The sequence below is a fragment of the Lactuca virosa genome, chromosome 1 (genome assembly GCF_052849685.1).
Source record: "Lactuca virosa cultivar CGN04683 chromosome 1, Lactuca_virosa_CGN04683_v6, whole genome shotgun sequence".
NCBI lineage: Eukaryota > Viridiplantae > Streptophyta > Magnoliopsida > Asterales > Asteraceae > Lactuca > Lactuca virosa.
In genome coordinates, this window is record NC_136426.1 from 41,300,312 (window position 1) to 41,372,400 (window position 72,089).

The 72,089-nt window shown below is 35.6% G+C and overlaps 3 protein-coding genes and 2 long non-coding RNA genes across 21 annotated transcripts; 3 read left to right on the forward strand and 2 right to left on the reverse strand.

Annotated features, from left to right (window-relative positions):
- The first annotated feature begins 12,228 nt into the window (after positions 1–12,228).
- On the forward strand, positions 12,229–14,765 carry LOC145113218 (uncharacterized). Its single transcript, XM_079049333.1, has 4 exons — positions 12,229–13,182; positions 13,257–13,409; positions 13,486–13,735; positions 13,810–14,765. Exons 1-4 carry the CDS (start codon positions 12,229–12,231, stop codon positions 14,763–14,765), a joined length of 2,313 nt encoding a protein of 770 aa, XP_078905459.1.
- A 3,129-nt stretch (positions 14,766–17,894) lies between these two features.
- On the reverse strand, positions 17,895–20,256 carry LOC145104414 (uncharacterized). Of its 2 annotated transcripts, XR_013707082.1 has the most exons (4): positions 19,958–20,256; positions 19,710–19,868; positions 18,668–18,894; positions 17,895–18,167 (listed from the first exon to the last, which is right to left on the reverse strand). It is a non-coding gene; the product is annotated as an uncharacterized LOC145104414 (long non-coding RNA). The 2 variants fall into 2 exon arrangements; XR_013707081.1 differs by having other exon boundaries at positions 19,710–20,254.
- Positions 20,257–27,248: 6,992 nt separating this feature from the next.
- Positions 27,249–29,854, reverse strand: LOC145110688 (uncharacterized). Of its 14 annotated transcripts, none has more exons than XR_013710168.1 (6): positions 29,024–29,854; positions 28,588–28,910; positions 28,379–28,485; positions 28,242–28,291; positions 27,728–27,896; positions 27,249–27,640 (listed from the first exon to the last, which is right to left on the reverse strand). XR_013710168.1 is itself a non-coding variant. In XM_079047192.1 (5 exons), exons 2-5 carry the CDS (start codon positions 29,132–29,134, stop codon positions 27,490–27,492), a joined length of 441 nt encoding a protein of 146 aa, XP_078903318.1. In that variant the 5' UTR covers positions 29,135–29,141; positions 29,559–29,854; the 3' UTR covers positions 27,249–27,489. The 14 variants fall into 14 exon arrangements, 4 of the variants coding, with proteins under 4 accessions (XP_078903318.1, XP_078903253.1, XP_078903217.1 ...); XR_013710162.1 differs by having other exon boundaries at positions 27,728–28,025; XR_013710214.1 differs by lacking the exon at positions 28,242–28,291 and having other exon boundaries at positions 27,728–27,789.
- A 331-nt stretch (positions 29,855–30,185) lies between these two features.
- On the forward strand, positions 30,186–37,103 carry LOC145104418 (cysteine proteinase mucunain-like). Its single transcript, XM_079041668.1, has 5 exons — positions 30,186–30,674; positions 30,818–31,044; positions 31,135–31,275; positions 36,491–36,720; positions 36,900–37,103. Exons 1-5 carry the CDS (start codon positions 30,239–30,241, stop codon positions 36,931–36,933), a joined length of 1,068 nt encoding a protein of 355 aa, XP_078897794.1. The 5' UTR covers positions 30,186–30,238; the 3' UTR covers positions 36,934–37,103.
- A 269-nt stretch (positions 37,104–37,372) lies between these two features.
- On the forward strand, positions 37,373–39,730 carry LOC145111210 (uncharacterized). Of its 3 annotated transcripts, none has more exons than XR_013710226.1 (3): positions 37,493–37,944; positions 38,027–39,450; positions 39,514–39,730. It is a non-coding gene; the product is annotated as an uncharacterized LOC145111210 (long non-coding RNA). The 3 variants fall into 3 exon arrangements; XR_013710232.1 differs by having other exon boundaries at positions 37,504–37,944; positions 38,027–38,172; positions 39,256–39,730; XR_013710218.1 differs by having other exon boundaries at positions 37,373–37,944; positions 38,027–39,730.
- The last annotated feature ends 32,359 nt before the right edge of the window (positions 39,731–72,089 follow it).

The window sequence follows — 72,089 nt, forward strand, 5'->3', positions numbered from 1 at the left end:
CCAAAATTATAGTCCATCTTTCCTTTTTGGTTTGTCCCAAAATAATAGTCCACTTCTAAAAATAAATAACATTTTTACCAAAATACCCCCTCATTATTACTTAACCAACTAAGCATTTAATGTAACATTAAATGCAAAGTAAGGACAAAACTGTCATTTTATTAAATAAAGTTAGTGGTAATTAATGCTTTTCTTAATATGTGTGTTTTTTGTCTGTGGACAATAATATTGGGACGGAGGGATTATTTTTTAAATTGAGTTGGTTGAGTGGGTTGAGAAAAATAGGATTTCCGTGTGTTGTGGGTTGGGAAAAATGAAGAAAAGGAAGAGACAAAAATTGATATGACTGTGAGTTCAGTGGGTTGGAAGTGAATGACTCCCTCCTCCCTTATAGATTTCCAGTGAGTGGTTGGAGATGGTGGCCGATGGGTGGCCTGGTTCCTGAAACTATTTAGGAGTGGGTGGATTTGAGGAGGGTGGGGGTATAAATGATTTCTTTATTTTTTATTAATAAATTGAAAAAAATGATAACTAAATTAAAATAAATAAAAAGGGTAAAATAGTCATTTTATGTCTGTCGGGACGGTCCGAGTAAAAAAATACCATTATAGGGACGATCCGAGTTAATTTTTAAACATAAGGACTAAACGTGTTTTTGGCACCTAAATTAGAGACGATTTGTGTAATTTACTCTTCCTTTTTATATTGCTTTCACTTTAATAAACCTACTATAGATAATAAATTATATATTCCAAATAACATATTTTTGTATATTTATATATTAGATGCTATTTGTACCATGTTTCCTTTTTATATTGTTTTCGCTTTAATAAACATTCCATAAATAATAAATTATATATTCCAAATACCAATGTAAATGTATGTTTTACTATCAATATACTAGTTGTGAGACCCACGTATTACATAAGTTAAATTTTTTTTTTGAAAAAAAAGTTAAATATAAAGATCAAAATATTTGAGAACTTTGAATTTATAAGAAAATAAGAAAAATAATGAATTATTATAATGAAATGTTTTTTTATCTTTTAAATTTAAATAAATAAAAGAAACTATGAGCTTTAACTTTGGGAATCTTGAAATTAAAATGTAAGTTCATTAATGAAATTGATATCTATTTATTACTACATTTATTACAATTACTACATTAAAATATTATGTGGAATTTAATAAAATAGAAAAACTTATAAAATGACATGTGGAAAAAAAATTAATTCAAAATAACCACAAAATGACATTTGACAAATTGAATGAGAATATGACAAGTGGCAAAAAATAATCTTCAATATTAGAGATGATATAACATATATATTTATACATTTTCTTATCATGATAGCCAATGTTTTGAAACTCGGACCGAACATCGCGTTGGCTGTCTTACCGGTTCAATGGTTTATTTTGTCCGACCGATTGGGCCGGTCATAAAAACCGGATATATATATATATATATATATATATATATATATATATATATATATATATATATATATATATATATATATATATCCGGTTTTTATGACCGGCCCAATCGGTCGGACCAAATAAACCATCGAACTGGTAAGACAGCCAACGCGATATATAAGATCATACAAAAATTGGTGAAGACTGTGAGGGCAAATTTATGCCGCTTATTGATATAATTTGATGGTTGAGATTTAGTAGGCCAAAATAAATAAGTCTAGAGAAATAAGGGTTCACTTATGGTATTATAACAAAAAAGAAGGGACCATTTTTTAAAGTTACGATGGTAGAAAGGTAAATGGTAAACAAAGAAATCGTAACACAAAATGGTCCATACGGGCATCCGCCATCCGCATCATACTTATTCCTAAGACACGTGTCATCCCCATGGTAGCGGTTTTTTATTTTTTTTTTATTTTTTTTTATAAATTGTTTTTTTGCTTATAACTTTTTTTTCTTTTGAAAAAAATCCTGAAAAAGTTAAAGTTTTTAAACTTTAATTCTCTACAAAATAAATACGAAAATTTGAAAAAGAAATTATTTTGTTATAATTTTTAAAAAAAACCGAGAAAAAGTAATTCTCCAAAAATCATAAAAATTTAAGGGATACGTCTACTCAATATGCTAGTGACCTTGAAAAATAAGTTTTTGAAATGTTTATTAGCAATTTTAAGAAGTATTAGTTTAAAAAAAATATGATCCAAAATGTAATGATTCAAAACATTTATGATTCAAAAAAAAAAAAAAACTTTGATTCAACTTGTTTATGATCCACAAAATATTTTTTTTGAACAAAAACTTTATTTAATTGAATATATTATTGATCCAAAATCACATGATTAAAAAAAAACTATGATTCAAAATAATTTGTTTCAAAATTTTATGATCCAAAAATAATATAATTCAAAAAAAGTATGAACAAAAAATATTATGATTTTTGATATTCTTTTTATTTAACATTTTATAATTGTTAAACATTAAAACTCAAACTATTTATTTAAAAGATAAAAAAATAAAAAAAATTAATCAAAAAAATAAAAAAAAATAATAAACCAAAATACTAGTATCAGTATCTTCAAGTATATAGCAAAGATATTAAAAAAAATAAAAAAACGAAAAAAAGATTTTTTTTCAAAAAAAAGCGAAAAAATAAAATAAAACAAAAAATATAAAAAGTGTTAAATCATAGCATATATCCGTTTTTTTATTTTTTTTTAGATTTTTTTATAAGTTAAAAAAAATAAAAATAAAAGAAAATAAATAATAAAACCCACTTAAATGACGTTCCGTGGACGTTTGTCACATGTGATTAAATCATCGAGTCTGTATTAATTACCATGAACATGGGTTGCATGCGAACGCACCACATCCAAGTATTTGGATTTGATGTTTGTGCCCTTGACGAAATAAGTGATGGAAAATTGTCGTCGCAGTCTTCACCATTTTTTGAGTCCTTACCGGAATATAATATGTACACACACACACACACACACACACACACATATATATATATATATATATATATATATATATATATAAGTTCAAGTAAAAACAGTAAGTAGTATGAAAACGTAAAAACGCTATGATTATGTTATTATTTTGCAATAATGTTGTATATGTGTGTTATTGAAGTAATTCTAATGTGAATATTGACGTTTGATTATTCATATATTCATTAGAATGTTATTATTATATTATAAATTTTGTTTATATGCATTATTGTAGTCAAGGTTGCAGAAATCGGATTAAATCGTCAATTAATCGTGGATTAATCGTTTGACGTTCTCGAACCGACTAGGATTAGGGGTGCTTGACGGAAATTAGGGATTAATCGGGTTTGGTGAGATTAATCGGTAACAAAAGTCAACAAAGTCAAAACATTAACTTTTTTTTACTCCAAAATTTTCAAATTTTCAAAATTTCAAATATTATACCAAAATGTTCATATTTTCAAATTTTCAAATTACAATTTTTCTTATTTTATAATTTTGAAGTACTCGTTTTCTTAAAATATATTAATATTTGATTAATTTTAATATTTTATTAATAATCTATTGTCCCCGATTAATCGCAGCCAAGACCGATTAATCACTTAACCCCACTCGACCGTCGAGCGATTTTTACAACCTTGATTGTAATAATTATAGATAAATTTGCAAAAATTGTCCCTGTGGTATGCATATTTTTGGGGTTTTAGTCAAAACCGCGAGTTTTTTGGATCCATGGTCCTTTTGGAAAGGTTTGTATGTGGTTTTGGTCCCTGGACTTAACTCCCGTTAAATAGGATCTGTTAAGCCCCCTCATGTGCCTCACACGTGAGAGTAAATTCGTCATTTCATATGTAAGGGACCATTTTTGCATAAACCGTTTTTTGACTTAATTGACCTTTACCCCTCATTTACTTTCCCCAACACCCGTCAACTCCCCAACTCCCTCTTTCTTGCTTCTGCTCCATTGAACCTGCAAAAAACCCTCGTTGCTTATCCAAACAAGTTAATCGATGCTACACATACAAGGGCATACGTTTAATACGAAATGGTGTTCGTAATGTGGCATATCAGACCAAAACATGAAGTTGTTGATGTATCAGCCATGTATGGTAAGTTGCTCTGTTTTCTTTAACTTTCATATTTTGCATTTTCTTATTGATTTAGAACAAAAAAATGAAATTTTTTGACTTTGTTAATATGTACAATTTTGATTTTTAGCGGGTGCACCAACATGGTTTAGTATTAAGCTTCATCACGGTGGGAAATTTACTAAGTTACCTGATATAAAGTACATTGGAGGTGAAGTGCGTTATATTGATTATGTGGACATAGATGAGTTGTCTGTACATGAACTTGATGCCATAATGCTTGACCTAGGTTACACAGACCCACATAATTCTGATTTCGCTGATGAATCCCCAGTGATATACTACCATTTTAGGATACCCAATGGTGACTTTCAATTTGGTCTTAGAGCTTCATGGGAAGACAAATTTATTGACTTACTTCATGTCTCCAAATGCAAAGGGTAAAGTTGTCATTGAGGAATTACCAGAAAATGATGATCAAGGGGCTGAAGTTGAGGGTCAAGTTCATGCAGAATCTCCATCGAAAAATGTGAACCATGGTAATTATGAGCCTATTGGTGAGTTCATGTCTCTGATTCTTTTTGGGAGTAAGAATGATAGTTTCTCACCAGAGTATACAAGGGGTAGAGTTGGGAATTCCAAAAGAGGTGAAGGTTCTTGTAGCAAGAGGCTTAATTTAGATTATATTGATGAGGGTGTTCACATATCAAAGGAAAAGAATGATGATCAGGATGGTTCAACTGATGTTCATGAGGCATCAACTTCTGTTCATATTGATGAGATGGATGGTGTTAGGGAGGCTGCAACTGTTGTTGAAGGATGCTACAACACCCCCTGTTAATAATGATGATCAACAATTGAATGAGCTATTTGATAACCTTATGGAAAATTTGATTGGAATTAATGAGGATAATGCAGAGTATGAAGGGTATGGAGAATCCGAAGAGGGTAATCCAGAGTATGAAGAGGATGATGAATCTCAAGAAAGTGATCCACAGTATGAAGAGGATTATGATTCTCAAGATAGTGATCCAGAGAATGAAGAAGATGAAGATCATGTGGATGATATAATGTATGTTGACAACAATATTCAGAATATGGATGTGGACATGGGAGACTTCACTCTCAATGTTGAAAGTGATGTGGAAGGTTCTTGTATAAATGTTGTTCATGAGCATGAACCTGAAGATATGGAAGTGATCAACAATGAGGAATTCGAATCTTTGGATGAAGGATCTGACCAAGACAGAGAGAGAAGAGCTCTTATCAAGAATTTGAGAAAAGAAAAAAGGTGCAGCTTTGGGGCAGTACATAAACAATCATTTTCAGTTGGAGATAAATTTAATAGTAAAAAGGAATTAAATAAGGCAATTGATCTGCATGCACTAGAATCAAGAAGGAATATTTTCTTTAAAAAAATGACAATGTAAGGCTTAGGGCACAATGTAGAGGATTTGTACATGTCACCAATAAAGGCCAAGTGGGTAGTCAAGCTACCACTTCAAAAAGAAAGGGTAAAGAATTAAAGACACAAAAAGTAACATGTGGTTGGTATATTCATGCATCTAGGTCAAATCCTGAATCCGACTGGTTTATAAGGACCTTAAACCAAACTCACACATGTTTGCAAACAAGGAAACTCAGGGCTTGTACTGCTTCTTGAATCAGCAAGAAAATCTTTGATCAAGTTGAGGCAAATCCAGATATACCTTTGAGAGCCATACAAGATCACTTTCAAAAGACCTACCAGGTGGGTATTAGTATGGACAAGGTGTTCAGGGCAAAGGATAAGGCGAGAAAGCATATAACTGGCGACTACACAAAGCAGTATGAACTGTTGAGGGACTATGTTCTCGAACTTCAAGCTACTAACCCAGACACCATAGTGAAAATAGATGGATGTTCTGAGCCTAACCCTGATTCCCCAATCAGACAGTTTAGAAGAATTTATGTGTGTTTGGGTCCACTGAAGAAAGGTTTCAAGGCACGCCTTAGGGACTTATTAGGTTTTGATGGTGCCTTCATGAAAGGACCATTCCCTATTTCCCTGGGTTGGTCCTTTCAGGAGTTGGTCTTGATTCCAATAATGGAATTTACCCATTAGCATATGGGATTGTTGAGTCTGAAAACACAGAAAGCTGGAAGTGTTTTTTAGAAAACCTTGGGGATGACTTCCACCATTCTTGAGTTTGAACATTTGATGAAGGAGTTTAGTCAATATGATAAGGAGGCATGTGAATAGTTGAAGCAAATTCCTCCTGTACATTGGGCAAGGAGTCATTTTTCAGGTAATTCAATATATTCCAATTTGGTCCTTATGTCTTTCACTTAGTGAACATTTTTACTTGTATGTTAATTGTATTAACTGATTTTTAATGGTAATGTACAACAGGAAGAGAAGTTTCTGATGTATTGATATCAAATATATGTGAAGTGTTTAATGGGAAGATAGACAAAGGAAGGGATAAACCTGTCATTGGATGTATAGAATACATAAGGGAGTATCTAATGAAGAGGAGATGCAATGTCATGAAGGAAATGAAAAAGGATAAAGGTCCACTAACACCCACAACAACAGACATCCTAGCTACAAGAAAAACAGTTGCTTCACAATACATTGCTAGGTGGAATGGGGGAGACAAGTATCAAGTCACAGGAGCTTTGTAGGATCAACATGTGGTGGATGTTAAGAACCAAACATGCACTTGCAAAAAATGGGAATTAATTGGAATTCCATGCAGACATGCAATTGCAACTCTGAATGAAATGAGTAAAGACCCAGAGGCTGAGCTTGACATTTATAAATGGATTCACAAGGTGTATTTGCTAGATATATGGAAAAAGCTTATTCATTTAAGGTGGAGCCAATTAAGGGGAGATCCATGTGGCCCAAGAGTGAATGTCCCACAAAGCTAATCCCTCCCACACATCGCACTCAGGTGGGAAGGCCTAAGAAAAAAAAAGACAAAGTGAGGGTGAAAGGTTAAGCAAAGAGCAGAGGGAAAGTCAAGGTGATGGAGTGAATGCTACACAAGAAGGAGGTTCCCAAAAACCAACAAATGATGGAGTGCAGAAGCTATCAAGGAAGCATATCAATGTTACTTATAGCAAATGCAAGAACAAGGGACACAACTCTAGGACCTGTAAAGGGCAAAGTGGGAATCAGTCCAAGAAGTAATGTATCATGCATGGGGTTTTCTGTGATTTTGGTTGCTTTTGAACACTTGGTTGTTATGTTTACACTATTTTGTTGAAATCTTTTGGTTGGTTTTTATGAATACTTGGTTGTTATGAATACTTGGTTGTTATGTTATTAATCTTAATGAAATGTGTATTTTGGTTGTTATGTTATGAATCTGATTGAAATGTGCATTTTGGTTATGTTATGACTCTTAATGAAATGTGCATTTTGGTTATGTACAATTGGTTCTAATGAATCATCATACCATTTCTATTGATGTGTTAATTCTGATACATTCATACAATCTTGGTAATACATTCATACCATCATAAGTCACTACAAAAATGATCACATAAAATTACAACAAAATAACCATTTTATCCATACTAATACCCTTCACAGACCAAAACACCCTTCACAGTAAACCCTTACACAAACCAGATACAGAACAAGACAATCACAAAAAAAAACCAACTTCCAAACAGGTACATTTTTAGCTTCAAATTTTCATCCTTCAATGCTTTGCAATTTGCCACCAACATGTTGTTCCTGTATCTCAGTCAATTGCATTGATCCTGTAGCATGTTCACACTTCTAAGCAACTAATTGCACCGTTCCTGCACTGAATTCAAATTTCATAGCAGTCCAGGTATGATGGCTTTAGACCTAGCACACATTGGGGGATCAAGCCACCCGATAAACCCACAAACGGAATTATTCATAGCACATGCAAAAAATCTCCTTCTTGGATTCAGAGGGGTCCAAGACGTTTTCACCAAAGCAACTTTTCCACAAAAACATAGAACCGTTGTTGTTGTAACAGAGCTCAAGAAGAAGAAGGGTAGAAAAAAGAGACGTTGGGGAAGAAAGATCGTAGGCAGTGGGATATTTAAAAGGAATTAAGTCAAAAAACGGTTTATGCAAAAATGGTCCCTTACATATGAAATGACGAATTTACCCTCACGTGTGAGGCACACGAGGGGGCTTAACAGATCCTATTTAACGGGAGTTAAGTCCAGGGACCAAAACCACATACAAACCACTCCAAAAGGACCATGGATCCAAAAAACTAGGGGTTTGGACTAAAACCCCAAAAATCTGCATACCACAGGGTCCATTTTTGCAATTTTTTCTAAATTATAATATTAGTTTTAACGTGTAATTATTCATCTATTCATTGCTGAATAATAACATAAAGCTGCGGATATGAAATTCATTGCAGAATAATAACATAAAAGTAGTGTTTTTACGTTTTCACACTATTTACTGTTTTTATTTTAACCATCCTCTCTCTCTCTCTCTCTCTCTCTCTCTCTATATATATATATATATATATATATATATATATATAGGTTCATGCAAAAACATAAATATTTTGCGAAAATACGAAAACAAATTTTATCTTTTAAAAATCAAACATATGTATTTTAAAAATTAAATTTATTAGCAAGATAATAAGTTTACATGGAAGGATGTTATGGTAATATAGATTTAAAGGTGGATTTAACAACCGTTTCTATTTTTTTTTTCACGTCCTTAACCACTTTTAAATTCAAGTTTTCATAATAAAAAAAGTCAAAAAACATGTTTTGCTAATATGAAACAATTTCTCATGTATCATCGATTATCATCATTTAGTTCAAAATTTGGATGGATTATGATCCAAAATATAAGGTTGAGGTGACACAATCTTATAGGTTTTCCTTGTTTTCGATTTTTCGCAAATTATTTGCATTTTCGCATGAGCCCTCCATATATATATATATATATATATATATATATATATATATATATATATATATATATATATATATATATATATATATATATATATATATAGAGAGAGAGAGAGAGAGAAAGAGAGAGTTAGGTTCAAATGTTTCTACTATCTATTGTATGCATGTAGGATTGATTGTGGACAATAACCTAACCCTATATATATATATATATATATATATATATATATATATATATATATATATATATATATATTGACAACATGTCGTCGCTAAAGGCTTTAGGGACGATTTTTAAGGGCTTTGGTGACTATAGTTGGCAAAACCTAACACGACACGACAATTCGACACAAACCCGACACGAAATTAGCAAGTTTGGGTAAAAGATTTCGACACGTTTATGTAAACGGGTTGACACGACACGACATGATAGTTAAACGGGTAGGGTTAGGGTCAAGACTTTCAACTCGAAAATGTCTCGAATATGACCCGTTTAGTTATATATCTGTTTTTATAAATTTCATATTCTTATATACATATTATATATTATAGACTTGTATTGTGCCAACCAAACTCTAGAATTTCAATTAAAATTCAAACTTTCAAAGTGACTTAGTTTAATCTACCTCACCACCTATCCTCTTTGCTCCCCAACTCTAACTGTAATGCCCTGTCCCGAATCGTTTCCTGTGTGGGTGTGGGTGACATAATTTAGATTATCCGAGTGCTCGATTGTGTTTAAGAGCCCAGGGGTATAATCGTAATTTGTCAGTTCACGCCTTTATGAATTTTGGGCTTCTGAGCAAGCTCAGATGACTCGATACTTGAGCATGCTCAAGACGGACATCCACCAGTTTGTGTCTACTCAGCGTTATGATACACTTGTGGAGCTACAGGAGGCCGTTAGGAGGCGGGAGATTGAGTTAGAGCTCCAGGCAAGGGAGCGGAGGCAGGCTCCGGTGTAGACACAGCCTGCAGCAAAGCGGTTTAAGGCCGCTAATGCAATAGATTTTGGTGTGTTCTTAAAGATGATATTTTCCCTTTGTGCTTTTTGTTTCTTCAATCCAAGTTCAAAGATGTAGTTTCAGTTATGGGCTTTCCATGACAAACAATGTCTGTCGTAAATGCCTATACATGTCAGACAAATGTCTGTCAATGAAAGTCATGTCATAAATAGAAATGACAGACGTTCAGACTGTCATAAAGTTTACGACAGACCTTTACGACCTACAATTATGACAGACACACATGAAATGCATTTTCGACATATATTTACGACTGACTTTCTTTGTCGTAATTCGTAACATTTTTTAAATTATTTACATACCTTTACGACTTAAAATTACGACATATATTGTACGTCATGACTTTTAACATAGTTTTACGACATATATTTGTATTTTATGGTTTTACATATATATATATATATATATATATATATATATATATATATATATATATATATATATATATATAGAGAGAGAGAGAGAGAGAGAGAGATATGAGGGTTCAATTGAGAAACAAAAGTTGAGAATGGGGAATCAATCTCAATCGAACATTTATTTTGCAACAAAACACTTGGGTGTATCGACAGAAATGGGCAAGGGATACACATGTTTGTTCAAACCAAACATGTTTTCTTGAATTATGCTAATCATTACCTTAATATATACAAAAAATATTGTTTTTTTAAATTTTTAAGAAACTATTTTTATCGAAAAATTATTTTAAATATATCAAAATTCATAATTTTTATTATCTATAAATAGACATGCATATTGATATAGTTTTAAGATAAAATAAAATTTTTATTTTTTATAGTTTCAGCTCTCGTTATTCATAAGTGAATAAAAATGTATCAGATTTTTATTACAGGACATTCGTTATTCACTTATGAATAAAACATATGTTTATTATTATATTTTTTTTACAGTTTAAGTATCATTCATATGTAAACATTACACGTAATAAACTTTTCTTACCTAAAATATTCTTTTTACATCATCTTTTGTCATATGCTATATTTATATATGAATAAAACATGTATTAGCTCTCGTCATATATTATATTCATGAACAAATTACTGAAATAGTCCATGTGGTTTGGCTAAAGTTGCGCGTTTGGTCCCTATGTTTTGTTTTGCACTCGGACCATCCCCACGTTTTCTTTTTATTACCCGCCTGGTCCCTGGGTCCGTTAGTCGTCAATTCCAAATGTTAAGTCCCTCACGTGCTTCGCACATGAGGGGTATTTTCGTCATTTTATACATGGCGCCTAAATGCAATGCCAATCGTTTCTTCATTCCGATCATTTTCCGATCACCTCCCTCTCACACACACACTCTCTCTCTCTCTCACTTAATCTGTAACTCATCAAAATCGAGTAGAAACCCTAACTCCTCAAAATTTTGCAAGAATCATCGAAGCAACAATGGTGGGTTGGAGGATTAGAGCAAACATGGAAGAAATAGACGTTGAAAACCATTACGGTAACCGCTTAATTTCAAAAGTTAAATTTATCACTTACAAATTTCAAGCTAATAAGTTGAAGCTTTCTCTTTTACAGCTGGTCATCCAACTATCTTCTCCATCAGATTATTCTATGGTGGAGAGTTTACGAAGTTTCCTGGAAGGAGGTACGTCAAGGGCAAAGAAAGATACGTTGATCTATTGGACATTGATGAGTTTTGTGTGCACGATATTGATGAGATGATGGAGACCCTAGGCTGTGTTGAGGAGGGTAAGTTGCTTTATTACCACTTCAAAAGACCCTTTTCAGATTTGGACTTTGGGTTGTTTGCATTGGCTAGTGACAGTGACATTAACCATTTGGGTACATACGTGGGTCAACATAAACTGATTGAAGTTTATGTTGAACATGGTAAAACAATGTTGCATACATATACAATGTCATCTACCCCTAGTAAAGTTAGGATAGAAGAAATCGTTGATCAACCTTCGTGTAGTAAAAGGCTTTTTTTGGAATGGAAGGAAACTGAAACAGGGGATTGTATTGGATCAAGTAAACCAAATGTTGTGCCAACAAAAGAAACTGAAAGTGCCCAAATTGATGCCCAATGTGAAACACAAGGTATATGTTATGAATTTGATGAATTTCTAAATGAAGAAACTGGAGGGATTACTCATGAAAGTGACAATAGAGATGATGCTGATGATAGTGGTGATAGTGGTGATAGTGATGATAGTGAGTTCTTAGTAGACTTAGATAACCTCCTAGATGAACCTGAGATAGACATGAATGAGTTTTTGTTAAATATTGATGAAGATATAGAGTGGGTGGGTGATCTTGGAGGGTCAAATGTCAAGGAAACAGAAACAAGGGAAATTGATGATATTGAGGTTGTAAACAATGAGGTATTCTTATATGAGTCATCATCTGATGAAGGTGGGAGCAACAAGAGAAGAAAGTCAATTAAGGCAATCCGAAGGGCAATGGAAAACAGTGAAGCAAGAGTTAGTGATCCATTCTATGTGTACCAAAAATTCACCTCATCTGAAGAATTGAAAAATGCAATAAGACAACATGCTGTGGAGACAAGGAGGGAACTAGACTTTATAAAAAATGACAAAAACAGAGTGAGAGCTATTTGTAAAGGTACTATCCCAGACCTTGGTCAACTTGACCCATGTGGGCCCAGTCAAAGCAATAAAGAAAGTGAAGAAAACAACTGTCCATGGGTACTTTATGCTAGCAAGTGGGAACAAGATGTTGACTGGGAGATCAAGACCTACGAAAAAGAGCATAGATGTCTACAAACAAGAAATGTGAAAGCTTGTACCTACAAGTTCTTGGCAAAGAAAATTGTGCAACAGATTGAAAGCAACCCTACAGTCCCTACACGAGCTTTACAAGAACAACTTCAACGTGAATACCAGGTAGATATTTCGAAGATGAAGGTATTTAGGGCTAAAACAGAAGCATTGAATCAAGTAAGGGGCGATTATGCAGGGCAATATACTACACTACGAGACTATGTTCAAGAACTTCGCACTCGAAACCCAGGGACAACAGTTAAGATAGAGGTCGAAAGTGAGCCAAACCCATATTCTGAGACTAGAACTTTCAAACCGATCTACATCTGTCTAGGGCCATTAAAGAAAGGTTTTCTAGCTGGTAAAAGAGATTATCTTGGTTTGGATGGGACTTTTATGAAAGGGCCTTATCCTGGAATGATACTCACAGCAGTGGTAAGATGTAAACACATATCTTGTGTCATTTTATTCCATTTTATTTAAATTACTAACTCCTTCACTATGTTTAGGGTCTTGATGGAAATAACTGCACATATCCTTTGGCATATGCTGTCGTGGAGGCTGAGAATATAAACTCATGGACTTGGTTCTTAAGGTGCTTGGGTGATGACATTGATTTGCAAGCTAATTCCAACTTTACCTGTATATCTGACAGACAGAAGGTAAGTAATTTCAATGGACTTGGTTCTTATTGTACAATGTATACATTACATCTAATGTTGTTTACATTTTGTACAGGGCTTGTTGCAAGCAATTGGTACATTGTATCCATGTGCAGAACACAGGTTTTGTCTGCGACACATTCATGAAAACATGAAGAAAATGTGGAGGGGAAAGGTGTTCCAAGACATGTTGTGGAACTGTGCAAGTACAACAACAATACAAGAATTCAACCATGCTATGGAAGAGTTAAGAAAGCTAAACAATGACTGCTACGAATGGGTCAAAGCTATTCCACCTCAACATTGGTCTAGGGCACACTTCACAGGTTTGTTTTATTTTGTTGGGTTAATTGTTACCAAATGATTCACTTTCTTACATAATTTTTTATTTATATTGTAGGGAGGGCTCATTGTGACGGGCTTCTGAATAACTTGTGTGAGACCATAAATAATCAAATTAAGAAAGCACGCGACCAACCAATTATCACATGCCTTGAGTACATTAGAGAGTACCTTATGTTAAGGATTGTTAGTGTCCAAAAGGTAATTGATAAGGCTGTTGGACCATTAACTCCAACTGCAACAAGTGTGCTTGAAAAAAACAAATCTGATGCAGCTCAATGTGTGGGTAAGTTCTGTGGGAATGGAAAATATCAGGTGAGTGGTCCATGGATGGACCAATGTGTGGTAGACATGGCTCAACACACATGTTCTTGTAGAAAATGGGAACTCACTGGTATACCCTGTAAACATGCCCTTGTTGCTATATGGGAAATGCGAAAATATAAGCAGAATGTTGGCGTACCTGAAGAATGGGTTCATGCTACTTACTGGTTAAAAACTTGGAAGGAAATGTATTCTTTCAAGATTGAACCAATTAATGGAAGAAGAATGTGGGAAAAGTTTCCATGTCCAACCACTGTGCTTCCTCTTAATCATCATGTCCCCATTGGAAGACCAAGGAAGAAAAGAAGGAAATCAGCTGTTGAATTAGAAGATATGGTGAAGGGTGGTAGGGCATCAAGGAAGGACAAGAGTGTGACATGTTCAAAATGCAAAAAGCTTGGTCATAATAAAAGAAGCTGCAAAGGTCAAAGTGCATGTGATACTAGTTCAAGCAAGAAAGGGAAAGTTGGGAATAAAGCTAAAAGTGTAGGTGATGGTAGTTCAATCAAGAAAGGGAAGGATGGGAAGAAAGGTCAAAGTGCAGGTGATGGTAGTTCAAGCAAGAAAGGGAATGTTGGGAAGAAAGCTCAAAGTGTAGGTGGTGGTAGGCAAAGTGGAACTCAAAGTGCATGTGATGGAATTTCAAGCAGGACAAGGAGGGCTGGGAAGAAAGGGAAGAGTATTGCTTAAGTTATGATTGTGTTTTTATATTTTGTGTCTGTGTTATGAACCAATTATGGTGTTATGATCTTTTGTGTTTGTTATATTTGTCATTATGTTTTGTGTCTGTGTTATGAACAATTATGGTATGACTTTTGGGACCTGTTGTCTATATATGGTATGACTTTTAATGTATCTCTATTTTCAATTATGGTATGAACAATTAGTGCTATAATCTGTTGCTATGTTTTTGTTTTAATTCAATTCCATTTTATCCAATTCTATTCAATTATTCAATTCATTCCATTCTAATTCAATACCATTCAATTCTATTCAATCATTCAATTCAATTCCATTCCAATAGAAAACCAGTTAATTGCATTCCATTACAAACCACTCAATTCCATTCCATTATAAAACAGTCAATTGCATTCCATTACAAACCACTCAATTCCATTCCATTACAAACCACTCAATTCCATTCCATTATAAAACAGTCAATTCAATTCTATTCCATTACAAACCACTAAATTCCATCCCATTAGAAAATTGCCTTGATGAAACAAAAGATAAGTACATTGATAGCATAAATTAAAGCTTGTAAATTAAAATTGACACAAAAAAAACCCAACTGAACACTAATAACAGCCTCAAGGCCCTATTCTCATGTTGAAGCTCATCCAATGACTTCTGCAAATCAGGGGAGATACTTTTTTCAGTTTTTTCACCATTAAAGTTGTCCTCATCAACCCAATCTATGAAACCACATTTTGCTCCCTGCATTTTGAGTAATTTGGTGTGTGTTAAAGGTATGTGATATATAGATATACTTAAGAAGAAATTGTCCTTACCTTTCCAGTATAACAATAGAAAAGTCTTCCAGGGTTTTTCTTGGTAGTCGATCTTCGTATCACACCAACTTCACCACACTTGCAGGTTTTTTCCATTAGGGTTGATCGACACTTCAAAGAAGACGAAATGAAGGAGAAGAAGAAAGGGCGTATTCGAAAATAGAGAGAATCGGGGTTTAGGGGTGTTCTAATAGATTTTTTTATATAAAATGACGAAAATACCCCTCATGTGCGAAGCACGTGAGGGACTTAACGTTTGGAATTGACGACTAACGGACCCAGGGACCCAGGCGGGTAATAAAAAGAAAATGTGGGGATGGTCCGAGTGCAAAACAAAACATAGGGACCAAACGCGCAACTTTAGCCAAACCACAGGGACTATTTCAGTAATTTGTTCTATATTCATATATGAGTGAAACTTATTTCAGATTTTTGTTAGAGTTCATTTGTTATTCATATAGGAATAAGTAGTATGTTAATAAAAGAAAAACTGTTTTGAAAATTCGACCTACTTATTCATATAATAATAACAAATGAACTGTAACAAATTTCTGATAAACGTGTTATTCATATATGAATATAACTTGTTAGGAGAGCTAATATACTTTTTATTCATATGCGAATATAACATTTGACGAGAGATGATATAAACAGTAAAAAGTTTATTACATGTTATATTTATATATAAATGATACTTAAATTGTAAAAAAAGTAACCATATTTTTTATTCGTATAAGTGAATAATGAATATACTATAATAAAAATCTGATGCATTTTTATTCATTTATGAATAATGAGAACTGAAACTATAAAAAAGTATTTTCTCTTAAAACTTTGTTAATATGGATGTCTATTTATAGAATAAAAATTTATAAATTTTAATATATTTAAAATTATTTTTCGACAAAAATAGCTCTTTAAAAATTTAAAAAATGAAAAAAAACTATATTTTTTTGTATATATTAAGTTAATGATTAACATAGTTTAAGGAATCATGTTTTGTTTCAAAATACACGTGTGTTCCTTTCTCCATTCCGCTAGTACGATAGATCGTTTTGCGATAAAAATAAATGATTGGCTCTCGTCTTAATATGTGAATAAAACATTTATCAAATTTTTTTTATAGTTAATTTGTTATTTATATATAAATAAGTAGTATGTTAATAAAAGACGAAGTGTTTTGAAAATTCGAATTGCTTATTCATCTATGAATAACAAATTATCCATAACAAAATTCTGATAAATGTGTTATTTATATACGAATATAACTTGTAAAGAGAGCTAATACACAATTTATTCATATGTGAATATAACATGTGACAAGAGCTGGTGTAACTGTAAAAAATTTATTCCATGTTATATTTATATATGAATGATACTTAGGTCCCGTTTGATAGTTTCTGTTTGGGAAAGTACTGTCTGGTAAAGTGCTGTCTGGGAAAGTTTTCTGACTGGGAAAGAAACCATGCTGTTTGATTGTACATCTGATTGACTGTGCTGAATGATGAAAAAAAGTAATAATTCAATAAAAAATATAATTAAAAAAAGTTATTTAAAAAAATTAATAATCCAATAAAGAAAGAAAGAGGCGGGGTTTGGTGTATAATTGTCTTTCCAGCCCATTCAGCCAGAAAGATATGATTTTGGGGCTTTCTGGGAAAGACATATCTTATCGGGAAAGACCCCTTCTTTTGTGCAAATCAAACAGTCTTTCCGGTCCATTCAGCCAGAAAGATATGTTTGGACCTGGAAAGATGCGTATCAAACGGGGCCTTAAACTGTAAAAAAAAAAAAATTAAACACAATTTTTATTTATAAGTAAATAACGAATGTGTTGTAATAAGAATCTGACGCACTTTTATTCACTTATGAATAACGAGAGCTGAAAGTATAAAAAATATTTATTTTATTTTATTTTAAAACTATATCAATATGAATGTCTATTTATAGAGAATAAAAAATTATAAATTTTGATGTATTTAAAATCGTTTTTCGATAAAAATAGCTCCTTAAAAATTAATAAAAACGAAAAAACAATGTTTTTGTATATATTAAGGTAATGATTAACATAGTTTAAGGAAACATGTTTTGTTTGAAAATACATGTGTATTCCTTTCCCCTTTCTGCTTGTACGATGGAGGGTTTAACGGCAAAAATAAATGATTGACTGATAATGATTCCTTCATTCTCAACATTTTTTAGTTTCTCAATTGAACTTATCTCTCTCTCTCTCCCTCTTTATATATATATATATATAACTTGTATTTAACCTTTTACTTTGAAACACAATTTATTTAGACATCAGTTTATATAGAAATCACTCATATCTATTCATAAAAAAGAGTTAAAGGAAAGAAAGTATGGTTGCTACACAGAACAACACAATTAAAAAAAGTGCAAAAATCTATGCGTCAACCGGTAAGACTAAGGGTCTTTTTAAGTCTTCTTATCAGAATACTCTTCCACAATCACCTTCTCTTAATCTCTTTTTATTGCTTTTATTTTAAGACATTTCCTTCGACAAGTCTTCCTTTTTCTTTGTCTCCATGGAAACATTAGTAGCAGATAGTCTATCCCCTGCCTTAGTGGTTAAAGTAAGAAAACAAAAAGTCAAGAAACAATTTCGAGCACTAAAGAATTTCATATTGGAGATACTTTGTTTTGGACATTTTTAGATAGGTTAGAATGTTAGATACATAAAACTTAATTGATCTTATGAAAACATCAAAGGCTTCATAAAAAGCAATTCCGGTAAAGGAAGCTTATATGCAAGAAATAGAAAAGTGTATTCCTATTTCCTGCACTTGGGACAGAAAAGGGATTGTGTAATAAAGAGTAAATTATGCCTTTTTTTCCTAAGCCAAATCAACTAAAGTATGTTAGTATTTCTTTCATTTTAACCAAAAAAGGACTAAATGCGAGAAATGACAACTAACTTCTAATCAATGAAACTTATAATTTTATCAAGTCAAATCTACACATGCTAAATTTACAATGAAACATATCTTACAAAAATCTATGAACTCAAATAGAATTCAATATGAGAAAAAGTAATGAGATATAATGATAAATATGGCCTACCTGAACCATAATTATAGGGCACGGGCCTCCTTTGTGGAAAACAAGCAACCTTTTCCTGAAACATAGTAGCATGAATTTATAATGCCAATTATGCCCTTTTAAAAGTTTTACTTGTGTAGATGTTGTATCTGATGGAAGAGGCTTAGGCATCACGATTGGATCATCACGAAATGCCATTGAAGAAAAAGGCACTTCATAAGGTATGCAAAATGAGGGTCTTCTTGTTCCTGAGTCGAAAGGATCAATAATCAAACTTATAAAAGAAAGAACAAGTAAACATAATTGTCCAAAATGATGATTAAAATGAAGTTAAAAAAGACCTTGTCATTAAATATAAAGGAAGTGAATATAAAGCTCAAATTTACTAGTTTGAAAAAGGTGTTTCAAACTACAGTGTTGTTATAGAAAGTAACTCCTAATAATAAGTGAACAAATGCATACAAACTATTCAAATGGGGCAAAAGAAATTTGTATCAACGCCATACCATTGATTAAACTGTTGTTACTTACCGGTACAAGTAATTGTTCAAATATGATGATACATTTTAAGGGAGTGGAGTATATCTATTTGAAACATATACAATTACAATAATACCTAACAAGAATTACTTCAAAACATAAATACACATACACGGACAGAACATGTAATCTACCTTAATGTTAATCAATCTGCCATTGTACGTTATACTTCAAATTTAATGCAAACATGTGTAGTTCCTTAATCAAAATATATAATGTAGCATACACATGTAAGGGTCGTTCAGTGAGACATTTTATCAAACAGTTGGCGTTCATTAGAAAGTAATCCTAAGTGAGACATTTTATCATTAGAAAGTAACGCTAAACATTGTTCACAGATTACCAGACTACCATATTCTATAGCAGAAGTGTAACAGAGCAACCAGAAATCACAAAAAATAGCCAGATTTGTAGGAGCGTAAAGCTATAAAAATGTATTTAGAAGATTCGGGAGATTTAGAAACAGAGAAATTGAGAAAAAAAAAGTGTTTATTGACGACTATAAAAATATTTGATTACTCACCTGCATGTATAAAAGCTCGATGGTTCCATTATTGGCAGTGGGTAACAAGTTCATGACATCGACAACTCTGCAATCACGAAATCTTGAGGGGATCATTGAGGATTTCAGCAACCCTTGTAGGCTCGAGACGAACCAAGTCGTAGGGCTCGTGCTGCCACACTAGTGCAACCATGAGAAATAACAATGAACCATGATAAATAACAATGATTCCAATGGAATCTGGACTAGGCTGTGTGAAGGAACAAGACCTTTTTTAGACAAGATAGAATAGGGCATCCATTAATAAGTTGTTGACAAGATAGAGCCTAGTAGGCATTCGCGAATGTGTTGTTTTCGAGCACACACTTGATGTTTTTCACCAGTGGAAGGAATCTTGACTTAATTTCGTTTAGGGGGAAGTACGGTTTGTGGGAATTAGACGACGTTGAAGGAGGTTCTTAACCCTATAGTTTCGACAGACCTTTTTTAGACGATGGATGAAAAAAAGGAAAAAAGTCACGCGTGTTTCTTCATTAACTTCATTTTAGACAACATTTTTAAAGAAGATGACAGACGATGGAAAATTATGTATGTCTGGAACTCAATAATATTTCATAAAAGATGGCATAATTTATATGAAGACTTTTGGCTTGTATTTTATGAATGTACATCGTAATTTGTCTGTCATCAAAGACCTTCATTAATCTAGTAGTGGACATTTAAAAATAAAAGCAATCTAAATCATATCCAAATAATTGTTTGTTATTTACTACTTACTAGCAATAAAACACATGATCAAAAGAACACATGGTATATATAAAATTCATTTTAATTTTATATTATACTACATTATAAATGCAATCATATCCAAATCATATTATATATATATATATATATATATATATATATATATATATATATATATATATATATATCATATATATATATCATACAGTACTATAAAGGAAACATTTTTCCTTTCATCACATTCATTTGAAACTCCTATGACTTTCTAATTTTTTTTCTAATAATGATTATAAGTTGGTTAATAAGGTTAAATAAATATCAAACTTAAAATGTAATCATATATAAACTAAAATTCAATATTAAAAAATATATTTACTTCTACATATAAAGTTATGTTTTTTTAACTTTTAACATATTATACTTAATTTATTATTTTTAATATATTGTTGGATGTAAACCATTATCATTTTAAAGTTATAAATTTTGAATAATTTGTATAAAATACTTAAATTATTAATTTAAATATCATATTACATGGTCAACTTAAATATAAATTTTACTTAAACTTAAACAACCAAAAAATATTTATAAAGGAAACATTTTTCCTTTCACCACATTCATTTGAAACTCCCATGCATTTTTCCTTTCACCACATTCATTTGAAACTCCCATGACTTTTCAATTTCTTTCTAATAATGATTATAAGTTGGTTAATAAGGTTAAATAAATATCAAACCTAAAGTGTAATCATATATAAACTAACATTCAATATTAAAAAATATCTTTACTTCCACATATAAAGTTATGTTTTTTTTAACTTTTAACATATTATACTTAATTTATTAATTGTAATATATTGTTGGATGTAAACCATTATCATTTTAAAGCTATAAATTTTGAATAATTTGTATAAAATACTTAAATTATTAATTTAAATATCATATTACATAGTCAACTTAAATATAAATTTTACTTTAACTTAAACAACCCAAAAAATATTTTGTAAATAATTAAAAGTGATAAATTGTAATGTCTTTCTAATAATGATTATAATTTGGTTAATAAGGTTAAATAAATATCAAACCTAAAGTGTAATCATAAATAAACTAAATTTCAATATTAAAATAATATCTTTACTTTACTTATAAAGTTATGACTTTCACTTTTAACATATTATACTTAATTTATTAAATTTAATATGTTATTGTATGTAAACCATTATCAGTCTAAACTATAACTTTTGAACAGTTTTGACAAAATACTTAAATTGTTGATTTAAATATAACATTACAGTGTCAACTTAAAAATAAATTTCAGTTCCACTTAAAAAACCCAATGAATATTTTGTGAATAGTTAAAAGTGATAAATTGTTGTGCTAAATGCAAAAACTAAATTGTAATCTCAATTTAACTAAAATATTCCTAACGATATTTTAATAATGCTTAAAAGTTTTCAAATAAGTAGCTTAAAATAACTTATAATAACAATAGTTAAAAATAACTCTATATAAATGATTATATTGTTACCTTTAAAATAAAAAAACAATGTTTGATGTTTTAAATAATTATAATGATAGAAATTAAAGCGTTAAACAAATAAATTTTAAAAAATTAATTAACAATAACAAAAACTATAAATAACATTAAACCATATATTTTATTTAATTTTATTCATGAGTAACTCGCATGTAGAAGTCATTCAAACGATTGATATTATGCAGTTATAATAGATGTATATATTATCATATAATTCAAAATAGTCAATATATTATATCAATTTAGTATACAAATTATTATATTAAATTTAACAATAATGTTATTGTTATATTTAGAAAAACATATATTTGTAAATATTTCAACTATATAGGTCTTTCTGCGCAACGCACGTGCATTCGCCTAGTATACTTATAAAGGAAGCATTTTCCTTTCACCACATTCATTTGAAACTCCTATGACTTTTCAATTTCTTTATAATAATGATTATAAGTTAGTTAATAAGATTAAATAAATATCAAACCTATAGTGTAATCATATATAAACTAAATTTCAATATTAAAAAAATATCTTTACTTCTATAAATTTAAATATAACATTATAATTTTAAAAGCTACAAGTTTTGAATAATTTGTATAAAATACTTAAAATATAAATTTAAATATAACATTACAGGATCAACTTAAATATAAATTTTAGTTTAACTTAAACAACCCAAAGAATATTTTATAAATAGTTAAAAGTGATAAATTGTAGTGTCATTCTAATAATGATTATAAGTTGATTAATAAGGTTAAATAAATATCAAACCTAAAGTATAATCATAAATAAACTAAATTTTAATATTAAAATAATATCTTTACTTCTACTTATAAAGTTTTGTCTTTAACTTTTAACATATTATACTTAATATATTAGATTTAATATGTTATTCTATGTAAACCATTATCAATTTAAAGATACAACTTTTAAACAATTTGGACAAAATACTTAAATTATTAATTTAAATATAACATTACAATGTCAACTTAAATATAAATTTCAGTTCCATTTAAAAAACCCAATGAATATTTTGTGAATAGTTAAAAGTGATAAATTGTAGTGCTAAATGAAAAAACTAAATTATAATCTCAATTTAACTAAAATATTTCCTAAAGATATTTGTATAATCGTTAAAAGTTTTCAAATAAGTAGCTTAAAATAAATTACAATAACAATAGTTAAAAATAACTTTATATAAATGATTATATTGTTACCTTTAAAATCAAAAAACATTGTTTGATGTTTTAAATATTTATAATGATAGAAATTAAAACGTTAAGAAAATAAATTTTAAAAAATTAATTAACAATAACAACAACTATAAATAACTTTAAACCATATATTATATTTAATTTTATTTATGAGTAACTCACGGGTAGAAGTCATTCAAACGGTTGAGATTATGCAGTTATAATAGATGTATATATTATCATATAATTCAAAATAATCAATATATTATATCAATTTAGTATACGGATTATTATATCAAATTTAACAACAACGTTATTGTTATATTTAAAAAAACATGTATTTGTATAAATTTAACTATATACCCTTAAGTATATAAGCTTAGGTATCCAAACTCACTATATTACGTCGTTTTGTATCATATATACATTGTAATTGTCCAATGTTCTTATAATTCAACTTCTAACTTGATTTACATCCAAGATTTTTTTTATAAATTTCATATTTATATTCCTCTTACATAATTTTCATTTTCAACAATAATATATATAGCCTAGTACGTGTTCGACAAAAAGATGTGATGTATGAGGAAGATAATAGTGAAATTTCTAAAATCTTAAAAGTAAATCAAGTTAAAGGTTGAACTTTAAGAACATTGTAATGAATGTATAAAACAAAACGACGTATTATGGTGGATTTGGTTACCTAAGCTTATATACCTTTAATGGTATATATATATATATATATATATATATATATATATATATATATATATATATATATATATATATATATATATATATATATATATATATATATAATTTAGGGGTGAGCGCGGTGCGGTTCGTTGCATTTATTAGCCAAAACCTCACCACTAACCGCAAATGCGGTTAATCCATTTTCAAAACCGCTTGATGCGGTTATTTTTGCGGTGCGGTTTTTTTTTTTTTTTTTTTTTGTGTTGTGGTTATTAACCGCATGGATTTGGTACGGTTATTTTGTGTGGTTTTTAACCATAGTTTAGAGCTCAAACGGTTTTAAGAGTTCAAACATATTACTTGTAATAATAAAAAAAAACCATGATGTATAAGACAATTAACTTAAATCACAAACAATTAATATCTTAAAAACGTCAAATCAATAGTAATTAACAATAAATATCTTAAAATTGTTTAATTTCATCATTTTTCAAATTTAAACATAACAAAAAACCAACATTTTTGTCTTCTAGTATTTTATCCATCTTTCATCCATAAAACTTGTCTTATTTTTAATATTTAATATATTAATAATTAATAAAAAATTGTATATAATATATTCGGTGCGGTGCGGTTTTTTTACGGTTTTTGAAAACTAATAACCGCACCGCACCGCAAATTTGCGGTTTTTAAAAAACAGAAAATCTCACCATCGGTTTTTATTGCGGTTGCTGTTTTTCGATTGCGGTTTATGCGGTTAATTTTAGTTGTGGTGCGGTTTTTGCTCACCCCTAAGATTATATATATATATATATATATATATATATATATATATATATATATATGGGAAAAGTGAATATACCCTTAAGGGTATATAAGATTAGGTACCCATTATTTAAAATTACGTAGTTTTGATTATTGGGTTAATCTTCTAAATAAAAAAAATCCTTAAAAAAGTACATAGTTTCCTTATGTGATCACATTCCTGATTCGTTCCATCATCAAGAAATCGGAATCAACTTAAAACGAATGATACCATCTGGAATCGCAATTCAGGGACCTCAAAAAAAATTGCAATTCACAACGAATTGAAATCAAAAAAATTGCAATTGACAAGGAATCGAACTCATAATCTGCTTCCCCTGTTTTTTTCGTTCAACGACTTCCAAGTAAGTGACTTCCCCTGATTCGAATCGTTTGTTTTTTATATCAACTAATTGTGATGTTGAAGGTTTGTATTTTTTGTTATTAATTGGAATCGTTTGCAATTCATACACATATATTAAGTTTACAAAGTTATTTGTAGTCCTTAATTTCAATTTTTTGGTCGGTCTGCAATGCTGCGTCTTTTTTTTTTCTTTTTTTTTTTGTTGCTGAAGACATATACTTCATTGCTAAAAACAGTTTGATTGGTTATAGCTAGTTTAGGCAATTCATTATTCTAAAGAGCTAACTTCATGGTGCATTCTAAAGTCTATATTTTGGGTTAACTTGGATGAACTTGATCCAACTTATTGCAAACAATGAAAAATTGATAATAAAAAGCAACAAACGAATTAAATATGAACTCATCAGTTGTAATGTATTTTAACGAATGATTTTTTTTCTGTTCCGAGTTGTAATGTATTTTAACGAATGGTTTTTTTCTGCTTCGATTCCATGGAAGCCAATTAAGGTAAATCATACAAATTGTAATTCACATGAATTCATACAAATTGCAATTGACAAGAATTCATACAAATTGCAATTGTTTGTTATTGTGTTTTTTATATATAATGTTTCCATTATATTCAATATAAAACAATTTGGTGTTAATCTTTTATTTCATCGTTGTCTATTGCAGACCACAATGAGTGAAGCCGAAGCAACTAATCAAGCTATAGAACCATATATAACCGAAGATAGTGACACAAATGATTACTTGGAAGCAACATATGAATGTGAAAAAATAAATAGTATCGATGAGAACATTGAATTTGACGAAGATGAAGTTAACAATGAAAGTATACTTGGAAAGGTTTTTGATACACCCGATGATGCCTATACATTTTATAATGATTATTCATTTTTACATGGCTTTGGTATACGTAGAGATGACACAATTAAAAATCCTAAAACAAATGAGCCTTTTCGGAAGATATATGTATGCAACAAAGAAGGTTTCAAAAGGATGGACAAAAATGCTTCAAGTGAAAATGAGAAAAACGTCGTAGAGATGTTAGAACCGGATGTCAAGCAAAGCTTCGAATAACAAGACAGGAGGATGGGAAATGGTTGGTGGACTCATTTAATGACACACACAATCACGACTTGACCATGACACCTTCGAAGGTGATGAAGCATCGATCTCATAGCAGTTTCCACCGTTCAATAGAAGGTAAATCTCTTATGGTGCAATTTGGTCAAGCATGGTTGAAACCTTCTCAGATTAAAAAAGTTGTTAATACAATGAAAACCTCAAATGTAGCTGATGATACTTCAAAGCAATGTGCCGATGTCTTATCTGAGCAACGAAAGCAACATAAAGGAAATGAGTTCTATGGACTTATAAAACATTTTCAAGATAAAACATTAGTTGATAGTGAGCAGTATTTTGTCGTGGATTTGTCTGATGATGGGTATCCTAGAAATATCTTTTGGGCTGATGGTAGATCAAGAGATGCTTATACAAAATTCAGAGATGTTGTTGTGTTTGATGTCAATTATATGACTAACAAGTTCAAGATGCCTTTTGCTCCCTTTACTAGGGTGAATCATCATGGGCAGTCTATACTTTTTGGAGGAGCATTGCTTGAAAATGAAAAGGAAGAGACATTTGAATGGTTATTTGAACATTTCCTCAAATGTATGTTTAACAAGTATCCGAAGGCAATTGATGTTTCTTAACAATTTTAATGTTTTTGAATGAAATTTGTTGATTGTTTATGATTTGTGTGTTTATAACTTAAATTTGGCTGCCACTATTTGTTTATAACGGAAGTATGATGGTATTTTGTGAAAAAAAACGAAAGTATGAGTGTATTTTGTGAAAAAACGAAAGTATGATGGTATTTTCTGAAAAAAAAAAAACAAAATTATGAGAGTATTTTGTGAAAAAACAAAAGTATGCTGTCATTTTGGGTTAAAAATGTAAATTTGCTGCAATTACGGGTTAAAAACAAAAGTATGCTGTCATTTTGGGTTAAAAATGTAAATTTGCTGCAATTACGGCTTAAAAACGAAAATATGCTGTCATTTTGGGTTAAAAATGTAAATTTGCTGCAATTACGGGTTAAAAACGAAAATATGCTGTCATTTTGGGTTAAAAATGTAAATTTGCTGCAATTACGGGTTAAAAACAAAAATATGCTGTCATTTTGGGTTAAAAATTTAACTTTGTTGCTATTTCAGCTCAATCCACAAAATATATGGTTATATACTTTTTGTCAAAAACATCCGTAAATCTGTTATTTCGATCCATAGCACTTGTTGAGCGTGGGAAATATCATCTATTATGATCAATAATCACATACCATTCATAGATGTTTGGTTCATAAAAAATCGTATATATAAATACACAATGAGTAAAGTGACTTGAAATGACAAACAATTATTCTAAAAAATTGCTAACAAACCATTATTCTAAAAAATAATCATTTTTTTTTTCTCTTCAAGGTTCTCTCTTTGAAAATAGCTGATTTCACTTTACTTGAGAAACTCCCCCATGACATCTTCTCTCTTTGCAAGAATAAAGCACTCAACTTTGCATTTGGTCTAATTGTTATTTTATGCCCCATATACCTCCTGTAAACAAACAAACAAATGAATACACAACAAACACATGTGATAGAGAATGGGTCAAATATTAACATAGGGCAAACGTGGAGAGACCTAGTTGTCATGTTTATCAAAATGGAAACCAACTGAGGCTTAATCCAGCTGATATCTTCTGGCTTTAAGTTTATCATAAAACCAAATGTTATGTTATGATATGTGTGGAATAAAATGGTGATCCATGTGCATAGTAAAGATAAATCAGCAGGCGTTTCCAAAAATACCCCTAATGTTGAATAGCAAAAACACATGAGGTTCAAGCCATATTTATGGCTATTATATCGAAGTTTTTTTTTTATTTTATTTTTTTTAGAAATTAATTTGTTCAACGCAAGTAAATAAAAATCTGTTCAACCTGAGATAAAAAAACAAAACAAAAAAAAATTCATTAAAAAACTAGAAAAAACAAATTGCAAGAAATAGCAATGTAATTACTCTTTTAACCAATAAAAGCAATGTACATTACGTATATTGGTAGTTATAGTTAAGTACCTTGACATTCCTTGCAATTTGCACATCAAGAAACTGATAAAAAAAATTTTGGAAAAATAATAAGAATTAAATTATGAACCAGTTTTTGGGTGAGGGTGATGTCAGTTTGAATTCCAGCAGCATTAAGATCTGATGAATCATGAAACTGTTTGTGAAGATGGATTTGAATAGATTTATGAAGGAATGAAGGAAAAAAAGAAGGAAGAAAGTTTTTACATGCTCCTTTTTGAAGGCCATTTTCGTAATTATTGAAAATAGCTTCTGTTAGTAATCTTAAACCAAAAGTTATAGCTCCTGATGCATCCATCCCGGCTAGGAAAAGACTAAAAAAAACATTTTTTTATTATTAAGAAAATGAGTCGAAAATGTTTTATATGATAATGTTTTATGGGGAATTTATAAGAAACATGGAGGTGATGAGTTACTTGAATGAATTCAGGGCACATGAGAGCCAAATCGCCAATCATCCCACCTCCATAGTAACACGTGATGTTGAGTTTTTCTCAGGCATTTCATCGAGCACCTTATGTGCACAACTTATCTTCTTCCCCAAATAGCCCATTTAAATGACTTCAAGACTATGAACTAGAAAGATGTTTGATGCTTTTCAATCTTGTTAAGCATGTCTTACCATCACTGAACCATGAAGATATCCATAATGATGCCAAGAATAAAGTTCCATAAGAGAATGGCGACCATGTTTCTTTCCCTGGTCATCTTCAAAAAGCCAACATGATTCTTCACCTGACTGAAGTCTCACAACAACACATAATAGATGAGTTAGTTAATTCATTAGAATCAGTAACAGATGTTTGGACCACAATATTGTCCTTGTTCATTAATGTACATTCATCCACTCACATATGCAGGCTGGGCATACCCAACATGACTTTTGTCGGTGGCAGAGTAAAGGTGAAGAGCATTTTCTTTACTGCCACTTGTCTGGCAGTTTGTGTCCATTGCAGACTGCATATATCACCTTGTGTCACAGATGGAAGAATATCATAACTGTTAGAATTCAAGAGCTCATAGCTATAAATTTTTGAATCACGTATGATAAAGTTACATGTCTCCAAGAAAACCAATCTAACACTGATTTGGTTCGTACAATACTTCTACTTTCCCTAAAAGGTTATGCTTGTAAAAATCTATGCTTATAATGCCCATTCTCGATAACAGCCTATGCTTTTAAGCCATATTGACACAAAATTTCACTATGGCATTTAATCAAGCACTTGGTGTACATTCCTAGATACAATCGAAAAACGACCTCAATTTGTGATGTAATTAACCAGAAAAAATTAATAAATATAGGATGATAACAAAAAAAACCTCTAATAAAAATAAGATGAATTTCTTTGTGATTAAATATGTTGGGAAGAATCGAAGGACTCACACTGAGTGTAGATAAATGCGATATCATCGAATCCGTCTTCTGAGTTCTCGATAGATGTGATATGGAACGAAGCAGAAAAATAAGGCCATGTTAACTTAAACGGTGTCATGGTCGTCGATGGGAGATGATACGAAATGTGCCTCTTAGAATCCTTGAACCAAAGAAATAAAACGAAAAAAAATGTTCCTGAGATTAATCAAGAACCGATGTTCTGGATGATGTTGAATCAGAAAGATTCATAGCAGACGAAGTCTTTGAAAAATAAAGAAAGAATCGGAATTGTGATAAATCATATCCCTTACCAAACGACGTAGTTTTAAATGTTTGGGTACCTAAAGTGTATATATATATATATATATATATATATATATATATATATATATATATATATATATATATATATTATAAAAAAAAGGTGGGCCTCATGACCCATGCACCTTCTCCTAGTCTTTATTAGATCCGTCCTCGTCGACACATTTTTAAGTTATTTAAACATGTATTTTAACAATATATAATAATAATAATAATAATATTCAAATATGCATGTGTTCCCATGAGAATTTCCCTCCCACCCAATATTATAAATCCATTCCCTCCTGTCACCTTTTACAGTACTCCATCGCCATCGTTCTCATCTTAAATTCTCTATTAATTCCAACACAATATATAAAGCTTCAACAATGAAGCTCTTTCCAATGGCGATTTTCTTGTTTACTGCTCTCTTCGTGACCACCTCCCATGCATTGGCGTCGAGGTGGCGCACCGACGACGAGGTCCAAGCTATGTACGAGTCCTGGCTGGTCAAACATGGTAAACTTTATTACAACACGTTGGGAGAGAAGGAGAAGAGGTTTCAGATCTTCAAACACAACCTCAGGTACATAGGAGACCACAACTCTGGTGATCATTCCTACAAGCTTGCACTCAACAAGTTCTCAGATCTGACTAATGATGAGTACCGGTTACGCTACACCCGCGCCATTCCTAAACGGAAGTCTAACAAGGTGACGACTAACCGCTACTCTCCTCTTTCTGATGACGATGATATCCTGCCTGATTCCGTTGACTGGAGGAGCAAAGGTGCTGTCGCTGACATAAAAAATCAACAACAATGTGGTGAGTCATAACTATTTTTTGGCACGTTTTATTAATTGTTTGTGCTACTAATGATCGATGTTCATAAAATTAAAGATTATAAATTGGGTTATATATATATGGCGCATGCATGGAATTAATGATGTTAGTTTGTTGAATTGAAGGTAGTGATTATGCATTCTCAGCGATCGGAGCAGTGGAAGGGATAAACCAGATCGTGACAGGTGATCTGATCACACTATCAGAACAACAAATCATTGATTGTGATAAATCAAACAACCATGGATGCGACGGCGGTTCTATGACTGATGTCTTTAAGTTCATCATCGAGAATGGCGGTATAGACACTGACAAAGACTATCCCTACACGGCTGAGCGTGGAGAATGCAAGGTCCGTATCATAAATATATCCTTCTACTGATAAAAACTGATTATTAATATGATTCCTGTTGTTTATATTCTGAGTTTCCAATTTGTGCAGAAACACAAAAACGTTGTTTCCATTGATAGTTTTGAAGATGTTCCTGAGGGCAACGAATCAGAATTACAGAAGGCCGTTGCAAACCAGCCTATAGCTGCTGCTATGGAAATGGATGACATGGATCTCCAGTTCTATGATAGGGTAAGTAATCCCTCTATTATTGTCAGTTGTCATGATCTTTGAATTTAGTGAAACAAGTTCAAAAACATGTCATAATCCTATTATGAACAAAAATGAATCAGGAATGCCCAAAGTTTAATAACTAACTAATGGTTAATCTTTCTGACTGTTTCTCCATGGAATATTGTTGGTTGAGGGCTTGAGCCCCAAGGGTTGTCATTTTGTGGTGGAAAATAATATCATTAAAAATTAGGTATCTTTTTATGAATATGAGTAATTGTTGTTGGTATAGTCTCTAATTAACCTGCTGTTAAGAACAGGAAGAAAGCAAAAGAAGAGAGTAACAGGAAGGAAAAATTGCACACAGGCACGATATCAAAACTATGGAACAGGAAGAAGACTTAACTGCTTTATTCTTAAGCTGATAAAAAAAAGAGACAGACAAATACACCTATTTATAGGAAACCAAAAACGTAACCTCTACTTACTTTCCTAGACTTGTTGACCAAGCAAAACTTCCTAATTAGACTTATATACTAACTTTCCTTATACATTGTACTTTCCATATTCTAGAATACCTACATTCTCCCCTGTAATTCATAAATTCTTATCTCTTCAACTCCAAGCAATTTTCTCATACTTTCAAATTTGACTCTTCCCATTGACTTTGTCAAGATATCAGCTCTTTATTCATTTGTGCCAACATGTCTTACAACTACATCACCTCTTTCAACACACTCACGAATAAAATGAAAACGAGTGTCAATGTGCTTACTCCTTCCATGGAACACTGGATTTTTCATCAAATCCAAAGCTGATATGTTGTCCACCTGCAGCACGATTGGACTTACTCTTTTCTTTGTTATCATCCCTAGTAATCGACAGATCCATATTCCTTGACACGTTGCACTTGTTGCTGCCATGAACTCTGCTTGGCACGAAGATAACGCAACACACTTCTGTGTAAGTTCCAAGTGACAATTGGTTCTCATTTAGGTAGAATGCCATTCCAGTAGTACTTCGTCTGTCGTTCCGATCTTTTGCTAAATCATTGTCGGTGTACCTTAGTATATGTTTTAACATTGTCGGTGTACCCTGTTACAACATTTTCCATTCCATTCTTCTTGTACTTCAAGTCGTAATCAATAGTTCCTTTGATATACCTTAGTATATGTTTTACAGCTTGTTGATGTTGCTTAGTTGGCCTCTCCATGAAACGGCTTACGATTCCTACCGAATAAGCTATATCCGGTATAGTGTTTGTCAGGTACCTAAGGCCTCCTACAATGCTTTGGTATGAGGTAGGATCTACAGTTTCACCTTCTTCGTCTTTAGTCAACTGTAACTTTGGTTCCATGGGATACTTACATGGATTGCAATCGAACATTCCAGCTTTCTTGAGTACTTTTGTTGCATAGGCCGATTGTTTCAGTGTATGTAAGACATTCATTGTGTTGATGTACTTCGATGCCTAGATAATAAGATAACTTCCCAAGGTCGCTCATTTCAAACTCCTTACTCATTTGTTGTTTGAAACTTTTTACTTCATTGTTATGAGCCCCGGTGACAATGAGATCATCGACATAGACAACGACTATTAACACGTTTCCATCCTTTTTCCTTGTGTAGACAACATACTCTAGTGGACATCTTACAAAACCAATTCCTTTTAGATATTTGTCTAAGCGAGAATTCCATGCTCGTGGAGCTTGGCGTAACCCGTACAAAGCTTTTGCCAACTTGTACACTTGTTTTGGCTTGTATTGCTTTACGAATTCTTCTGGTTGTGTAACATAAACATCTTCTTCCAAATTCCCATTTAAAAGGCTGATTTTACATCAAGATGATGTATAATCCACCTATTTGTGGTTGCAAGTGCTAGAATGAGTATGGTTTCTATCCGGGCTACAAGTGCATATACTTCATCGAAATCTACTCCCTGTTTTTGAATATATCCTTTTGCAACCAAGCTTGCTTTGTACTTCAAAAAATTCCCGTCCGGAGCTCGCTTTATTTTATAAACCCATTTGAGGCCTATCAGTTTTCTTCATTTTGGTAACTCGACTAGACTCCATGTTTTGTTTCTTTCAATTGCATTTATAACTCAATCTTCATTGCATTCATCCAATATTCACTTTCACTTTCATTTGTAAAGTTTGAAGGTTGTTCATCATCCTGCAAAAATAACAGCTCATCACAGTCATCATATATATCAGCTAAACTTCGATATCTTAGTGGTTTTTCGCTTTCGGGTGAGCTTGAACTCGAAGAATGAGGATTGCTTTGGGTATTGGGACTGTTTTGAGGGGTGTTGATTAAGCTTTCATTCAGATCGTTTAGTTCATATGAGTTGTCATCTTGTTCAAACGGTTCGAGTTGTTCATGTTCTTCATTTTCTTCTAGTAAAATATCAAATGTAAATATTGTACCGGGAGTACTTTTGATTTTCAAAGAATTATTCCAATTCCATTCTTTTCCTTCTTCGAACGTCACATCCCTACTCACACGAATCGAGCCCGTATTTTCAACTCCCAAATGGACCATCTTCTTACTCCTATCATCAAGTTTCTTTAAGTGTGTTCCAGCCACCCTTACATAAGCAACACATCCAAACACCCTCAGGTGATTGATATTAGGCTTTCGTCCGGTCCAGAGCTCGTACAGTGTAACATTTTTCAATGCTTTTGTGGAATGCGATTTAATACATACACAACATGATTAACGACTTCTCCCCATAAGACATCAAGAACATTCATGCCTTTTAAGTTGCTTCGCGCAATCTCTACCACCATTCAGTTACGTCTTTCAACATCCCCATTTTGTTGCGGGGAGTAGGGAGTTGTGTAATGATGGTATAAACCGGTTTCATTGCAATATGCTGTAAACTTATTTGAGAGAAATTCACCACCCCGGTCAGGGCGTAGTGTTTTTAGTTTAGTTCCTGTTTCAACTTCAACTCGAGCTCGGAAGGTTTTAAACACATCCAAGTCATCATCTTTATTTTTTAGCATATACACCCACATGACTAGAGGATAATCATCTACAAGTAGCATGAAATAAGTGTTTCCTGTTGGCATAGGTGGTGATATCGGACCACACAAATCTTCGTGCACGAGTTCAAGTCTTTATTTTGCTTTAAACTTGGCTTGCTTTGGATATGACTTCCGGGTTTTCTTTGTCACCACACATGCTTGATTTTAGGTATGCCATTCACAAGTTTTGTGTCTGCCATATGCTTCAATGCTATGAAATTTACATGGACAACTCGTTTGTGCCAGAGCCACGCCGACTCACCATCTTCTCCAAGAAAGCATGCATTTTCTTCTTCTTCAAGGTTTGTTTTGTATAGTCGATTACTTGACTGTTGAACCATTACTATTAGCCTTCATTGTGCATCATGGATCCAGAAATATGATCCACGCATCACAATCTGATCACCATGTTCTACTAACTACCCAAACTAATGATGTTGTTACACAATCTTGGAATGTAATACACTTCTTTTAGCATACGAGACTCACCATTTTTGCTCTTAAAGACGATCGAGCCCTTCCCTCAATTGGAACCTTTGAAACATCGCCAAACTTCACAAAACCTTTCGTTGTTTGATCAAGCTTTCGGAATTTGCCTTTTTCTCCGGTCATATGGTTAATCGCTCCGTTGTCGAGGTACCATAATGACGACTTGAATTTTTTGTGATCATTCCGACTTAATTTTGGTGTTACTTTGTCTTCATTTAAGAGAACTTCCCCGTTTACTACTTCTTTGTGGAGGGCTGCTAGAAAGAGTGTCGATTCACCATCATTGTGATTTTTCGTTAAATTAGCTTCATAGTTTCTTTTCCGTCGGGGGTTCTTGCACTCGACGACATAATCACCGAAATCTTGACAGTTATAACATTGCAGTTTTGTCTTATCTCGTGTTTGGGATGAACTTTGTGCTCCTTTGTTTTGATTGTAGCCACCGCTTCTTCCTTTGTTCGAGTTGCTGTCATTGTTTTTTCCTCGACCGCGTCCTCCCTTTGCACCACAATTATTATTTTGTTTTCAGTGTTTATTTTTTGAGTCTTCCTGGTGTTTCTTCTTGTTACGTTCCGTCCATTCTTCATGGGTTAACAAGAGTTTCTTTTCATCAGATTCTTGATAAATCCTGATCCTAACTTCATGTGCTTTCAGCCTTCCAACCACTTCTTCAAACGTCTTTACATCAAGGTCACCGAATTGTTCGATCGTGGATGCGATTTGAACGAACTTTGATGACACCGATCACAAGATTTTCTTCATGATGTATGATTCTTCCATTGTTTCTCCAAGGTCACGAATATTGCTCATAATATTCCCAATTTTCGTTGAGAAGTCGTCCATGGTTTCTTATTCGCTCATTCTTAACAACTAAAATTCTGCTTTGAGTGTTTGTACCTTGGCAGTTTTCACACGATCGGCGCCCATATAAATTGTTTTCAGGGTGTCCCAAAGTTCCTTTGTTGTTTGCTTTTCTGCTAATGAAAGCAACACATCTTCTGGGATGGATTGATAGATGGCTGCCATAGCCAACTTATCTTTTCTTCCATCGACAACAACGTTAGGATCAGCAGCTTTAGGATCAACTTCTTTAGGCTCAACAGCTTCCCACACGTTTGCAGCCTGTAGGAACACTCTCATCTTAATCGCCCATGCTGCGTAATTCTCTCTTGACAGCATTGGGTATTGAATTGAGACTTGTCCTTATTTGTTTGCCATTGTATCTTACTTGGTTGATACAGTGGAATGCACCAGATTCGCTCTGATACCAAATGTTGGTATAGTCTCTAATTAACCTGCTGTTAAGAACAGGAAGAAAGCAAAGAAGAGAGTAACAAGAAGGAAAAACTGCACACAGGCACGATATCAAAACTATGGAACAGTTCGAAAACTTAACTGCTTTATTCTTAAGCTGATAAAAAAAAGAGACAGACAAATACACCTATTTATAGGAAACCAAAAACGTGACCTGCTACTTACTTTCCTAGACTTGTTGACCAAGCAAAACTTTCTAATTAGACTTATACAAACTTTCCTTATACTTTGTACTTTCCATATTCTAGAATTACACCTACAATTGTAAGACTGCTTGTTTCTAGAAAATGATGATACATTTGGAGAAATGGAAAGAAAAACAAGTTGTAGATGTATACTTGGTTGAAATTTTAGTTTTTGGAGTAAGTCGTTGTTAATTGTTTCTAGATTAATTCTGTCAGGGTATCTATGATGGTCTATGTGGATCCTCTGCGAATGCTGGTCTAGTTGTAGTTGGCTACGGGACCGAAGATGGTAATGACTACTGGCTCGTGAGGAACTCATGGGGTTCAGGTTGGGGTGAGGAAGGCTACATAAGATTGAAGCGCAATGTAGAAGAGACAACCGGTAAATGTGGAATAGCCACACTTGCATCCTACCCGGTCAAAACCAACCCAACAAACCCCAATAGGTAAAAATATTGTTTCATATGTTACATATGTAGAGTGTTTGATATTTTTTATACATAAAATGGTGTTAAATATGTTCATGGGGGCCTCCAACATGTATATCAAACTAGGTCTAATTGAAGTTACACCAATTTTAAAGTTCAAAAAAGTAACATATCTATTTTTTTATTTTGTGTAACAGGGGAAGAGAGAAAAGAACACGACCATTGATATGATTTGTGTTATTTTAATTTGAAACCTATTCGATCATGTTTCCTTTTTATATTGCTTTCACCTTAATAAACCTTCCATAAATTATTCCAAATAGCAATGTACTTGAATGTTTTTACTAAAATTTAGTTTACATATATAAATATAAATTTAAATTGTGGCTCTGTTTTTTTAATATCTGTATTATTAATTACTATTATTTTTAATTTTTTAGTTATCCAATTAAGACAAAATTACAAAAATAGTCCTAGTGTTCATCAAAATTATTTGGTTTTGGTCCAAAAATGTTTTGTGGTGCAAAAGTGATGCAATTTTGGATACCTTATACGTTTTGGTTCAAAAATGTTAACTTGAACAGCATGACTGTTAACGTTTTTAAAATGACAGTTTTACCTGCATGACCATTTCTGCAACCAAACAACAAAGACTATTTTTGCATATCTTCATTTTAATTCTATTCAATTATTATATACATATATTAAATCCTAACACGTCTCCGAACAGTAAAATTGTCAAGTTTTAGACTTTTACCGCATCACTTTGTACAAAACTTCAATTTCGTCCTTATACATTTACAACTTCTTAACACAGACTATCAGATTGTAAAATCCTCCACCCCTTTCTTTTTCATCGACTTCTCATCCAAAAATAGAGAAATTGGCGATTGTGATCGTTTGATTCTCCCACCGAATCTTATCCAAAAATAGAGGATTACGATCTCATCCAACAAGAAAGGAAATCGATACCTCAGTGACAACCTCCTACACTCTATTGTCGCCAATAAACGCCCGCAACGAACCGCATCTACCCTGTATGTTGTTGGTTCATTCAATTACCTTATGATTTTTGTTCAATTGCTCCTGTTTCTAATCCTTCTGTGTTATTGAGTGACGTCTATGACTGTTTGGGTTTGACAATCGACGATTTCCGTCAAACGAATCAGAATTCGATTTCTGTCACCAACACGTCTGCAGTCAATTACCGCCACCATACTTCAGCCTATATGAGGAATTTCGGTATGTTGTTGGTTCTTTCAATTTCCTTATTATTTTGGTTCAGTTGCTCTGCTTGCTAATCCTTTTGTGTTGTGTTTTTTAGCGATGTCTCCGACTTTTTGGGTTTCACTATCAATATCCCGTCCAAGAATCAGGATTTAGTTCTGTCACCAACCTAGTCAGCCATCAATTTCCGACAACAAAACATCAGCCACCAAACGCATGTTCTACGTTATTGTTTAAAATTCGGTATGTCTAATATTGTTTTCTATATAATTGATGTTCGTTCTGTTTTTGTTAAACGAAGCCTCCCACTCTTTTTTTAGGAAAAAAATTTACAAGTTAATCTCATTTTAATCATGGTAGCATAGTTCTAACCAGATATCTTTGCTATTTTAAGAACCCTTTCTGTGAAGACCATGGTAGTATTTGATTTTTCATGCTTGGCCTCCATAGACATAAGAACTTGTTTATCTTTCAATGTATATAATTGTATGACCTTCTGATGGCAAGTGATCAAGAGCAAGAAATATATTCATCTATGGGAATAACACAAAGAAGACATTATAAACTTATCTATATTCATGTTGAAGCCATGTGTTTTTAATATCTTGATTAGTAACAACCCAATTATTTGACCTAAACCGTGGAACAACCTTGATCAGAATACCATCATTGTGGAATCTCAAGGGATTAAGATCATTCAACCAATTGGTCGGCAGGATTCTAATCCTTTCTAAAATTTCTAATCTTTTCTAAAATTTTGCTTGCTTTGTGTATCAGTTAAAGCATATAAAAGTAATAATGACAAAATTACCCTTTATAGCTTTTCTATCACAAAATTTTCAAAACCTTTTAAACAATTTAGGTAAAATAAAAAGCATTTATATCAGTAAATTTATGAAAAAAAAGGTCAGTAAAAGGTACGTTTCTCATTACATTCTGTAGTAACCATAACCATTACTCAATAAATGAAAGCATGTTGTTGTAATATGGAAAGATATAAAGTATATTGTTATATTGTGGATCCTAATCTGCTACTGATTTCTAAAACCATACACCATGCCAATTAACAATCAAGTCATATTAATGTACTTTTAAATTTTAGACGGATTTTACCATGCATTTTCTGAAATGACAATAATGCCACTAACCTTTTTTTTTGTAATGTTAGAAGCAATTTTACCTAATAAAAGCTAAGAAAAAAATGATTCATAACTTCCTATCTGTCTTACATATTGATACACATAAACCCCTAATCATATTCTATGATTTTATATTGCATTTTCACCAAAGGACAATACTGCCCTTAACCGTATTTTGTAATGCTAGACGGAAAACACAATATCCGTTTCACAGTCACCATAATCATTGACATAGAAAATCCACAACTAACAATCATAACAACATGAAAAACACAAGCTACATCTTCAACAACAATGGAACCACAAACCACCACAACTATGGAGTCCCTCACCCCTACTAAATCACGTGAAATTGGAAAACGCCTCCAAATGGAACATACAGGTAAAAACGACATATAGCAGTTTACTTATTGCTAACACGTAACCAACATCTTACATTTCACAGATACACCAAAAAAACCACGTCCCAAACGAGAGAAATACAAAAACCACGTCGACGCGGACGAAGTAACACATGCCAAAAACGAGTAAAACTATTTGATATTTTCAAAAAATACTTACACTTAAAGTATAGTCCCTTTATTATATTGCTTTTCGTCCATATTAATCTTCTATTGTATCTAAGAATTTGTTTGATATCAAATAACATTTACTTTTCGATTTGTTGTTTTTAGTGTGTTTATTGTTCATGCTTATAGTCGTGTGAGTGAGAAATGTTGGTATCTATTGGAGCATTCTTTTGTTCATGTCGTACAGAATAGCAAGTCTATTCTAGGTTGCAAAAGCAATATCTTTACGAACTGCTTAGAGTAAACTTCATGAATAAAAGAGTTTCACAATATAACTTTGGAACATTCACTCTTTCGTCCATCTATGTTTTCACTGTCTTACTTTCCCAAGACAAAACCCACCACCATCTATTATTTTGAATGATGTCTCTAAGCTGGGGTTTGACGTTTCAAACAATTTCTCGACCAAATTTCAGGATTCGATTTTCGTCATCAACACCCGTTTGTGCTCTATTACTACTACCAAACGTCTGCCACTAACGTAACCCGTGGTTCACCACGGGATTATACACTAGTTATACATTCATTCTTTGAATTAGTTCTCTTTTTATTTCTTTTTATTGGAATACTTTTGTTATTGTATTATTATATATTAATAACTATTATTTTTAATATATTATATTTGTAACGTCCCAAAAATAGTAGTAAAATTTTCATTTTTAAACCACTAATTCCATACAACCATTTGTGTCAAAATCAATCAGAATGAATTGTATTTTCAAATATCAGAGTGTATCAAAAGTAATCAATGCGGAAAATCCATCGGGGGATGTTGTGCAGTCAAGTCGGGCCCTTTCCTCTGGAATGGAAATACCCGAAAAATGCTTAAACCACAAATCGTAATCACGACTGATGCGTCTAAAACAGCTACACCTAATTTTACCTCCTATTCTACTAGCTATTCGACCCAGGGCAGTGTACCCTTTCGCGTATAGTATAGCACAAAAGGAACAGTTTCAATTAATTAACCTACTTACTATTAAATTATGTAACAACCCGTTATTTCAAGTCAATGTAATTCGAACTTATTCGAATAAAAGTCTAAACTACAACCAGGTACAAGTGAATTAACACCATAACAATAATACAATAAGAACTTTAAGATGCCAAGAAGACATACTTATATATGTTAATATGTATATTTACACATTGAAAACAATACTTATATAAGTTGTAGATACTTATATTGAAAGCCATGCATATATATGTGTTTATGCATATATATGTGTTTATATAAGATGTTATGAGTCAACATAAGTCAAAAGGTGAAGTTAAAATCAAAATTTAATGGTTTTATGTGAATACTATTCCAGTACAGAGAAAACATATTTTTCATGGTTTTATGTGAATTAAAACTACATTATAATAACTCAGAGTTCATTGACATTTACACGTTTTGGTCTTAGGGTATTAAGACTACAACACATTACAACAAAAAAATATAGGATTTTCTGGGAAAACATACTTAAATTTTCAAGGAACAAATGACAGATTTCAATTACAAACATGCTTATGAACTCACCAACTTAATTGTTGACACTCTTTTCAAAACTACTTGTATTCTCAGGAAATCAATAAACAAGTATCCACAGGTTTTGAGAAGACGGAGCTTCATAGACTCATGTCTTTTAGTTTTTGCTATACATTTTGATATCAAGTATACATTGATTTGAACATGAATGTAAAACTATATTTTATCAATGTAATGGTTGTTGTACTTTGATTACTATTATGCAATTGTTGTGATACTGTACATGACGTCATCCGCCCCCGAACGTTTCCGTCGTTCCAATTTGGGGGTGTGACAAATTAACCTAAAATTTTAGCTAAAGTTAAATTGTTTTTATCTAATTTTGCAAGTTTAGATAAACTTAAATTCTCAACAACTAATTCAATCAAATATTAAAAATACTTCTGTTAGTTCGAATCCACTTTCACTCAATGATTAGCTATTAACTATGGGCAATTCCAGTTGGTTACCAATTTATATATTATTAGCAATTCGAGTCCAAGTTTACTAATGTTGAATCAATTCATGTAGATCTATTCATAATCACACATAATTTAACACATAATCAATTGATTGAAAAGATTGGAGCTATGTAAGATTGATTAGGCAAACACCATATTATAATCACGATATATGTTCTCTAGCACAACCAAAACTAATACTCCAATTACTTTACTAAGAATGGCTTTATCCTAGCTCTAGCAATTCAATTGTCACTAAATTACTAGGTGTCAAGTTCATGCAATTCAGTATTCACTAAACTACACAGAACATGAGTTAAGGCAATCTAAGCATTAAATTCTAACATGCTAGGTATAAACAATCAAACACAAGCAATTAACCAAGTAAAAGAATCCATAATCAATTAACTAATTCATGAGTTCCATCTTCATCTAGCTAACAAATCAGCTAGATTTAGCTACTCATGCTAACAATCAAACTAACACACTTCATAATTGAAAGCATAGTAAAGTACCAAACTAAAAATCTAAATATGATCTTCTTCTTCTTCCTTAGTGTAATTACCAAGTTTCTAGCTTCTAATCCTCTGAAAATTGACTTCTGGACTCTTAATTCTCTCCATCCAACCTCCTTAAATCGTGAAGATCAAGGATATATATATATATATATATATATATATATATATATATATATATATATATATATATATATATATATATATATATATATATATATATATATATATTCCGAAATAACCCTACTCAGGTCGTGAGCAAGGACCTCTCAGGTCGTGAGGACGATAGTAATCCGTATCCAACACGAATTCTTACTTCCGGATGTTATCTTCTAGAATCACCATGCTCACGTCGAGAGCCTTCACTCCTCATGTCGTGAGGACGTTTTTTAGCTGAATTCTTTATCTTTCAAGCTTTAATCCTCCAAAGTTCCAATCTTGTCGCTTTTAGTCCTTATTCTTCAAGATGACTTCTTTTGGCTGCAAAATGTAATTTAATCTTATAAGTGTTGTATGAGCAAAACAACATTCATATGGTGTTCATGAAAACCATAATGCTTGGATCTAGTTTTTCTATTTGTACATGCAATAATTGTCCAAGACTTGCAAACCCTAATCTAGCATACAATAAAAATCGAAAACCATATCTAATAAACAAGTTAGAAAGTTACCTTTGATTGTAGCTTGAAGATCTTGAGCTTTTGAGAACCTTAGCACCTCAAATGTTGTGCCTCTAATAGATCACAAACACCAAAGCAAATTGGAGAATCTTAGAGAGAGAGGGGAAGGTAATTTCGGCTCTTGGAACTCTTCTTAAGGTTGGTGTAGCCGAAATTATGAAGCCTAGGGATCCTTTATATAAGTGAGGAATTAAGGTTTCAGTCAAACACTTATCCGGTTGCTTAGGCTCTAAGCAGCCCATAAGAATCTTCCAGAATCCCTCTTTGTACGAAATCTTATGGGCTATCCATAAGGATTTCGTCCAACCCCTTTCCAAAGGTTCCTCAGCCCATCTTGCAATTATCCAATAATTTCAAGTTCAGTCCCTTTAATTCACTTAATCTCTTTTGACCAATATTAATTAAACAAATATGATTTCTCTTTTAATATATTATTCAAATAATATATTAATAAACCATAATAACCTCTTTCTCCATTATTCATCCAGTCAAGTTGCTCTGGTGAAGGCAACCCAAAAGGACCATGCTACAACCGGGTCAAGTACATACCAAATATAGTTATGGCTTAGACACCTAATCCAACAGTCTCCCACTTGGATAAGTCTAATAACTATAAATGCAAGTACGACTTCAAAATCCGATTAACAATCGTAGCTCTTAAAAGCTGCTGTCGAACTCTGGCACGTCCTATAGATAAGGGATCGCATAGTCCTCTGTTCTCAAGATATCGTGTGGACAATCACATGGAACACAGTCATACTTATTGTCCAGTAGTTTGTTTCTCGATCTCTGATTTGTCTGACATAGAACTTAATTGAGCACATTATTTCATTCCTGACCGGGCCCGACACATAAGTCAAAACAAAATCATCGAGAGGCCCAAGATATCGCTTTTAGCCTCATAGGATAAAAGGAACAGATAAACTTCGACTTATATGCTTGTACTATTTACTCATCAAATCGCACACAACAATGTGTTTTATAACATCAAGTTACTGATGCGTTTACACATTATCAATGCACAACCGACTCATAAACAACAACTCATATATCTAGGTTTAAAGACTATATGATATTATCATCTCACAATCACTCGTGATTAATTCCATGAAGTGATTCATGTGAGCGTGAGTTTAATCCAATACTCAAATCATATTTCATAAGCACTCATGAACGTTGCAGCAAACTTTTGCTATGTCTAAACGCTTAGACAATCTACAAGCCAATTCATGACAGTCTTCTTTCATACTTACTTCCAACGTATGATCGACTGTGGATAGTTTAAATAATCTTATTATTCAGGAAGTCAAAACATGCAAAGTGAAACAATAGTAAATAATTAACACAAGACAGTAACTTTACTTATAAATAATACTCTTTTATTTAATCATCAAATGTTAATTACAATTTATCTATTACAAGTTTCTAAAATCTATCTAATCACTAAAACTAATATCGTCCTTCAGCCCAATGCTCCTAGCGTGCTGCAAGTGCTTAAGCCTACTCAGTCCCTTCGTAAGGGGATATGCTGGGTTATCCTCTGACGATACCCTCTTAACTACAAGGAGTCCCTCTTCTACCCGATGTCTAATGAAATGATATTTCCTGTCGATATGCATGGATCTGCCATGATCCCTCGGTTCCTTGGTTAAGGCAACCGCACCTTCGTTATCGCAGAAAATCTCCATAGGCTCCTTTATGGCCGGTACAACTCCAAGGTCTCCGATGAAGCTCTTTAGCCATATTGCCTCCTTCGACGCTTCACTCGCTGCTATGTACTCTGACTCGCACGTTGAATCAACTACGGTCTCTTGTTTGGAACTTTTCCATGTCACCGCTCCTCTATTTAGGGTAAAGACCCAGCCCGACTGCGAGCAGAAATTATCCCGGTCAGTCTGGAAACTAGCGTCACTATACCCTCACACTCTTAAGTCATCGCTCCCGCCGAGGACAAAAGACCATTCCTTAGTCCTCCGAAGGTACTTAAGAATATTATTTACTGCGGTCCAATGTGCTCTACCAGGGATCCCTTGATATCTGCTGACCATGCTCAAAGCGAAGGCCACATCAGGGCGAGTACATGTCATAGCATACATGATTGAGCCAACTGCGGAAGCATAAGGTACCCTGCTCATCTCTGCTATCTCGGCATCGGTACTCGGACTCTGAGTCTTACTCAAATTGGTATTTCTTTGGATTGATAACTCCCTTTTCTTGGAATTTTCCATGCTGAAACGCTTCAACACTTTATCCAAGTAAGTACTCTGACTAAGTCCTATTAGTCTCTTACTCCTATCTCTCAAAATCCTTATCCCTAGAATATAAGCAGCTTCTCTGACGTCCTTCATAGCGAAGCACTTCCCAAGCGAGGACTTAACCTCCTGTAGGGTTGGGACGTCGTTTCCTATGAGAAGTATGTCATCCACATACAAAATGAGAAAGCTAACTATACTCCCACTGACTTTGACATATACACAGGACTCATCCTCGCTTCTTGAGAAACCAAATTCCTTGACTTTCTCATCAAAACAAAGATTCCATCTGCGAGACGCTTGTTTCAATCCATAGATGGATTTCTCAAGCTTACACACTCTATTAGGGTGCTTTGCATCGACAAAAACCTCTGGCTGACTCATGTAAACATCTTCAGCCAACTTCCCATTAAGGAAATCAGTTTTGACATCCATCTGCCATATTTCATAATCATGAAACGCAGCTATGGCTAGCATAACCCTTATAGATTTATTATTCGCAACTGGTGAGAAGGTCTCATCATAGTCAACTCCGGGAGTTTGAGTAAAGCCCTTCGCAACTAATCGCGCCTTATACATGTGTACTTTCCCATCCATGTCGGTCTTCTTCTTAAAGATCCATTTGCACCCGACCGTATTACGACCTAGCACGTTGTCAACCAAGTTCCAAACTTGATTGTCATACATGGACTGAATCTCGCTGTCCATAGCCTCTTTCCATTTTGCAGACTCCGGGCCTGCCATGGCTTCCTTGTAGTTGTTAGGTTCATCCAAATTTATTAGTGTGCTATCACTAATAAACATATCACATTCACTTGTTATATGGAAACCATACAACACAGGTGGAACACTAACTCTACTGGAACGTCTAAGAGGTAAGGACTCGTCAATCGGTTCAACAGGAGTTTCCTCCTCGGGTTGAGCGCCAGTGTTAGAGGTTCCCTCATCGCTTGATTCTTGAAGCTCTTCAAGATCAATTTTCCTCCCACTGTCCTCTTGGCATATGAGTTCTCTTTCTCGGAAAGCCCCTTTCCTCGCAACGAAGACAACATTGTCACTCGGTCAATAGAAGAGATATCCAAAGGACTTCTTCGGATAGTCGATGAAAATACACCGCTCACTATGAGGTTCGAGCTTGTCGTGAGTCTCTCGTCTTACGAAAGCCTCGCAGCCCCAAACCTTGATATGTGCCAACAAGGGAACTTTCCCTGTCCATATTTCATGAGGTGTTTTGGCAACTTTCTTAGTTGGGACTAGATTAAGGATATGGGCGGCAGTCTCTAAGGCATACCCCCAAAATGAGATAGGAAACGAAGCTCGAATCTTCATGGAACGAACCATGTCCAACAAGGTTTGATTGCGCCTCTCAGCCACACCATTCAACTGCGGTGTCCTAGATGGCGTCAATTGTGAAACGATTCTGCATTCCTTGAGGTAGTCATGGGATTCAATACTAAGGTACTCATCTCCTCGATCGGATCGGAGCATCTTAATTTTCCTGCCCAGCTGATTCTCCACTTCATGCTTAAACTCCTTGAACTTTTCAAAGGTTTCTGACTTATGCTTGATTAAGTAGATATACCCATGTCTGCTATAATAATCGGTAAAAGTCACATAGAAGCGGTTCGCATCCCTTTTGGTGGATCTAAAGGCCCCACATACATCGGTATGTATGAGATCCAATAAACCCTCACCCCTTTCACAAGTACCAGTGAAGGGTGACTTGGTAATCTTTCCAAGTAAACAAGACTCGCACGTGTCATCGTCGAATGACTCCAACACTCCATCCTTTTGGAGTTGGGCTATGCGCTTCTTGTTGACATGTCCAAGACGACAATGCCACAAGAATGCTTTATCCACACTATTTGAAGAATCGATATGCAACACATCATTTCCTAGGTTGTCTACAACCATCACAGTTTCATATATACCATTACAAGGAAATGCTTCAAAATAGAAAGTACCATTAAAGAAAGCATTAATAGAACTATTTTCATTATTAAACGAAAATCTAAAACCTTGTTTATACAAACCATGAATAGAAATAATGTTTCGTGTCATTTCTGACGAATAGCAACAATTATTCAAATCTAGACCTAACCCACTACTAAGCACGAAAGAGTAAACTTCAATCTTGGTGACAGGAGACGCTTTCCTATTCCCCATGATCAAGTTTATCTTTCCATGCTCCACATCCCTACTTCTTCTTAGACCCTGCAAATCAGAACAAATGTGAAAACCACATCCTGTATCGAGGACCCAAGACATATCATGTGATGAGTTATTACATTGAATAGTATAAATACCTGCGAAGGATGGCTTTATCTTTCCATCCTTGATGTCCTGCAGATACTTCGGGCAGTTTCGTTTCCAATGCCCTTTGTCGTGACAGTAGAAGCACTCTGCTTCTTTTGGGTTGGAAGAGGGGGTAGCAGAACCAGCTTTGGTCCCACTAGAAGAGGATCCATCATGAGGTTTACCCTTGTGGCTCTTAGAAGGAGCCTTCCTCTTCTTTCCTTTCCCTTGCCCAATAGCTAAGACAGAGGTAGCAGCAGTAGGAGTAGATGCAATAGATTTGCCTTTCAGACTACTCTCAGCAGTCCTTAGCAGACCTTAAAGCTTGCTAAGAGTGACCTCCTCCTTGTTCATATGATAGGTCATACGAAACTGGTCGTAACAAGGAGGCAACGAGTGAAGAATGATATCTATGGCCAGCTCCTCGTCGAAGTTCACATTCAACTTTAGCAGACGGTCCACGAATATCTGCATTTTCTGCAAGTGGGTCATGATGGACTCTCCATCCTTCATTTTGGTAGTGATCATCGAGGTGATGATCTCATACCTCTCCTGCCTGGCACTTTGATGGTAACGTTCCATCAAATCTTGGTGCATCTCATAGGGATAGTAGTCCTCGTAGGACTTTTGGAGTTCAGCAGTCATTGTTGCGAGCATGATGCAATGAACCTTCATAGCATCTCGCTCATGAGTTTCGTAAGCAGCAATTTCTTCAGGAGTAGCAGTGTTGACATTGACCTCTTTCAGCTCCTTGTCGAGAACATACTCTTTGTCCTGGTAGCGGGTGACCATGCGAATGTTGAGGATCCAATCATTGAAATTGGTCCCATCAAATATCACCCTCCCACACAAGTTCATGAGTGAGAATGAGCCAGAAGGGGTCGAGCCTGAAGCGTTGTTGTTTTGAGTAGACATCTGAAATGGAAAAGGAGCAAAGTTTATATTAGATAATAGTCCCCAATTAAACACCCAAATGAGAAATTAGGGCTAGGACCCAACATGATTATTTACAATTCAGAAGAGGGATGCCGTAATCTAATTGCAAATAATATGAAGGTAGGTAAATGACGATTTACCAATTTCCACCATGAAAAACGAAAAAATACTTTAAGTTTTAAATGAATTGAAATTCCTAGATTCTTTTGAGATTCATTGAACTTTTCAATGGCATGTTTAAATCTCGATTATGCCCTTCAAGTTTGTGACTGGGATACCGAGGATCACAAACAAGGTGTGAATAACCATACAAATATACTTGGTACCCTCGATGTCATTTACCACCTAATCAATGTGCCGGTTAGCCACACACGCTCCATTGATCTATTATAAACATCAAGTTACCCTTTGCCACCTTTGCTAGTCCCAAATTAGTGTGACGGTTAACCACACACGCTCCACTAACGACTTGGCAAGGTGCAAAGTGTAATTTCATGGAATAGCATACATTTTCACATTTTTCCTAAAGTAACTAAGATTGGGAATTTACAAAAACATTTAGTTACTTTATATAATCATTATACTTATTAATGAGGAATTTGTTGCCCTATCCTACCCGTTCGGCTAACGACACTCCACCAATCAAGGAAGCAGTGGGTGAGAGTGGACACCCATTAAACTGTCATTTTATAGGCAGCAACCTTATACCCCCCTTATAGATCGGCTTCGTGAATGAGGCCTACTAACGGTAAAACTAGCTTTATCTTATACGTATATATATATATATATATATATATATATATATATTAATCTTTCAATATTACAATAGTATAAGGGTTGAATTTTAACTTTTAAAATTCTAGGGTTTAGAATTTAAATATTTCAAAATTAAAAACTATTAATCAAAAATTTAAATTCCAAAACTTGATGGCAAATTTTTGAAACTTTTCAAAACATCTTTTAGATCAAATTTGAAAAATAATTAAATTAATCATATTATTAATATTTATCACATAATTTGACCTAATCTATTTTCTTGACTAGATAATTCAAATCAAAAATACAAATAATCAATTTTATCTTATAAAACAAGTAATTATCTTATTTATAACAATTATCCTTCAATTGAAATTAGGATAATCAATACTATATTGAAAAAATCGAGTTTTATCTGTCAAAATCGTTATTGGTAATTATCCCAATTCAATTTTAGTCAAAATCCCAAAAAAATCAGCCACCAGACGAGCCGACTCGCCGAGTCACAGAACTGGACTCGTCGAGTTCATCTGGTGACTCGATGAGTCCATCAGTCAAAGGCTTGATTTTTTGACTTTTAAGCTTGAACAAATTAGTTATGCATCAAATACAAAAGAGAAACGATCTAGTCTCTGATACCACTGTTGGGTTATGAGCAAAACAACATTCCTATGGTGTTCATGCAAACCCTAATGCTTGGATCTAGTTTTTCTATTTGTACATGTAATAATTGTCCAAGACTTGCAAACCCTAGTCTAGCATACAATAAAAATCGAAAACCATATCTAATAAACAAGTTAGAAAGTTACCTTTGATTGTAGCTTGAAGATCTTGAGCTTTTGAGAACCTTAACACCTCAAATGTTGTGCCTCTAATAGATCACAAAAACCAAAGCAAATTCGAGAATCTTAGAGAGAGAGAGGGGAAGGTAATTTCGGCTCTTGGAACTCTTCTTAGGGTTGGTGTAGCCGAAATTATGAAGCCTATGGATCCTTTATATAGGTGAGGAATTAGGGTTTCAGTCAAACACTTATCCGGTTGCTTAGGCTCTAAGCAGCCCATAAGAATCTTCCAGAATCCCTCTTTGGACAAAATATTATGGGCTATCCATAAGGATTTCGTCCAACCCCTTTCCATGGGTTCCTCAGCCCATCTTGTAATTATTCAATAATTACAAGTTCAGTCCCTTTAATTCAATTAATCTCTTTTGACCACAAAATTAATTCTAAATTTATTCTTGACCAATATTAATTAAAAAAATATGATTTCTCTTTTAATATATTATTCAAATAATATATTAATAAACCATAATAACCTCTTTCTCCATTATTCATCCAGTCAAGTTGCTCTGGTGAAGGCAACACAAAAGGACCATGCTACAACCGGGTCAAGTACATACCAAATATAGGTATGGCTTAGACACCTAATCCAACAATAAGTACCACTTATCTATGCAAATAACCAAAATATTAATCAAAATGTATTCAAATATTGCCTAAAAATATGTAAAAATATGGCAATATCAATGACGCTTTGTGGGTTCCTCAAAATATTGCATACTATACATAACATCGGGCCCCGCCCACATCTCAGGCCCCAACCATCATAACGGGTCCCGCCCATGTAACAGGCCCCACCCACATGCATATGGGCCCCGCCCAACATACAATCGGGCCCTGAACAACACACAATGCAAGAGTCACAAAGACAACTAGCACTCTACACAATATAGTGAGAAGACTCACCTAACTCACGAATCAGCTAAACCATAGCTCAAATCCCCGCAACAGATGCTACAACACAACTATTGAAACACACAAGGTCCAATCTTAGTCTACACACTAATTCCAGAAATCTTGACAAAAAGTCAACCTAGTTCAACAAGTCAACGGTCAAGGTCAAAGTCAACGGTCATTAGTATCAAACATTGAGCCTCATGTCGTGACCAACCCTTGGTCATGTTGCGAGAACTCGCTCAGCCCGATCCTAATTCGACTCGCTCTAACTCAGCCAACTCGGTCACAAACAACCCACTCAGCAAGCATCATGACGTGAACCCTCCTTGGTCACGTCGTGAGCATAGCAGACAACATAGTTGTGGATTCCTTCTTAGTCACGTCGTCACATCCCCTATGTCACGCCGTGACCGTAATATGAAGCAATAAACTAATGGTTTGAATCTTTAATCCATTAAGTCTCCAACTCTAACTTTTCCAGAAGCTTAAGGGGACTCCAAAGGTCCATAAAAATGACAACTTTATAGACATGTCTGCTTCATGCATGTCCTTTATCCAATCTAGGTCAAAGGCCAAGAAAATGACTCCAAACTCATGTAAGGTTCCCAAATTACAACCAAATCCCATATCTGAATCAAATAATACTCAAAAGGCTTCAAGGATCCATAAAGTTGTCAACTTTATGGAATCCCAACACTTCACCTTGCTCAAACTTGAATATAAAGGGACGAGAACTTAGATATAGCAACCTAGAAGCATAAAGGTTGAATCTTAGACACTTACAAAGGTCCAGAATGTGCACAAGACGATGATGATAAGGTTTCCGTGTTGGATCAACACTCTAGAACTCTTCTTCTTCCTATTCAAGCTACCAAAAGCACCAAAATAAGCCAAGAACCACCAAAAAAGATTAGGGTTAGGGTTTTCTAAGGTTGGAGGGTGATGGAGGCAGATAACGAACCCTAAAATAAAGCTAATGGGGTTTAAATACAAAGGAAACCTTAGAAGATCATGGGCTTAGGTTGCAGCCTTCCTCACGTCGTGAGCACATACCCGATACGTGTTCTTCACTTTTGGCTTGCCACGTCGTGCCCTCTCTACGGTCACGTCGTGACACCCGGTTTTCCCCAAAAACCAAGCTTTTGACTCCTTAATGCCTTAAAACCGATCCATCCTGGAAAATGGGTGTTACAACTCTCCCCCACTTAAATTAGATTTCATCCTCGAAATCATTCCTTACAACTTACTTTGACACACTAGACGACCCCGTCGGAACTTCCTGAACTCCGATTAGGGCTTAGAAGTCATCTCATACAGATGACCGCCTTCCAACATTTCTATCAAGCCCAATCTTAGCAGAGAACACACACCCTGACGGAGAACAAACCCTAACACTATGCTCTCAACCAATAAAAGAAGATCCTATAGCTCTGGCCAAAAACTGAAAAACCCTAAACCATGTCTGACTTCCAGACAGACAGAATCATTCTAACCCACTATCATAATGACTCCACTCCGCAACCTGAACCGAACAAACCTTTCTGACTTTGAATTATCTCACTGATCCTAGAAACTAGAATCCATGACCACTCACCGATGCCGACAACCTTGAACCTTAAACAAAGGCGAATCTCACCACAAGTCTTGACAACTGGTGCCAAACCAATACATAACTCACATCCTGATAACCAAGAATTCACATATTCTATCTATCTGAGATCCACTGACTCCATGCTGACCCTATAATAAAATGAGATGTGGAATCTTTACCCGTTTGCGGAGACTGACAATCTTACGCACGGTCGCACAACAAGACCCACCCAAGAGTCTAACTGATAAAGGCTACCATAGCCTATCTAAAACATGGATCCAATCTGCTGATCTCTGAGCTTTCCTACTCCAACCTTGTTCTAACGTCCAAACCCTGCCAGTCACTACCAGGTCCTACCTTCATGAGTCATACACTACATATTCACGATACACTGTCACACCGTTTAATCCACTTGGACGTTAAGATTGAAGACCACACTAATATTACCAATGTTCCATCACTAGCCTAAGGACTTACTGTTGGATAAGGTGTCTAAGTCCATAACTATTTCTGGTATGTACTTGACCCGACCCGGCATGGTCCATTTGGGTTGCATGGCACCATGCAATTGGATAAACTAAAATGAGAGAAATAACACTTATGGTTTATTAATATATTATAAGTTCTAATATATTAATAATATTATTTAATTAGTTTGATCAAGAATTAATTTAGAATTAATTAAGTGATCAAAAGATAACTAATTAAATATATGGGTAGATTATGTAAATCTTCCATATCTTATATAGTGGGCTAAGAGGCTCCATGGATTATCAAGTTGGGTTCCACCCATAGGATGCTCCATGGGAGTTACAAACCCATGGGTCATAGAAATGAAGAGTCATGACACATTAGGGTTTACATGGTGTAACCCAGATGTGTCAACACTATATAAGAAACCCATTCTCCACCAAAATAGGCCACACATAAGAAACAAGAGGGCTAGGCCGATTTTAGAAGTGTGTATTCTCTCTAAAGTCATTCCAAAAGCATTTGGTGTTGTGTGAAGCATTTGAGGCATCACACTTGGGGTGCTAGGCTCACAAGGTTTCAAGGATCATAAGCAACAACAAGGTAAGTTATTCTATCTTTCATGCAAGTTAAAATTTGTTCCCCATGTATGCTAGATAGGAATATAACCTTGGAATTCAACTTTGCATGATAATTAGACAAACATAGATCCAAGGTTATTAGGGTTGCATGTACACTTAGGAAGTGTTAGAATGCTCAAAACCCATCAGTGGTATCAGAGCCAGGTTCGTTTGTTTTTTTTTTTTTTGTGTGCAAACAGCTTGAAAAAAAATCGTTTTTCTGTTTTCTGCTCGTATGAAAGTTTGCACATTTGTTTCTGGAAATGGACTAGAAACATTACCCTAAACTGTTTTGATGTTTTAAAGCTTGTTTTAGATGGTGTAATGTTTATGCTAATCCATTTACAATGGCAATTATTAAAATTACAAGTTTTTTTTAAGTGTAATTTTTGATTCTTGAAAGTGTTCATATTCATGTTCTTGAACTTATGAAGATTAGATGATCATAGGAATTGTTTGTAACCTTCATGGTAGTTTAATCCATGATCATAATGTGTTTTAATGGAGTCCATAACTTGTCCTCAAGTTATGGAAAACCAAAAGTCTCACTTTTATTAAAGCCATTAAAAGAACACAAGAGTTATAAAAATGAAGAGTCTTCATTTTTATTACTCAATTAATTCATAAGTTATAAGAAATGAAAAGTTTTGGAAGTTTACAAAACTTGCCCTCAAGTTTTGAAACATGTAAAGTCTTGATTAAAACTTTAGTTCCAACCCTTAGAATTTTAAAAGTTAAAATTCAACCCTTATACTTTATAATATTATAAGTTACTAATATATATATGTATAACGTCAAGTCGTCTTACCGCTAGTACGCCTCATTCACGAAGCCGGTCTATAAGGGGAGTATAAGGTTGTTGCCTATAAAATGGCAACTTAATGGGTGTCCACTCTCACCCACCGCTTCCTTGATCGGTGGAGGGTCGTTAGCCGAACGGGTAAGACAAGGACTTATAAATTCTCATTAAAAGTATGATGAATATTATAAAGTAACTAAATGCTTTTATTAAATTCCTAATCTTAGTTACTTTAGGAAAATGTGAATAAGGTGCTAATCCATGAAATTACACTTTACACTTTGTTTAAGTCGTTGGTGGAGCGTGTGTGGTTAACCGACACACTAACTTGGACTTAACAAGGTAGGTAAAGGGTGACTTAAGGTTTACCATAGCATCGGTGGAGCGTGTGTGGTTTACCGGCACATCGATTGAGTGATAAACCTTGAGGGTACCAAGTGATTTGCATGGTTACTTCACACCTCGTTTTGTGATCCTCGGTATCCCAGTCACAAAACTTGGAGGGCACACTCGAGATTGAAACATGCCTTTGAAAAGTTCATTGAATCTCAAAAGAATCTAGGAATTTCTAAGAACCAATTAAAAACCTAATATTTATATTTCGTTTTTCATGGTGGAAATTGGTGAATCGTCATTCACCTACCTTTCAAATATGTTATAGCTTGGATTACGGCATACCTCTTCTAAGTTATAATATATTGTGATTGGATCCTAGCCTTAATATTACATTTGGGTGTTTTATTAAGGACTCTCTTAATATCTAAACTAATCTTGTTCTCTTCTTTCAGATGTCTTCAAACAATGCTGCTTCTGGCTCTAATCCTAATGGCTCCTTTACCCTTATGAACTTGTGTGGGAAAGTCACTTTTGATGGATCCAACTTCAATGAATGGATCAGAAACATCAGGATGATTACCCGTTACGAGGACAAAGAATATGTCCTTGACAAGGAGCTTAAGGAGATTGATGAGACCACTGCAACTCCCCAGGAGATCGCTGACTTCCGGGCACATGAAAGGGATGCTACAAAAGTGGCATGCATCATGTTGGCCACCATGACAGCGGAACTCCAAAAGTCCTATGAGGACTTCTACCCTTTTGAAATGCACCAAGATCTGATGGAAAGATACCATCAAAGTGCACGACAAGAGAGGTATGAAATCATATGCTCTATCATAACAACCATGATGAAGGACGGGGAATCCGTCACGAGCCACATGCAGAAAATGCAAAGGTATGTGGATCGGTTGCTGAAGCTTAATGTGAACTTCCCTGAGGAGCTTGCAATAGATATCATTTTGCACTCCTTACCATCGTGCTATGATCAATTCCGCATGACATATCACATGAATAAGGAAGAGGTCACACTCAGCAAACTTCAGGGACTCCTCAAGACCGCAGAAACAGGTCTTAAGGGTAAGTCGGTTGTTAACACTCCTACTCCAAACTCCGCCCCGGTTTTGGCAATCGGGAAAGGTAGAGGGAAGAAGAGGAAGAGCTCTTCGAAGGGTACCAAGGCTAGGACCCTTGATGGCTCTTCTTCAAGTGGAACCAAGAAAGGTTTTGTCACTCCTTCTTCTGACCCTAAAGAGGCTGAATGCTTCTATTGCCATGAAAAGTCACATTGGAAGCGGAACTGCCCAAAGTACCAGAAAGATGTGAAGGATGGGAAAGTTAAACCCAACCATGCAGGTATTTACACTATCTTATCTAATAACTCACCCCATTCTAACTCTTGGGTCCTTGATACCGGTTGTGGTATTCATATCTGTTATGATTTGCAGGGACTAAGAAGAAGTGAGAATGTGGAGCATGGAAGAATAAACTTAATCATGGGGAATAGGAAAGCTTTACCTGTCACCAAGATTGGAGTTTATACTTTATTGCTAAGTAGTGGGTTTAGTTTAGATTTGAATAAGTGTTGTTATTCGCCAGAAATGGCAAGAAACATTATTTCCTTTCATGCATTGTATAAACAAGGTTTCACCTTTTCATTTGATAATGAAGTTGGTTCGATTAATGCTTTCTTTAATAATGTTCTTTATTTTAAAGCATTACCTTGTGATGGCGTGTATGAAACTGTATCTGTGGTTGATAACTTAGGAAATAATGTATTGTGTATTGATTCTGTTAATAATAATAACTTGGATAAAGCATCATTATGGCATTGTCGTCTTGAACATATAAGCAAGAAACGCATAGGCTAACTCCAAAAGGATGGAGTCTTGGAGTCATTTGACCTAAAGTCAGATGATAGTTGCGAATCATGCTTACTTGGAAAAATGACAAAGTCACCCTTCACAGGTTCTTGTGAGAGGGGTGAAGGTTTGTTGGATCTTATACACACGGATGTGTGTGGACCCTTCAAACATGCCACAAGGGATGCTAATCGTTATTATTTGACTTTTACTGATGATTACAGTAGATATGGATATGTCTACTTAATCAAGCATAAGTCAGAGACTTTTGAGAGGTTTAAAGAGTTTAAACAGGAAGTCGAGAATCACTTGGGCAGGAACATTAAGATGCTTCGATCCGATCGAGGTGGTGAGTATCTTAGTTCAGAGTTCCTCGACTATCTTAGGGAATGTGGGATTGTCTCACAATTGACACCTCCCAGGACACCGCAGTTGAATGGTGTAGCTGAGAGGCGTAATCGAACCTTGTTGGATATGGTTCGTTCCATGATGAGTCGAGCTTCGCTACCAATCTCATTTTGGGGGTATGCCTTAGAGACTGTCGCCCATATCCTTAATCTAGTTCCCACAAAGAAAGTTGCCAAAACTCCTCATGAGATGTGGACTGGTAAAGTACCCAAACTAGACCACATTAAGATTTGGGGTTGCGAGGCTTTCGTGAGACGCGAGACTCATGATAAGCTCGAACCTCGAAGTGAGAGGTGTATTTTCATCGGCTACCCACAGAAATCCTTTGGTTACCTCTTTTACAGACCTAGTGAGAATGTGGTCTTTGTAGCTAGGAGGGCTTTCTTTCGAGAGAGAGAGTTCATAAGCCAAGGAGACAGTGGGAGGCAAGTTGACCTTGAAGAAATTCAAGAGTCAAGTGGTGAAGGAACTTCAAACCCTAGCACTCAACTTGAGGAGGAAACTTCTGTTGAGCCAATTGACAAGTCTGTACCTCTGAGGCGTTCCACAAGGGTTAGGAATGCACCTGAGCATTACTATGGATTCTATATTACTGCGGAAGGTGATACACTTATCAGTGATGAGACACTGATAGGTCTGGATGAACCTAACAGTTACGCGGAAGCCATGGCAGGCCCTGAGTCAGCCAAGTGGAAAGAGGCAATGGACAGCGAGATACAGTCCATGTATGACAATCAAGTTTGGAACTTGGTTGAGAATGTACCAGGTCGTAAGACTATAGGGTGCAAATGGATCTTCAAGAAGAAGACCGACATGGATGGTAATGTACACACTTATAAGGCACGACTGGTTGCAAAGGGTTTCTCACAAACTCCGGGAGTTGATTATGATGAGACCTTTTCTCCAGTGGCCAAGATTAAGTCTATTAGGGTTCTGTTAGCTATAGCTGCATTTCATGACTATGAAATATGGCAAATGGATGTCAAAACCGCTTTCCTTAATGGAAAGTTGGCTGAGGATGTTTACATGAGTCAGCCAGAGGGTTTTGTCAATACAGAGTACCCTAATAAAGTGTGTAAGCTTGAGAAATCCATTTATGGGTTAAAGCAAGCACCTCGCAGATGGAATCTTTGCTTTGATGAGAAAGTCAAAGAATTTGGCTTTTCTAGGAGTGAAGATGAATCTTGTGTATATGTCAAGGCTAGTGGGAGTATAGTTAGCTTTTTGGTATTGTATGTGGATGACATACTACTCATAGGAAATGACATCCCAACTCTGCAGGAAGTTAAGTCCTGACTTGGGAAGCGTTTCTCTATGAAGGACCTAGGAGAAGCTGCCTATATTCTAGGGATAAGGATCTTGAGAGACCGGAGTAAAAGACTAATTGGACTTAGTCAGAGTACCTACTTGGATAAGGTGCTGAAGAGATTCGGCATGCAGGACTCCAAGAAAGGAGAGTTACCCATCCAGAGTAACGCCAGATTGAGTAAGACACAAAGCCCTAGTACTGAGGCTGAGATAGCATAAATGAGTCGAATACCTTATGCTTCGGCTGTAGGATCGATCATGTATGCTATGACGTGTACTCGACCTGATGTAGCCTTTTCTTTGAGCATGGTTAGCAGGTATCAGGGGAACCCTGGCAAGGCACACTGGACTGCGGTAAAGAATATCCTCAAGTACCTACAGAGGACTAAGGACTGGGTCCTTACCCTCGGTGGGAGTGAAGACTTGAGAGTTGTAGGGTATAGTGATGCTAGCTTTCAGACTGATAGGGATAATTTCCGCTCTCAGTCAGGCTGGGTCTTTACGTTAAACGGAGGAGCAATTTCTTGGAAGAGTTCCAAGCAAGAGACAGTGGCTGATTCAACTTGCGAATCATAGTATATAGAAGCTAGCGAGGCAGCAAAGGAGGCGATATGGCTGAAGAACTTCATTGGAGACCTTGGAGTTGTACCAGCTATTAAAGAGCCAATGGAAATTTTCTGTGATAGTGAAAGTGCAGTTGCCTTAGCCAAGGAACCAAGGGATCACGGGAGATCCAGACACATCGACAGAAAATACCATTTCATCAGACATCGAATAGAAGAAGGACTCCTCGTGGCAAAGAGGGTATCATCGGATGAGAATCCAGCAGATCCCCACTCGGGTTAAGCATCTCCAGCATGCTCGGAGCATAGGGCTGAAGGATGATATTAGATTTAGTAGTTAGATAACCTTGAAATTTGTAAAGTGTAATTGACATTAGATGATGAATAAAAGGTGTTTTATTTATGAGTAAAGTGTTGCTATCTCTTGTCGATCGTTTACTATATTTCTTTTGCATGTTTTGACTTCCAGAATAATTATGTTTGGTATATCATATTATTCGAACCTCCACAGTCGGTCATATGTCGGAAGTAGGTATGAATCAAGACTGTCATGATTGGTTGCAGAGGTCTAAGTTGTTGGACATGGCTACAACACTCATGAGTGCTCATAAGTTCTGAGCATTGGACTCAACCCACGCTCACTGGAATCACTTCATGGAATTTATCTCGAGTGATCGTGAGACGGTAATATCATATAAGTCTTCAAACCTAGATATATGATTTGTTACTTATGAGTTGGTTATGCATTGATTGTACGAAAACGCATTGGTAACTCGATGTTATAAAACGTGCTCTTGTGTATAATTCAATGAGTAGTAGAACAAACATATGAGTCGAAGTTTATCTGTTCCTTCTTGGATTAGAAGCTGATATCTGGGCCCCTCGATGATTTTGTTTTGACCTATGTACCGGGCCCGGTCAAAACTAAGTTGATGTGTTCAATTAAGTTCTTTGTCAAACAAATCGGAAATCGGGAAACAAACTGCTGGACAATAAGTAAGACATTGTTCCATGTATTTGTCCGGCTGATATCTAGAACAGAGGATTATATGATCACTTATCTTAAATGGCGTATCATCATCTTCTCAGTTCCGAGAGACCTTGAAAGAGCTACGATTGCCGATCGGTTCCTGAAGTATTGCAGTTATAGTTATTAGACTTATCCAAGTGGGAGACTGTTGGATAAGGTGTCTAAGTCCATAACTATTTCTGGTATGTACTTGACCCGACCCGGCATGGTCCATTTGGGTTGCATGGCACCATGCAACTGGATAAACTAAAATGAGAGAAATAACACTTATGGTTTATTAATATATTATAAGTTCTAATATATTAATAATATTATTTAATTAGTTTGATCAAGAATTAATTTAGAATTAATTAAGTGATCAAAAGATAACTAATTAAATATATGGGTAGATTATGTAAATCTTCCATATCTTATATAGTGGGCTAAGAGGCTCCATGGATTATCAAGTTGGGTTCCACCCATAGGATGCTCCATGGATGCTCCATGGGAGTTACAAACCCATGGGTCATGGAAATGAAGAGTCATGACACATTAGGGTTTACATGGTGTAACCCTAGATGTGTCAACACTATATAAGAAACCCATTCTCCACCAAAATCGGCCACACATAAGTGTGTATTCTCTCTAAAGTCATTCCAAAAGCATTTGGTGTTGTGTGAAGCATTTGAGGCATCACACTTGGGGTGCTAGGCTCACAAGGTTTCAAGGATCATAAGCAACAACAAGGTAAGTTATTCTATCTTTCATGCAAGTTAAAATTTGTTCCCCATGTATGCTAGATAGGAATATAACCTTGGAATTCAACTTTGCATGATAATTAGACAAACATAGATCCAAGGTTATTAGGGTTGCATGTACACTTAGGAAGTGTTAGAATGCTCAAAACCCATCACTTACCACCAGTACCACATGCCTTGAGCGAAACTTCAAATGTCTGAAAGGTCTGCTTACCCAAGATAACATAACTAATCGGGCCTTGCCTACGGGTCTCACCCCAGCTTGCATAACCAAACAGGCCTCGCCCATGGGTCTCACCCAAGCTAGAATAGCCAAACGGGCTTCGCCCTCAATTGGGAGCCATACTAGTCTAACCACTGATACGGCTCTAATAGTCCTCATGTTTAAACACGAAGCGACTAAATAACAACAAAGAGCCCGAATCAACTCGAATGAGGGTTGTGATACCCTCACAGTCTTACAACCATTCCCGAAACAGCCAATCTTATCCTAACGGATACTACGGGCCAACCCGTAGTCTTGCCATACATCCACTATAGCCATGGGCCCAACCCAAGGTCTTGCCACTATTCAAAAAACCGAGCCAAAAATTAACATGAGCTGAAACCCCCAATCTGTTGAACCCCAAACAGGCGTTCGGATCGTGTTTCGAACCCCAAAGCCTTTATCAGACAAGAACATGCATAGAGGTTCTAACACAACCCTCAACCTGAACCTAGCCACGAACCCATAATATGCCACTACCAATGCTCTGCGTCCTCAAACAAGATAATTTTAATCCTCAGCATATGTCTCCCTGATAACAACCGAACAATGACATTGTTCCTGGCATAAACCTTGACTCGTAGCATAAACCCTGATAGCCTCCTGATCGCGAGTCTTGAGTCTTGGGCCTCTTTGCCTAGCCCACTATCGTCTGATCCTACTCCGGTCGGCGCTTCGTCCAAAGCTGCAGCTCAATCTCCCGCTCCCGTGCACTAGCATTCATATAATCCAAAAACGTGCAGCTTGACAGGCTCACAAACTACCGAATATCATCCTGCAACATATCATGGTACCTTATCTTCTTCATTTCCTCATCCGCAACATACTGCGGAACCAACAAAGCCCTCTCTCTAAACTTGGCGGTGATCTCTGCCACTGTCTCTGTCATCTGGAAAAGTTCCTGAAACTCCCTCGCCAACTGTTACACCTCAATAGCTGGTGCAAACCCAGCCCTGAACCTCGTCACAAAATCATCCCAACTCATGGCCGCCACGGACACCGATCCCAAAGTATGCCCAACCTCCTCCCACCAATCATAAGCTCGGTCCCTCAGAAGGCAAGATGTGAATACCACCTTCGACCCCTCGAGGAAGAAGTTCATTCTCTGAGTATTTTCCATGTCATCGATCCACTGACGGCTAGCAATAGGGTCTTTCACCCCCGAAGAAATTTGGGGCTCCATATTCCTTAAACTCCCGAAAAGAGAGTGTTCGAGCCCCCGACTTACCCACCGTAATCTCATCCCAAAAATCCCCAAGACGCTCATCCAGAAGCTCCAAACATCACAGTATTTGCATCCAAAATACCGTGAGTAGTCGCAGACGAAACGAACTCGCGAATCCTCTCATCAATCGGCTCAGAACCAGAGCCTGAAGCTGAACTAGAATCAGATCCCCCCCTCACGATTGCTCATCACCTTACTGAAAAGCAACCATCCAAAAGATCAAAACATACCCAAAGAATCCTCATTCTACATGCTTCTTATAATCCTAGTGACTTTCCCTTATTTGAGTACAGATACGGTACTTTCAATAGTACGGGCCCAATATTACCTTCCACACCTATCCATACTTTCCTCAAGAATCATCCTGAATCCTCTAAGTCATCCACTCATACTGATATACCCCATACCCACTAAATAATGCATCACTCCCGCTAAAGCACTTCCTAGGCTCTCATAGGATCCCCACCACACCCTGCAATCAGCTGCTGAAGAACTCCTACAAATGTTAGTTAACTACTTCATCTATACAATTACATGCAACAAAACTTAAATAATCTTTCGACTAAAAGACCCAACCCTACAACGGTTAGACTCAGCCGAGAGCTGCGCAATAGGGCTGAATCAATAACTCTAAGATTATATAACCTTTGCAGCATGTAACTTAACATATTCATTCAATACTTAACTTACATCAATATGAGTCCTACAAAACACAAAGCAAGCAGAATTCGAGCAGTAAAACTCTACAGGCCACAAATCATCAAAAAGCATCCTTCTTAATAGGCATTTATCCTAATATCATTCTATCTTGCGATCATGAACATATCCATGTGCTAACTTCTAGCATGCAAAACATATAACATAACCAAATGTATGGGTATTTTGGGAAACACTTACTTGAGCTCGGCTGATTGCATTCATAGCACCCCTTTCTTATAAAAGTCTTTTTAGAAAATTTTATTTTCTTTCAAAAAGATTACCAATTCCTTAGTTTAAGTTCAGACACACCCGAGAGTGTGCCTGAATCCCTCAAACCAAGACTTTGATACCAAATTGTAACGTCCCAAAAATAGTAATAAAATTTTCATTTTTAAACCATTAATTCCATACAATCATTTGTACCAAAACCAATCAGAGTGAATTGTATTTTCAAACATCAGAGTGTATCAAAAGTAATCAATGTGGAAAAAGCCATCGGGGGATGTTGTGCAGTCAAGTTGGGCCCTTCCCTCCGGAACTGGAAGTACCCAAACAATGTTTAAACCATAAGCACGAAGCTTAGTGACTTCCCTAAGATACTGCATATACCATACATAACATCGAACCCCACCCATCATAACGGGCCCCGCCCAGCATACAAATGGGTCCAACCCAACATACAATCGGGCCCTGCCCAGCACACAATGCAAGAGTCACAAAGACAGCTAGTATCCTACATAATATAGTAAGAAGACTCACAAATTAGATAAACCACAGCTCAAAGCTCTGCAACAGATGCTACAACACACCGATTGAAACATACATGGTCCAACCTTAGTCTACACACTAAATCCAACAATATTGACAAAAAGTCAACCTAGGTCAACAAGTCAACAATCAAGGCCAAAATCAACAGCCAATAGTATCAAACATTGAGCCTCACATCGTGACCATCCTTTGATCACATTGTGAGAACTCGCTCAGCCCGATCCTAACTCGACTCGCTCCAACTCAGCCAACTCGGTCACAGACAACCCACTCCGCAAGCATCATGGCGTGAACCCTCCTTGGTCACGTCATGAGTATAACAAACAAGATAGTCGCGGATTCCTTCTTGGTCACGTCGTGACATCCCCTATATCACGTCATGACCGCAGTCTGAAGCAATAACCTAATGGGTTGAGTCCTTAATCCATCAAGTCTCCAACTCCAACTTTCCAGAAGCTTAAGGGGACTCCAAAGATCCATAAAAATGAAAACTTTATGGACATGCATGCTCCATGTATGTCCTCTATCCAATCTAGGTCAAAGGCCAAGAAAATGACTCCAAACTCATGCAAGGTTCCCAAATCACAACCAAATCCTAGATCTGAACCAAATAATACTCAAAAGGCTTCAAGGATCCATAAAGTTGCCAACTTTATGGAATCTCATCACTTCAAATTGATCAAACATGAAGATAAAGGGAAAAGGACTTAGATCTAACAACCTAGAAGCATAAGGGTTGAGTCTTGGACACTTACAAAGGTCCAGAATGTGCAAAAGATGATGATGATGAGGTTTCCTAGCTAGATCAACACTTTATAACTCTTCTTCCGCTTCAAGCTATCAAAAGCACCAAAATGAGCCAAGAACCACCAAAAGGGATTAGGGTTAGGGTTTTCTAAGGTTAGAGAGTGATGGATGCTGATAATGAACCCTAAAATCAAGCTAATGGGGGTTTAAATACGAAGGAAACCCGAAAAGATCATGGGCTTGTGTTGCAGCCTTCCTCACGTAGTGACCACCTATGTGTCACGTCATGAGCACATACATGATATGTGTTCTTCACTTTTGGCTTGTCACACCGTGACCTCTCTATGGTCACGTCGTGACACCCGATTTTCCCCAAAAACCAAGCTTTTGACTCCTTAATGTCCTAAACTGATCCATCTTTGAAAACAGGTGTTACAATATTTATACATTAATAAATATTACTTTATTGGATTCTTAATTACATTTAATGAATTCTTTTTTTAATTTCTTTTTAATGGTTTATTTATTTTTATTGGATTATTATTTATTAATAAATATTATTTTAAATATATAATATTTATATATTAAAATATATTACTTTATTTGATTATTAATTTCTTTTTTATTAGACTAATTCTTTTTTATTTGATTATAGTTTATTAATAACTATTATTTTTAATATATAATATTTATATATTAATAAATATTATTTTATTGGATTATTACTTTTTAATTTATTTTAATTGTTTTATTTTTTATTTTAAATCAAAAAACCCGAAAACCAAATCTCACCTACCCCACATCTCCTAATTTATTTTAAATATTTGGATGATAACATATTTTGGAGTTGATTCTTTTTCCCTTGTATTCTACAGGTGTTGAGACGTTTGAGTATGTTTTCGTGTGTTCGGATTAGTTTATGGTGGGATTTGGATGTTCCGGATGAGTGTTCTATTTCCTCTCTTTCTTCTTGGTCAGAAAAGGTGCCCCTTGTTACTTCTCAGTGAAAGGCCTTTAACGCAGTAGTAGTGATTGTTTTTTGGTTGATTTGGAAGTTTAGATATTAGACAATTTTTGGGACGGTGGCTCCGCAGAAATCCATGATCTTTGATAACGTAGTTAGTACTTCTTCCTTTTGGATTTCTAATAGGTGTTACAAAAACTCTTTGAGTTAGGGTGTTTGGTTACGAAACCCAGCTCATGCTTGCTTTGTTTTGTAACGTTTTTTTCTAACGTCTTGCTATTTGTCGTTAAAAAAAGAAAGAATTATAGAAACAATAGAGCAACTACGGACTTGTTCTAAACAAACTAGCAAACAATCTTAATATCCATTAATCAAACCGAAAGTCAAAAGACAATTATAATATTTTGTGTAGTCGTCATGTGTATAACGACATCCGACGCCGCTCTAGCCTCCTATGCCGTAAACTAGAAAGCATAAACCCGAGCCCTCGGGGGCTCCGCCCTACCCTGGCGTCCATCCGTGATCCTAGGAGTAGCAGTGGCTGGTGCCTGTACAGGCCTGGCGGTAAATAAGGGATAAAGGGCCTTCATATGGCCCACCTGCTCGCAATGGTAAAAAAATCTTGGGACCCACAGGCGGGGAGGACTAACGGCAATCCCTCGCATAGTGCCCTTCCTTGCCACATTTATGGAAACTAAAAGAAGAAGATCAGCAAACCCCATCATAAACCTTGTCGCACTTTCCACAAGTGCGACCCCTCGGACCTTTTGATTGGGACTCGGTGGGTTTGAACCGCTTTTCCGTAGGCTGGGACAGAACCAGAGCGTGCCGCTGCTCCCTCTCCTATGTCTCAATCTCAATCTCTCGCCTCCTTGCGGCCTCCTGGAACTAAGCGAGGGTACCGTATCGTTGGGTGGATACGAACTATCGGATGTTGGTCTGGATCATACTCAAGTACCGCGTCATCTGAGCATGCTCTGAAGCAGTAAAGTCAGGGTAGAATAAAGCCCTCTCCGTGAACATCTTGGTGATCTTTGTCACCGTCTCAATCGAATGCCACAGATCTAGGTACTCCTGGGCTAATCTCTCCCTCTCCACTAATGGAACATACCTCGTACGGAACATCTCTAAGAACTGCTCCCAAGTCACTGCAGCCCTCTAGTCAGGTGCATAGGAACTAGTCACCAATCTCCACCAATCCTTAGCCCCAACCGGAGAAGGTTCATGGCACACTTGACCTTCTGGTCATCCGGGCAAGAACATGTGAAGAAACAACCCTCCACGTCAGACAACCATCTCATCGCCACGATCGGTTCTGTAATAACCCAAAAATCAAGGGTAAAAATTTCATTTTTAATATAGCTAAAAGATTGATACCATTTATTTCAAACATTTTAGATCATCGTTAAGTAAAACATTTATCAGAGTTCATCCCAAAATCATTCATTGCGGAAATCATAGGTGTGTGCACTACGTCAATCCGAGCCCTTCTTTTCCAAATCAATGATACTTGAAACAATAAACTGTAGACCGTAAGAATGAAGCTTAGTGAGTCCCCCAGAGCATACCCCACACACAATCCACATAACACATATCATATTAGCTATAAAAGCTATCTCTACCGCATACCACATATCATATTAGCTATAAAAGCTATCTCTACCACATAAGCATACATACAACATATAAGGATGCCATGGGCTCCTCCCAAGGTCATACTCCAGGATGCCATGGGCTACCCCACATGGTCTTACACCTAAGTACCATGGGCTCCCCCCGTGGTCTTTAGCTAGAAAGCCATGGGCTCCCCCACATGGTCTAACATCCAAGTATCATGGGCTCCTCCCATGGTCTTTACTTGAAAAGCCCTGGGCTCCCCCTGATGGTCTTACATCCAAGCACCATGGGCTCCCCCATGGTCTTCCCTGTAAGTATCACACATATAGCTTGCATAATACCAAGCATATCTAGCAATCATACCACATATCTCTACACAACAAGTAACATATCTATACACAACATGTAACATATCTCTACACAACATGCATACTACATATCATAGAATGAGCCGGACTTGTTCATTGGTATGGTGAGAAGACTCACCTCGAATGCAGAAGCTTCCTGAATGAAATCCTTAGCTGCTGCCTTGTCCACTTCTCGAGCTGTCAATACTAATCAATATACCCTATTAGCAATTGGGTTCCATGCTGAAATCCTTAATCCATACATGGGGTAAAATGACCATTCTACCCCTGGCCCATTATGATCCATAATTAAAGCCCAAGCCCAAAACTCCAACACTCATAAAATTCCACCAATGGCCCAATTTTCCAAATTGGGCCCAAACCATAGCATGAGCCTTACCCTAAAGCCCAATAACTTATTCCCAATCAAAACATCCCTCCTTAACTGGATCAACGACCCACAAACAAAATAATAGTCCAAACCCGAAATGGCCAACGAAGCCCAATAAGGCCCAATCCAAAAAAGGCCTGAAATACCGAATGGTCAACCCTAGTCAACTCCTGGTCCGAGGTCAACGTCAGCAATCAAGGTCAACAGTCCATGTTGCCCTCAACTCGTCGAGTGTTTCCAGTAACTCGCCGAGTACCTGAGTAACTCATCAACTCGTCGAGTTACCTGTGTAACTCGCCGAGTCCCTCCGAAAACTCATGAGACCGAAAACTCATGACAACCGAAAACTCGTGAACCCGAAAACTAATGACAACCGAAAACTCATGAAGCCGAAAACGAGTAAACCCAACTCGACTCGTCGAGTCAACCAAGGGACTCAACGAGTTCCTTCAGTCCAATTCATGTTCAGCCCTTTTCAGTGGGATATAAGGTCCCAAACTTCAGATCCAACCATCTCTAGTGCAGATACTATGTAAAGTTGCTAACTTTACACCCAAGCAAGACTTTAAAGGCTAAAAACACTTAATCAATGTTTGCCAAGGGACTTAGAGCATGCAAGAGGGTCAAAACTTGATAAAGTTAGTAGCTTTAAGTCCCCAAAGGCCCTGATATGTCCAGATCTGAAACCATAACTTCATAACATGCTCAAATCCCAAAATAGTCCAAAACTAGGCTAAGACTACAAGAAATTAGATCTACTAATCAACAAGTCAAGGTGGTGACTTTATACCTCCAAGATGCAGCCTTTGATGTAGACTTTCTGGATCTAAGGTCACTCCTCCAAGCTTGGTACTTCTCTCTTCAAGACTTCCTTCAAGAATCACTCTCAAGCTCTCAAAACTCCATGAACAAGTGTAGAAAACGATCCAGGGTTTCTTCTGGGCAGGGGAGGTTGGTAAGGAGGCCAACCCTAGGAGTTAATGTTCTTATATAGGGTGCAAACCCTGAAAATTAGGTTTTTCTCTTCCAGCTCCTACTCGCCGAGTCGGGGCATTCCGACTCGTCGAGTAGGTCCCGATCCCACGTCCTTAAAAAATGTCTCTACTCGACGAGTTGGACTCCCAACTCGTCGAGTCCATGCCCAAAAGTCTAAAAATTAAATAAATTAAGTAATACCTGGAACAGGTGTTACAAATCTCCCCCACTTGAACTAGACTTCGTCCTCGAAGTCTGCTGGTGCACAGGGTCTGGCAACTACTTTCTCATCCCTTCCTCCGTCGACTGCTCACGAATCGGGTGTCACTCCTTTAGAGTGAAGACTTGAGAGCACTTCAACCATGATGAAACTTGAATATCCAACTCTTACCAATAACGGAAACCCGTTCTGAACCCAAATAATACCGACACCCGACATTTCGAGGAACACAGCCGTCACCCCGATCATTCAATGACCGATAAGAAGGCAACAGGACCCAACCACACCAGACTCTCTTCAATCCTGATTATCTCGGTGTTACCAACTTAATGAATTCACTTACCATAACAGAATGCCAAACTCCTACATTCGAGATACTAGATTCCTGACCGGTTGCTGAGCCGACCAGCAACCTCACACTCACCCCACGCGACCTTCGAAGAGACCTCATCTAGCAGTAGTTGTCCTACCACCACTCATGGCTCCGTCAATCTTCTGACACCTCCAATCATCATAACCTGACAACCTGTCGCCACTGAATCCAATACAATAGTGTGCGCTACCCGAATACGGTAGTCTTTCGTCATTCCCGGTCTCCTCCATCCTGCCGTTTCCTGATTCCAACATGTCGTGGCCCTATTACTGATAGAACCAGCCCGAGACACATCATGATGGCTTAAGATACCATCGAACCAAACCCATTAATTACCCTGGTATCCTGCATTTGATGCCCTTGGCATCCTTATGCTCCCAAATCTCATCTCACTGAAACAAAATCATGTACTGAATATGCGCGAACCCCGATTTGGAATCCTTTCCAAAATAGGTCGATACCCCGCTACTACCACGAGATCCATAATGCAACATAACTTCTGACATCCCTTACCTTATCGATAATAGATACCCTCAGCCGATCCCCGAGACTACCAGTCTCACACCCGGTCCAACCACCAGGTTCCCAAGAGATCCAATATCAGGACTACCCAGTCGTAGCCCTACTTTGTCACGTACCATTATCCTCATGATCCTGCAACTCAAGATCCAAACCCTTGACTCAACAGTCTCTACTAGTTCCATTTCGAATTCCCATATCCATACGGGCTTGCCCACGGATAAAACGATCGAATAACCACCTTCGGTCCTGATTCTATAAAGTTGTGGCTTCCCCACAATCTTTGTGAACTGGTCTACCCTAGCCTCAATCACCTGAAAAATTTTTGTGAATGCTACGGCTATCCCACAGTCTTATAACACTTCCCACGCTATCTAACCGCTAGTGAATGCTACGGCTCCCCCGCAGTCTTACAACACTTTCCACACTATCAGACAGCTAGTGAATGCTACGACTCCCCCGTAGTCTTACAACACTTTCCACACTATCCGACTGCTAGTGAATGCTACGGCTCCCCCGTAGTCTTACAACACTTTCCACACTATCCGACTGCTAGTGAATGCTACGGCTCCCCCGTAGTCTTACAACACTTTCCACACTATCCAACTGCTAGTGAATGCTACGCCCCCCCCCCCCATAGTCTTACAACACTTTCACCCTAACAGTCCATTAGTGAATGTCACGGCTCCCCCGTAGTCTTACAACACTTTCACCCTAACGTGCTCGCTGTCCATAGCCCTATCGCTCATCTATCAATCCGAACACATCTCAACGTTGAGCACCCACGCGTCCTAACCTCCCAATCCGAACTCAAGTATTGACTGAAACCCAACCTGGTTCCTTCCCCCGAAGCCTGCTACATGACGTCAAGAAGGCGCGATCCAAATGTTGGGGAGTTTCCCAAACTCCCATCCTGCCGCATCCTATATTCAGACAGCCCCTGAGGCCGCCTTCCCTCCCCCAATGGGGATGTGAAACGCATCCTAGTCTCACACTCGCTTCTATCTCGAATATCTGAATGATTCTCCCCCACTTAGATTCAACTAAGTCCGTTCAGCACATGAAAATTGAAAGATTCCCAATTCTTCTTATGTTCCAATAATCAATCTGCTGAAGACCAACGCTTACCAAAACTAATGCACCCAAGTAGCCCTTCCCAAAACAACAGAATTCCTGAAAACCGGCTAACACTTCTTGAATCCTAACAACATCAATGATTCCAAATGCTTAAACTGTAACGTCCGTGTTTATAGGCTAGGCATTAATGTTGATGTAATAGTCTAGGCCAACCTTTGTAATTTTTTTTTGAAATAATAAGATGTATTATTTGAATATTATGTGTTTCATACTTAATTATTATTATTTAATAAGTTAAGGATAAAAATAAGCGTCGAAAATAAACGTTAGATGAAGCCAATATCTATGAAGAAAGTTGTAGTGGTTGAAACAAGGATTTCGTAGATATAAAGAATACCGAAATCCAAGTTATAACGAAGAAGTTATGACTTGTCGAAGTTTCGCGACAGAACTGACACGACGCTGTATGATGTAAAAAGTGAATTTACGATAAAGTGCTTTTTAGCCTTAGCGATCTAAACGAAAGTCGTAGTGTTCGTTAAACCGAGAGCGTGCATAAAAAGAACGCCCAAATCTGACTGCGTATGAAGAAGTTATGATTTTTCTAAGTTTTAGCTTAGCAGTATGCAGCCCGAACTCGAATTTTAGATCAAGTGATTTTTACCCGAAATAACCTAAACGAAAATCGAAGATCTCGTCGATAGTAGTTCAACGGTAAAAAGACAGACGAAAACAGACGTCGGATGAAGAAGTTATGATGAAAGGCCTCGATATTGTTATTGTTTCAGTCATCTAGAGGAGTATAGATGACGACCACGGACCTTTCTAGACAATCCAGTGGAACGCTAGCAGGCTCGCAACCTGTAGGTGTTTGTGAACTTAGTGTTCAACGGTATACTCCATCCCCCACATGGTTGCCTTATTTGACATAAATTGCTGAGGAATCCCTAAAGCAGTGTTGTCATCCCGATGAAAATCCTTAGGCTAGGTCCCTTTATGATAGGTGTTTAGGGACGTAAAGTGAGGATAACTGGAACGGGTAATCAGGGTTATTGTTGGTTGATGAAATTAATAAATTTATTGTTAGTTAATTAAATTAATAAATTTATTGTTGGTTGACGAAATTAATAAATTTATTATTATTTGTGGGTTGAAAACCCTATATGCTCACCAAGCTCCCAAGCCTGACCCACTCAGCTTTCTGTATTACAGGTAGTGGACCCAGAGCATAATTTGGATGATGACGAGGGATTTTTGGATTATAGGCCAGTAGATGTAAATAACTATTATAAGGCTTATAATGTACTGTTTATGCTTTTGGTCTGTATCGGAACATGACATCCTAAGGTTTTGTTATAAAATGAAAATACATTTCTTTAAGAAATGCTTTGATAAATTT

Coding starts and splice junctions, on each gene's coding strand:
- LOC145113218 (XM_079049333.1), top strand. CDS start 12,229: ATGAATGAGTTTTTGTTAAATATTGATGAAGATATAGAGTGGGTGGGT. Junction 13,183..13,256: donor GAATGATACTCACAGCAGTG/GTAAGATGTAAA, acceptor CACTATGTTTAG/GGTCTTGATGGAAATAACTG. Junction 13,736..13,809: donor GTCTAGGGCACACTTCACAG/GTTTGTTTTATT, acceptor TTTATATTGTAG/GGAGGGCTCATTGTGACGGG.
- LOC145110688 (XM_079047192.1), bottom strand. CDS start 29,134: ATGCAGTCTGCAATGGACACAAACTGCCAGACAAGTGGCAGTAAAGAA. Junction 28,911..29,023: donor GGTATGCCCAGCCTGCATAT/GTGAGTGGATGA, acceptor GTGAGACTTCAG/TCAGGTGAAGAATCATGTTG. Junction 27,790..28,793: donor ATCTTCATGGTTCAGTGATG/GTAAGACATGCT, acceptor ATAAACTTAAAG/CCAGAAGATATCAGCTGGAT.
- LOC145104418 (XM_079041668.1), top strand. CDS start 30,239: ATGAAGCTCTTTCCAATGGCGATTTTCTTGTTTACTGCTCTCTTCGTG. Junction 31,045..31,134: donor CTGAGCGTGGAGAATGCAAG/GTCCGTATCATA, acceptor CAATTTGTGCAG/AAACACAAAAACGTTGTTTC. Junction 31,276..36,490: donor ATCTCCAGTTCTATGATAGG/GTAAGTAATCCC, acceptor TAATTCTGTCAG/GGTATCTATGATGGTCTATG.